The 72,089-nt window shown below is 40.6% G+C and overlaps 3 protein-coding genes and 3 pseudogenes across 3 annotated transcripts in view; 2 read left to right on the forward strand and 4 right to left on the reverse strand.

The window, feature by feature from the left end:
* LOC130135629 (uncharacterized) overlaps positions 1 to 1,959 on the forward strand; it is a 5,211-nt gene extending 3,252 nt beyond the window's left edge. Inside the window, exon 2 of the mRNA XM_056305236.1 lies at positions 1 to 1,959. This exon is cut by the window's left edge and continues 810 nt beyond it. Within this exon, the coding sequence (XP_056161211.1) occupies positions 1 to 1,210 (1,210 nt within the window). The 3' untranslated portion in view covers positions 1,211 to 1,959.
* Positions 1,960 to 20,270: 18,311 nt separating this feature from the next.
* LOC115692862 (F-box/LRR-repeat protein 17-like) lies at positions 20,271 to 23,142 on the forward strand (annotated as a pseudogene).
* A 4,870-nt stretch (positions 23,143 to 28,012) lies between these two features.
* Positions 28,013 to 30,145, reverse strand: LOC115692851 (receptor-like protein EIX2). The gene has a single exon (XM_030619814.2). The coding sequence runs from the start codon at positions 29,995 to 29,997 to the stop codon at positions 28,336 to 28,338; it is 1,662 nt and encodes a 553-aa protein (XP_030475674.2). The 5' UTR covers positions 29,998 to 30,145; the 3' UTR covers positions 28,013 to 28,335.
* An 11,724-nt stretch (positions 30,146 to 41,869) lies between these two features.
* On the reverse strand, positions 41,870 to 43,213 carry LOC130135643 (receptor-like protein EIX2; annotated as a pseudogene).
* Positions 43,214 to 45,617: 2,404 nt separating this feature from the next.
* LOC130135644 (uncharacterized) lies at positions 45,618 to 49,135 on the reverse strand. The gene is made up of 2 exons (XM_056305255.1): positions 47,535 to 49,135; positions 45,618 to 47,484 (listed from the first exon to the last, which is right to left on the reverse strand). Exons 1-2 carry the CDS (start codon positions 49,133 to 49,135, stop codon positions 45,618 to 45,620), a joined length of 3,468 nt encoding a protein of 1,155 aa, XP_056161230.1.
* Positions 49,136 to 69,542: 20,407 nt separating this feature from the next.
* On the reverse strand, positions 69,543 to 71,176 carry LOC115692860 (receptor-like protein EIX2; annotated as a pseudogene).
* Positions 71,177 to 72,089: the final 913 nt, after the last annotated feature.

Raw genomic sequence — 72,089 nt, forward strand, 5'->3', positions numbered from 1 at the left:
GAGTGATCTAGAAGACGAATTCGCATCCTGTATTCTCTCGAATCCAGTGAATTCTCAAGTTTATCCAGCAACGTATGATGGCCATATTGTCTCTGAATCAAGCAAAGAAGAGGGTTCCCATGTTTATGGGGGACAGAATTTGTTAGTTGACTTGGACATCTTGGGAGATCTTCTCAAAGCACCTTCTTGTACTGAATCAGAGGAGAATCTTAGCAAAGAGGAAAAGAAGCGCCTTGAGGATGTGCATCTGTTAAAGGTAAAACTCTTAAGACTTGTCCATAGACTAGGCTATTCTCCTGAAAATTCCATAGCTACACAGGCATTGTACCGTCTTGCCCTAACCATAGGCAGCCACTCTAGTCAAGCATTTTGCCTCCAATCAGCCAAAAAGTTGGCAGTGCAGCTTGAAGCTGAGGGTGGTAGTATAGACTTGTCATTGAACATCCTGGTCATCGGAAAAACAGGTGTGGGAAAGAGTGCGACCATTAATACCGTTTTGGGAGAAAAGAAAGCCGTGGTCAATGCATTTGAGCCCGCGACTTTTACTGCGAAAGAGGTTCTCGGAATTAAGCATGGTGTCAAATTTAGGTTTATTGACACACCAGGTCTTCGTTCTTCTGGTACCGATCAATATCTCAACCAGAGAATATTGATGTCTATAAAGAAGTTCACTAAAAGCTTTCCGCCTGATGTTGTTATGTATGTCGATCGTCTGGATTGCCCAATGAGTGATCTTATTGATCTGCCACTTCTGCGGTCTATCACCAATTCTCTTGGTTCAGTAATATGGCATAATGCCATTATCGTCCTCACCCATGACTCATCTACTCCCTTGGATGGACCAACCGGATTACCTTGCAGCTACAAAGACCTTGTATCTCAGCGATCTAGTGTTATTCGGCAATGTATCAGCTTAGCAATTGGTGATACGCATACAATGAATCCAAGTCTTATGCCTCCGGTGTTTATGATCGAAAACCGTTCTGAAAAAAATGAGCTCGGATGTGCAGTTCTTCCCAATGGACAATTTTGGAGAACACAGTTGTTGATCTTATGCTATTCACTGAAAATTTTGAGCAAAGCTTCACCTCTGTCGAAACCGCAAGAATCATTAAATCTCCGTAAAATCCACAACTTCTGTGTCCAGCCATTTGCCTTACTTGTCGTCTTCTCAATTGCAACCTCACATTCACCCAAGACATTCCACTGATCAGGGTGAAACTGACCTGAACTTTGAGCTCGACTATTTCTCCGATTTTTATGAAGGCACTGGTGACCGATCGATTGAAGCCCTTTGGGAGGTCTCAGATGGCGACACTCACAATTTGTGGAGTACATCTCCATTTGCCATTCAGAATATCCTCTTTGATTCCTCCATTGACAGAGAGCAGTGAGAAAATGGACAAGCATGCATGAGCTAACTTGCGAACATTGGCGAAAGCACATTGTCTACGTTGTCGAGGGAGAGAACAAAGCGAAAGTCTTGGAGAACTATAGAGAAGTTGCAGCATGTCCAGAACTTGATCAGGCAAAACGTAGCTGCTGGTCTCTAAGTTGACCACCCGATCGGTTTCAGAAGCTCCTTTGAAGACCTGGAATGAATTGTAAAGGCCATCTCTCCATTTCTCTATCTTGGCCAATTTTGAGTGGCAATTCTCCATGCAGAGGATTTCCAAGTTGTCTATTTTTGTTCGGTTGAACAATGAGCGGGAATTTGGTGCATAGGAGTCGATATATATATATATATATGTAGTTGCAACTTTGGGTGTCATCTTGTTCGACTCGCGAAGGGACGAGCGGCGAAGCTCGCGGGGCCATATTTATCGCGCTCATTTTAGCGGACGCATACAGTTTTGTTCGGTCCGGTCAGTCTGTTTCCCATGTTTTTGGCTATTACAAGATAGAAAAATCAAATGGCTCCTAGAGTGGTGGATTTTCTCTTTTTGACTCGGATTAAAGGGGAAATTTTCGAAAACACCCTGAAGTGGATTTTGTCTCAGATCGTGAAATATATCTCAATCAACCTTCCCGAGCTCGTCGATTGTCAAATTAGGCGACCTTTACGGGCTATTTTCGCACCTGAGAAAGGTGCTTTTTTTTTTGTCCGAAAATTATCAAATTTGATCCAAATGCACGTGATCGGTGGGATCAACAATGTATTCGCATATGTCTTGAGTTTGAGACCGACGGATCATATAGTATGTGTGTTTGCGCGTGCCTTTTGTGCGAAAAATTCGAGTCTGTGCGTGGGTTTACTAAATTATGGACCCGAAATTTTCGGACGAAGAATGTACATTTCTCGGGCGTGGAAATAGCATACGGAAGTCCCACGCTCGCTGTCCGGCGAGAAATTTGGCCGCCGATGAACCGGGGGTTGATCGAGACACATCTCACTACTTCATATTAGAGCGTTTTTCGCGGGGCAATACCAGAGGAGACACGAAAGTTGAGTCCGCGAGGCGCTTATTGATTTCATTTATCTGGCACAGCAACTGCAGCGAACGGCGAGGCAAAAAATGCACAAGGTGTCTGACAAGAATATGTAAAAACATTTTGCTACGACCTATTATTCATGGGCTAATTCCAAAAAAAAGCATCAACTCTGCCTTGAATGACGATTTTGGTATGAATTTTTTTTTTCTCAATAAAAAGCATCCAACTTTTACTTAAGTCCCAAATCTGGCTTTCGAAATGCGAAATTTTCAAATTGTTCGGGCCAGATTTAGGAATTAAATGAAAGTTGATTATTTTTTATGAGATAAAAAAAGTTCGGACCAAAATTGACACTCAATGTAAAGTTGGTGTTTTTTTTGTTGGAATTAGGCCCATTATTCACAAAGAAATTATTATAAAGAAACCGGATCGATTTGTGAGGGAATTAACTAGTGGACTTGGATTGCATTTTATGTATGTAGTAATGAAATTAGATCCAACAATTATTCAATTAAAATGAGAATTATTATTTTATTATCGTTTTATGTTAACTATATAATATTATAATCAATTACGTAAATTATACAATCATATCTATTCATGACATACTAGTCAACACGGTCACTAGTTAGTTAACTAGTTTATACTATGATAGTCTGACCAATTACATAACACGATAGTAGTAGACTGATAATCCACTAATTACACTAAGAAATCGTACGTCTTAACTGCATGTAATTGTAATTTTTCTATTTGAAGTGTACGATTCCGGACTTTTTTTTAGAAAATTTGGCCCGCTATGTTGAATTACCTCAATTGCAAACAATTAAACGTTACACATGTATGTCCAAAAAAAAAAAACGTTACACATGACTTTGCAGATTACCCAACTATTATAAAGCATGTGATCAACACAGTACAAACACCTAAAGAGTAAAATTAAACGAGGACTTATGCTTGTCCCAACTCGCGAGGTCCTATCGAATAGAGGCGGGTCACAATTGCATTGTCTTGGAATAGTAATACATCAAAAGCCAACACCACCGCAATGGTTGGCCTCGTAATGTAAGGAGCTTACTTAAAAAATGGTTCGGGACCTTCTTTGTCAGGTTCGGATCCCCCGATTGTTCCTCGACTTCGGGAAACTCGATTCAGCTTGAATACACCAGCATCTTCAACTCGTGATCTTTTGTTCCTTTCTTGAAATGCTGCTAGTATATTCTATATCTACAAAAGTGCATGCTTTTTATCATGAGAATCATAAGTAACTTTGTTAAGGAAAAACGATAACGAAATAAAAAATAGATTCGGGAAAGCAGAAGGACGGGCCTATGTCTAGTGTCTACGAAGAAGGGAGCATAAGAGTAATGTTGGAGAAACATAAAAATTCATGATTCCACCATGGAGACAATGGAGAGATGGAGCGATTTGCTTCACCAAATCTGTTCATTTGCTTCACCCTCTGTTTTTCCCTCTCTTTTTTTTTTTAAATTTTTTCTAAATTCAAAGCTAGTTTGCAAAAAATACACCAACGACGTACCAATCACCATTTGCTTTGAGCAAATGCACCTTTTGAGTCAAGAATTTCTCAACCTAATGCAATCTAACCCTTTGTTTCACGGCCCGCGAGGTCGTGCCTCCGGCATCCACAGTGGGCGATTCTCCACCACATCAGCGCCCCGGCGGTATCGATTGTACACAAGCCAAATTTGGGCGAGATAGCTTTTCGAGCCTCTAGATGTGGAGGCTCTGCCGGCCCATGGCCATCAAGTTTGTCGAGATGTCAACCGGCATGGAGGAGTGTTGAGCTTGCCGAGAACTCGACTGTGGACAGGCATAGAGAGAAACCCGAGAAGGGTCGTGCAATGCGGTGGTGTCGACTATGTGGAGGGGTCAACGACAGCGGCCCAGCCAGAAAAGAGCGGCAGCGACAACTATGGTATGGAGAGCACAGTGGTGACAAGTTAGTGTTTTAGATTGCGAGAGTTTGATTAGAAGTGGCAATGAGTAATTAAAATTGGACGAGTGTTGAAATCTGGTACCTGTGCGTGGTTTTCACTCGATATACACAAACAAGATAATTTGAGTATACGAGTGACATTCGGGCTGCGTTTGCTTTCGGAAAATTCAAAATTTTGGAAAAGATTTTCGTAACTTTAATCTTTCATATCCTCTACAAAAATGAATTAATAAAAAATGTTTCATCAATAACAATAATCTATTTCCAAGCACTATTATTGAGAAGGAAAAAGTTTTTTGTCACAAATTTTTCTTAAGCGACAGAAACCATCGAAATTTTTTGCATTGTCGATTTTCCTCAAAAGAAATACATCCTCGATCGAACCGAAAATTCGTATTCTCTTCCAGAAGAATATGGTGGCGCGAGAGAACAAAAAGTTTGTACTTTTTTTTGTGGATGTAATTTGTAATTAGATCACCGGCAAAATAAAAGGATCGTCCCGTTGCCTTGAAAGAGTACAATTTATTTGTTTGCTCCACATAATTTCGATCCATGAATTTACATTGTTGGAGGAAATGAATTGTGTACGGCCAAAAGAAAAAAAAAAAGGGAAATTAATTGTGCTTATCAAATGCAATCGCTAAGTCGGAGGAAAGGAAAGATAATGAATTTACCTACGGGAAATGTTTATTTTTCATCCCCACCCGTTTGCTATTATTTTACTTTTTCTTGTCATTCTCTTTGCCTATTTTATTTTTCTTCATTCTTTGTATCTCATGCGTATTTTTTTTACTCTAGTACTTGTTATTAATTCTTTTTGAAAGCGTGTGCAATAATCTCTTCATGTCGAAGTGAACTTTTGTCAACATTAATTTTTTCTTAGTATACGAAGATCGCTGGCCATAAAAAAGATGCGGTATATTAAGATGGATTTACAAAATTAATTTATTAAATAATACGTCAAATTTTTATTTGGGGTAGAATATGATCCACTCATTTCAAAGGATACTTACAACTTGGCACTTTATCAAAACCATTTTTATAAGCTAAAATTAGTGAGCCCATCATTGCCTTTAATTCATTGATCAACGAAGAGTCTTGTACTCCCCACTAACAAGGATTTCGATCTCGAAAATCTCAAAATTATTTGAAATATTCTATTATAAAGCAAAGCATGTTCTAACGAGAATTTCAATCTCGAAATTTTCCTAAAGAATTCCATGAATTCCCGTACAAACTTCTATTTAACAACTAGGGTTTTTGCCAAACCCTACTTTTTTGGTAATTTTTCCGTTAAATGTTCATTATCAGAATATACGTTTTCGCCAACACCCTTACTTTAATAGCTGAAATTTTTTTTTTGAGAAAATTCCAAATAAAAGCCTGAACATTTTCTCAAATAAGGGCTTGAAATGGACCTTATTTCAAATAAGAGCCTGGAGTGCCATCATTTCTCAAATAAGGGCCTGAAGTGAATCTTGTTTCAAATAAGGGCTTGAAGTGATTATATCAGTTTCAAAAAAGAGCCTGACTTTCCGGATGGTCAAGGGCATTTTCGTCCTTTACCTTTTTCTGAATTTTTTCCATTTTTTTTCTTTTTCCTTTTTTCTTCTTTCTTTCTTATTCATCGGTTGCCGGTCACCGGCCACCGGCAATGCCCGGAAAGGGCTGGGCAAGGGTCTTGCCGGCCGGCCCTGTCGGGGTTCGTTGTAGGCATCTATTTGAAGCTTCTGATGGGTCTGCTGTATAAGTCAGTTTTCTGGGTCCTCATTGCCAATAGTGGACATGGTAATATTGATCTTGGTAAAAGGCAAAGATTTTGTCGTAGCATGCGTCAGGACAGGAACGACACTGTGAAGCCTATTCCGGGCTTTCCAGGCTTTGCCATTCATTTCTTGATATTGGTAACATGCTTAATTGGGGTAATCCGTCTCCATTACATCTGACGAATTGCTATGTATAGATTCTCTCATTGTTACTCGGAACTTGATGCTGCCTATATGGTGCGTGGCGGTTTATGCGATGGAGAATCTCTTACTTGATCTTGATGTTACGGCAGATTGCTGGATGTCTAAAACATGTGTTATGATTTTGATTGGAGTGAGGTTGATGTAATCTGTATTTGAACTGACGGCTGGTCTTCGAGGTTCCTCGGATAGTGAATTAGAGGAAGAGGTCTGGTCTCTTTGTCCTTTCTCAATCTTACCATGGTTGTGTATTTGAGGGCATTCGTGTGCAAATGACTTAATTTTGTGCTCGATGCAGGAAGTTGTTGCTAAGAACAGTGTTGAAAAACCAGTTAATAGTGCATCAAAAAAGGAATCAAGCGAGAATGTATCGGCAAAGTTTTTTCTAGGAGAAGTTGTTGAAAATGAGTTAGACAGCCGTTCGGATGATGACGTGAGTGGCTTAGTTCCCAAATTTTGGTTTGGGCAATGACCTTGAATGTCATTTTGCTAATGTCATATCTCATATTTTAGTGATTCCGTAGATGCTGACCGATATTGCATCTGTCACTGCAGTTGGTTTTTGCATGCATATGTGGAGATGTGCAACAGATTGCATCGATCTACAGATTTGATTTTGTATTGGCTTATATTGCACCTGATGTATCCAATCAGTTGTTCGCGGTGGATATTTTCTTGTGTTCATTTTTTGCTGTACCTTTCTGATATCCTTTTGGACACGATTTTAGTCTTACTTGTTAGCTTTTGTTGATAATTGTCTAGTGATAAATATCTGCGAAAGCAATTGAGTTCAATTAGCGATGGTTGCCACTGTTTTTTTCTTATGGAGTCTGCATCAGTTTGTTTTCTGCTAGATGCTTGCAAGCTTCTTTGTATTGTGCAACTACAATTTACTGTAGTGTGGCCTTTCGCAATTGGATGCCTTCTTAAACTTGTTCTTTTTGTCCTTCTTCCTCTTCTTATTTCGTATTTTACAGGGCCCACCTAAGAAGAACGCGACGGATGCTTCTGCTAAGAGGCCACGTGCGACGGCTCCAACAAAGCAGACCCAGCAGGTTTATTGTGTTTGTCTTTACATTGCGTGATGTACAATTGGATTACAATGTCAGACCTAAAGTTATGCTGTATCTTTTCCTCTCTTCTCTGTCTTACACTTTTGCTTCTTTGTTTATTGTTCTTTTCTTTTGGTTTTAGGGTGGGTTTTCTTTTTATGAAGAGAAAATGGGTGTTACCGTCAATGGGGGGTGTGATGAAGTTTATATGAATAAATCATGTTCCATCCATGGTGGAAGGCAGTTGGCTACGATACAAAATTATCGATTACGGGTCGATAAGTTGTGAGATTTCTCTTACTATGATGCTGATAACAAGCTGGTCGGAAAGGGTGTTGACTCTGTCAATGCTCTTTGAATCGACAAGAACAAGAAAAACAAACAACAAACAGATTGTGTCTCGTCAACTAAAGAGTTGATTGATGTCACTGATCTACCACTGAGGCTGAGCGGTTGGTCCTTGGTGCTGCAGGTGAGGATGGATGTTGAGGAAAGCGACACTGAGGATGATAGTTCAGAGGAGAGCGATGAAGAGCCACAATAGAAAAAGGTTGGCACATAGCATTTACACTTCTCCCGTGTGTATATTGCTTGGATGACGGTTTCAGTATCCTCTATTCTCGCTCCACTTTATTATTGAGGAAAACTCCTATTGATTTTGAAGTTGACAAAACCTTCTATGTTATTGTAAATCTGATACTTATTCTGATCTATTCCAGGTCTGTATATTCTAGAAGTTCAGAAGAAAGTTATTCAGACTTTACAAACTGTCAAGTATATTTTTGAAGACCCACATAATCGAAGTTCTGAGATTCAGACGCGAAGTTATTCAAATGCGAAGCGAAGTTATTCGAGATGCGGATGCGGACGAAGAAATTATTCGAGACGCAGACGAAGTTCTTCCGATACGACGCAGAATTTCTTCGGACTGAGAATTCGAACATATCACAACAACTAGTGATCCGGCATGGATTTCACTGAAGGAATGTTCGATTGTCTCAATCTAAATCAAATTGATTGACAATCAAACATCACGACAAGAATGCATTACAACAGACAAAGCTCTACTTATGGAAACCAAGATTCTGATTGTATGGGCGACCAGAATCAACGGGATTCAGAATCTGTTATCCAACGGCTACTCAATCCTTTCTATACAAATCTGTCCAAGGTGAAGATTGGAAGATGATCCTCTAAATGCTGTCCAACGGCTAGTTTGGAAGTAGAGGAGTATTTAAGGAGATCAACGAGCAGCAGAAGGAAGTACAGAATCAAGAATCAACAAGTCCAAAGTCTGAGCTTACTCCATTCATTTCTCTTGTCGTTCTGAGCCAAACATTAAGATCTTGAGGGACACTTTGTAAGAGTGATTGTGTGAGATAGAGAGTCCTATCATACACAAGAGTGTTAACACTCAGAAGTTGTAATTCCTCTTGATTACATAGTGAAATCCAGCCAGTAGGCTGTAAGTGTGTGAGAGTGGACGTAGGCTTGCTATAAGCCGAACCACTATAAACTTGTGTGCAGACTCTCTTTCCCTTATCTCTTACTTTACATTCTGCACATCAAGAGCACCGTCTATATAATCTGTCTTGAATCTGAATTTTATTCAGACTCTTCTGTGATTTATTTTGTTTCCGCATATATTATTAAAAATTGTTTTAGATCACCTATTCACCCCCCTCTAGATGATCCTTGCTAGCTACATCAATTGGTATCAGAGCAGGTTGCTCATTTATTGAAGTGTCTTACTTCTGAGCTAACGATCTATATGGCTAGCTATGGTGCTCCAGGGCTCATTGAAGGACAGAGTAACAATAGACCACCATATTTCGATGGCAAGGAATATAGTGTCTGGAAGAATAAGATGAAGGCATTCATAAAGTCAATTGATCACATGCAATGGGATGTCATCATCAGAGGTGTCAATCCAAAATCTTCTGATTCAAAAGAAAAGGCAGATGCAAGCAAAGCAGCAGATCCTCCATTATCTCAAACTGAGATATCCAAAAGAGAAACCTTAGATTCCAAAGCAATTTATTCTCTTTATTGTGCTTTATCACCTATTGAATATAAAAAAAATTGCTGCTTGTGAATTAGCCAAGGAAATCTGGGATACTCTCCTTGTTACTTATGAAGGAACAGATCGAGCTAAGGAAACTCAAATCAATCTGTTGCTTGGTCAATATGAATCCTTCAAAATGAAGCCTGGAGAATCAATTGCTGATTTGTATGACAGTTTCGATATAGTAAACGGTCTTGCTTATCAAGGACAACCGGGTTCCAGATGCAATGAAAGTCAACAAACTTCTGAGAGGACTGACAAATCAGTGGGATAACATCAAAACATCTCTTCGAGAGACACAAAGGATCAAGCCTCTATCAGTGAATGAGTTGATTGGAACTCTTCAATCATATGAGACTGAGAAACGAAATGAGGAGATTGAATCCAAAGGTAATAAATCAATAGCTTTGAAGACTAACATTGATTCTGATGCAAATTCTAAAGATGAAGACGTTGATGATGAAGAATTAGCTCTCTTTATAAAGAAGTATAAGAAAATGAAGATCAGAGGAAGAAACCTCAGAGGTAAGAAGCCTTTTGAAAAGAAGAAGTCTTTCGATGAAACAGAGAGATCGAAGGATGTTATATGCTTTCACTGTAAGAAGCGTGGACATATCAAGCCAAATTGTTCACTTCTGAAAAAGAAGACCAAGTTTGAGAAAGCAAAGAAGGCCTTAAAAGCAGAAACCTGGAGTGACACAGATTGTGAAGACAGTGATGAAGATATCTCAAATTTCTGTCTAATGGCTAAGTCAGACTCAGACTCAGATTCAGATTCTGATCCCAAAGTGGAGATTGAGGTAAAACATTCTGACATGCCTATTGAAGTATCAAATTACATTGATGAATTATGCTTTGAATTCAAGACTGCTCTTAAATGCATCTCTTCTTTGAAAAAGGAAAATTCATCACTGAGGCAACAGGATGTTTCACAAAAAAAAAAAATCGATTTCCTTCAGAAAGAATTTCATCAAGTCAAGGAAAGTCGAGATTTTCTTTCCAAAGAAAATGCGGTTTTGAAAAAGCAAGTTTCAGAAATTACTTCCGAGTTTTCAAAAGGTTCAGAAACCTTGAAGCATATCCTTTCTATCCAAATTCCTTACTACAACAAATCTGGTCTTGGATTTGCGAAGGAAAGTGATAGCTTGATTGATTTTCCAAAAGTCAAGGAGAGATTAAAACAAAGACCTCCTCGACAAGTTTATAAAAATCATTTCAAAAGGAATTTTGTAAAACCTGTTGGCCGAAGTGCACTCAGGTGCTCAAAATGTGGAGATCCACAACATTTTGAGAATGAATGTCCTAAGGTCTGGAGACCTGTTCGAAGAGATTTTGTTAAGACAGCATATACTAATGCTCAAGGACCCAAACAAATTTGGGTACCAAAGAAAACTTGAGATGTTGTGATTTTTGCAGGTTACCACAAAGAGAAAAAGGAAGTGGTACCTAGACAGTGGATGCTCTAGACATATGACAGGAGATCCAAGCATATTCGCTGATCTACACAGTTTGAATGGTGGGAAAGTTTCCTTTGGAGGAAATACTAAAGGAAAAATCGTTGGAAAAGGAACAGTTGAAATTGGAGGACTTACAATCAATGATATCTCTTTGGTGAAGGGACTCAACTACAACTTGATAAGCATAAGTCAACTATGTGATACAGGTTTCAGAATCAACTTTCAAGAAGATACATGCTCAGGGACAAGCAAAGATTCTTCTCAAACATTTACAGGAAGAAGACATGGCAATATCTATCTTCTAGATGTCAATCCAAACTCCACTCATTGCTTGATCTCAATCAAAGAGGATGAAGATCTATGGCATAGAAGATTTGGGCATATCAGTATGAAACAAATCTCAAAGATCTCAAACAAGAAACTGGTTCGAGGTCTACCAGATTTGAAATACAAGAAAACAGAGTTATGCAATGCCTGCACTCTAGGAAAACAAGTAAGAAGTTCTTTCAAGTTTATTCATCATGTTTCCACTGATCGTGCTTTGCAGCTTCTTCATATGGACCTATTTGGACCAACCAGAACACAAAGTATTGGTGGTAAGAAATATTGTTTAGTCATTGTTGATGACTTCACAAGATTTACTTGGGTGTTCTTTCTTGCTCATAAAAATGAAGCATTTTCATATTTTTCAAAATTTGCAAAAAGAATTCAGAATGAAATGGGCTATTCCATTTCCTACATTAAAACTGATCATGGGGGAGAATTTGAAAATCAAAGTTTTTCAGATTTTTGTGAGGAAAATGGCTTTCAACACAATTTTTCTACTCCTTATACACCAGAACAAAATGGTGTTGTGGAAAGGAAAAATCGTTCTTTGGAAGAAATGGCAAGAACTCTGCTGATTGAAAGCAAAATTCCTTTTTATTTCTGGGCAGATGCAGTTTTTACAGCATGCTATATCATTAACAGAGCTTTTCTCAGACCTATTCTTGAGAAAACCCCCTATGAGCTTTACAAAGGTAGAAAGCCCAACATTTCATATTTTCGTGTGTTTGGTTGTAAATGCTATATTCTGAAAAATCCAAATGACCGCACTGGAAAGTTTGATGAGAAAACAGATGAAGGATTTTTCCTTGGATACTCTACTTCAAGTAAAGCATACAGAGTCTACAACAAGAACTCTCAGACTGTTGAAGAATCAATGAATGTGAGGTTTGAAGAAAACATTCAGACTCATAGAGATGAATCTGAACCGTCTCCCAACATTCAAGAATTATCAGAAGATCATCAATAATCAGTATCAGAAGGAAAAGAAGGAAAAGAAGATATAATACAGACTCAACCAGAAAGTTCAGAGTCTACAGATTTTCATAAGGAAAGATGTGACAAAAACTGGAAACATAAATCCAGTCATCCGAAGAACCTCGTTATTGGAGAAATAGAAGATGGTATCAAGACAAGATCCAAACACAAAGAGAACATCAGCAACTTGGCTTTGATATCAGAAATAAAGCCAAAAGAAGTTGGTGAAGCTTTATCAGATGAAAGCTGGATCGATGCTATGCAGGAGGAACTTCAGCAGTTCAGAATCAATAAAGTATGGGAGCTTGTGCCAAGACCCTAAAATCATCCAGTAATTGGAACAAAATGGGTATTCAGAAACAAACTGGATGACAAAGGGAAAGTTACAAGAAACAAAGCAAGACTGGTTGCAAAAGGCTATTCTCAAGAAGAAGGCCTAGATTATGATGAAACATATACACCAGTTGCAAGGTTAGAAGCCATTCGGCTACTATTAGCTTATGCTTGTTTCCATAACTTTAAATTATTTCAGATGGACGTGAAAAGTGCCTTTCTGAATGGATATATCAAAGAAGAAGTATATGTGGAACAACCACCTGGTTTCGAAGAACCAAGAAAGATTGATCATGTCTACAGACTCAAGAAGGCTCTTTACGGTCTGAAACAAGCACCCAGAGCTTTGTACGAAAGGTTAAGTAACTTCCTTCTGCAAAATGGTTTTACCAAAGGTAAGGTTGATACAACTTTATTTGTTAAGAAAAAGGGTAAGGATTTCCTACTTGTTCAAATTTATGTTGATGATATAATCTTTGGATCCTCTAACGAATTGCTATGCAAGGAATTCTCAAAGAATATGCAGAACGAGTTCGAGATGAGTATGATGGGAGAATTATCATTCTTTCTTGGCCTTCAAGTGAAACAAACCAAAGATGGTACATTCATTTGCCAAGAGAAGTATGCAAAGGAGATTATCAAGAAGTTTGGATTACGAATTGCAAGAAGACGAGACATTCCCATGTCTCATTCATCCAAACCCGGACAAAGATGAAAATGGTAAAAGGTTGATCGAAGGTATATAGAAGCATGATAGGTTCATTATTGTATCTAAGCGCATCTAGACACGACATTCTTTTTAGTGTACGTATGTGTGCGAGATTTCAATCGGACCCAAGGGAATCTCATCTTTCGCAAAAAGAGAATAATCAAATACATTGGAACATATCCAATGTTAGATCTTTGGTATTCCAAAGATTCAGATTTTACTCTTCTTGGATATTCGATCTTGATTTATTGGATGTAAAGTGGACAGGAAAAGTACTTCAGGTACATGTCAACTGCTTGGAAATATGTTGGTATCCTGGTACCCAAAGAAGCAAAATACAGTTGCACTTTCTACAGCAGAAGCAGAATATGTAGCATTGGGAAGTTGCTTTACACAAATTATGTGGATGAAACAGCAATTACAAGACTTTGATATTGAAGAATCAAGTGTTGCAATCAAATGTGACAACACAAGTGCAATCAATTTGACAAAGAACCCGATTCTTCATTCTCGAGCTAAGCATATTGAAATCAAGCATCACTTTATTCGAGATCATGTTCAAAATGGTGATGTGAATATTCAATTCATTGATTCTAAGAATCAATTAGCTGATATATTTACAAAACCTCCTGATAAATCTTCATTTGAATTCATTAGAGACAAACTGTGCATCATTTATCCATTTTCTTGAAGTGTTTTGATAGACAGGAATTTTTCAGACTCAAGTACTCTCAGTCTGAACAATTTTCAGACTCACAAAGCAAGGTACGTTCCTTATTCAAATTTTGGCGGGTATATATTTGACATTTTTGGCAAGATATTTTTATAAATCGTTATTTTTGGAAGCAAATCAGGTATGTCTTCTACTTCATCTAATAAATGGTGCTTAATATATTGTTATAATATCATCATGTTTGGTTAAGTTTTAAAGAGTATATTTTCTTCCTACTTGTTTGGGATATCTTTTTAATTTCTAAAAGTAATTTTTCCTTCCAAAAGTTATCCACCTCCCTTTTAAACCCGTCCTTCTCTTTTCAAAACCCTATCAGTACGATCTTTTACTCTCCAAACCCTTCCGATATTCAGAGACTCTCCTCTTCTTCCTCCAAAAGATCGAAACTTTCTTCTCCAAAGGTGATCATAATGCCAGTCAAGATGGTGGCCCATAGAAGATCTTCTCATATTCTCAATCAAGACTCAAAATCTACCGCACCGGCGGAATATTTGGAAGTTTCAGACTCAGAATCCGATCATCCTGCAAACCCTTCTGAAGCGTCAACACCTCAACGACCGTCTCCATCGAAATCGTCTGGTAAAACCGATTTTCGGTTCATAAACATTAAACGTGTGTGGGGGAATTATCAAAGGTTGAAAAGGAATAATGCCTCTGAGTCGGCTCTTCGTGCTTGTCTGAAAGACAACGATCTTCGCTCTGAAACTCAACTTGTGAAAATCTATTCTGAATACTGCACTAAATCAGGGCAAGTTCCAACCAGCTTTACTCCACAAGAAACTTCTTCCAGAAAGGGCAAAGAAAAAGTTGGAGAAGCTTCAACTCCATCTGAAAAGAAATCGGTTCATGTAAGCCCTAAGTCATCTAGTGCTTCAAAATTTGTTGTTCCTGATGATGATGCACGATTTTTTGAGACTTTTGAGATAAAAGTGGGAATAGCATCAGGCTTGCCTGGAACAGGAGGCTTGTTCAGAAGCACTGCGCATTAGATGTACTACAAGTTGTTACTAGCTAGAGGAGTAATGAACAATAGAACTGTGGATTTCGAATATCTGGAGAAGGCTGGAATTTCTGTACAGAACCTGTTTGAAAAATTAGGGATTTATGAATTTTGCCTTCAATCTGCCAATACTTATGCTGAATTAACTGCCTACTTTTATTCCAATCTTTCAATTCTGTCACCAAATTGGATACAGTTTACTGTTGGTGACAAGAAGGTTGATTTAAAGGCCCATGAGTTGGCAAGGATAATTGGAGCCACACACTCCACTTTTACTCCGTTGGCAGTAAATCTTAAAGAAGCTTCACAGGTAGCTTCTGAAAATCTGAATTTTGCTCAAGGATCCAAGCATCATCTCTCATATTCTGACTTATCAAGACGATCTGTGATCTTGCATAAGATCATAATAAACTGTTTGAAGCCAAAAGATGCCTCACAAACTGACCTATCAAAATCAGAGATTAAGCTCATTTGAGCTATATTGAAAGGTCAATATTTCTCTCTCCCTCACCTCATCATATTCCATATGTACAGAGCATTACAGAAGGATAAGGGTCATCTGCCATATGGAGCTTTAATCACTCGTATCTTCATGTATCTCAATATATCTATTCCTGGTGAGTTGCGAGAAACTATGCTTCCTCTTATGTTTGTTGGAGAAAAAATGCTCTCCAAAATGAAGAAATTTGAAGATGTAAGAGACATAGTAAAAGGAAAAGAGGCTCAAAAGTCAGAGGCAAAATCTGTTGGCAAGAAAGTTCAGAAAGAAAAGGAGCAAAGGAAAAGAACCAGTTCAGCCAGCAAGCAAACTGATTCTCCAACCCCAATCAATGTGTACAGAAAGAAAAGAAAAACTCTTCTGCATGATGAAAATGATGAAGCAGAAGCAGAACACTTTGAATCAGGTCACACTGCAGAACCAGAACATGTTCCTGAACCAGTTCCCAATGTTTCAGAACCAATTCATGAAGAACATGTTTCTGAAGTTCAATCACCTGTTCAGGGGGAGATTCCACCAGAATCAGCCACAGGGTACAATCAGAGGAAGCTAATGACCAAGGTCAGCCATCCGAAAATCAGAACATCCTTTCTATTCTGCTCGAGATTAAAAACAAGCAGGCTGCTCTAGAACAAAATATGCAGAATCTACAGAAAATTGTTGAGGAAAACACCAAGGCTCAACAACTTAAAGCAGCAGCAGATAAAGTAGAATTAGAGGAAGCCATTACTATGTGCTCATCCAGCATGGATATGGCCATAGGTCAATGCAGTTTGAAGATTGAGGAGGCTGTCTCAATATTGGAAAATTTTCAACTGATTCGTACTCCTAAAAAATAGCCTGTTTTTCAACATTTCTCTCTATTTTTTTCAATTGGTCTGTAATATATCTCATACTTATTGTTAGACTGGTTGATTTCTTAATCTCAGTGCATTATTCTATCCATTATTATTCTTTTTGTTGATGACAAAAAGGGAGAGATATTATATTGCAGATTTATAGGTTATTCTCAAAGGAAGAAAGACACAGATATCAACAGAGTTTGCTCTTTCAATCTGTGTTTATTGAGCTTAATATGTTTATTTATTTTCAAAATAATTCAATCTGCAAAGAAAGTTTTGCCACCATAAAAAAGGGGGAGATTGTTGAGGAAAACTCCTATTGATTTTGAAGTTGACAAAACCTTCTATGTTATTGTAAATCTGATACTTATTCTGATCTATTCCAGGTCTGTATATTCTGGAAGCTCATAAGAAAGTTATTCAGACTTTACAAACTGTCAAGTATATTTTTGAAGATCCATATAATCGAAGTTCTGAGATTCAGACGCAGAAGTTATTCAAATGCAGAAGCAGAAGTTATTCAGATGCAGATGCAGACGAAGAAATTCTTCGGGGCCTTGACCGAAGTTCTTCGATACGGACACAGAATTTCTTCGAGGCCGAATTCGGAACATATCACAACGATTAGTGATCTGGCATGGATTTCACAGAAGGAATGTTCTGATTATCTCAATCTGAATCAAATTAATTGACAATCAAACATCACGACAAGAATGCATTACAACAGACAAAGCTCTACTTATGGAAATCAAGATTCTGATTGTATGGGCAACCAGAATCAGCGGGATTCAGAATCTGTTATCCAACGGCTACTCAATCCTTTCTATACAAATCTATCCAAGGTGAAGATTGGAAGATGATCCTCTAAATACTGTCCAACGGCTAGTTTGGAAGTAGAGGAGTATTTAAGGAGATCAACGAGCAGCAAAAGGAAGTACAGAATCAAAAATCAACAAGTCCAAAGTCTAAGCTTACTCCATTCATTTCTCTTGTCGTTCTGAGCCAAACATTAAGATCTTGAGGGACACTTTGTAAGAGTGATTGTGTGAGATAGAGAGTCCTATCATACACAAGAGTGTTAACACTCAGAAGTTGTAATTCCTCTTGATTACATAGTGAAATCCAGCCAGTAGGCTGTAATCGTGGGAGAGTGGACGTAGGCTTGCTATAAGCCGAACCACTATAAACTTGTGTGCAGACTCTCTTTCCCTTATCTCTTACTTTACATTCTGCACATCAAGAGCACCGTCTATATAATCTGTCTTGAATCTGAATTTTATTCAGACTCTTCTGTGATTTATTTTGTTTCCGCATAAATTATTAAAAATTATTTTAGATCACCTATTCACCCCCCTCTAGGTGATCCTTGCTAGCTACATCATTTACTATTTCTGATTATACTTTGCATGCCTTGCTGAATGCAGATGTACTCGATTTCATTAGGTTCTGCAGAAACTCTCCCACCGATTCCATCATCCTCTCCAAATCAAGTTCCTGATTCGGCTCAACCATCGGATCAAGTCAAGGCTGAGGGTTCTCCAGGTTCTTATTCTAAAGCTAGATCCATACTAGGACGAGCTACAAAAGTTTTAACTCGTGTAGCTGTCGGTTCCCCTAACTTGACTCCCGAAGCATCATTTGCTCACGAAGTTACTGATGAAGCGGTGAAGGCTAAGTGACTTGAGTTCCTTGACCTTTCTTGTGGTGGTTCCTCGATGATGGCAAGTCACCCACCGATTCTTTCTGGCTCAGCAACTTGTTGGGTGAATTGTGCAAAGGCGACAGCTGTTCTATTGTGCCTCCAGAGCTTAAAAGGAAATGTGAAGACTTTCTGGGCGGTTTTCTCACCGGAGCAGAGACTAATCGACGGAATATTGAGGCAATCATTTCTCTAACTATCTCGGAAAAAAATTCACCCACATCCCAATCGCTCCATTGAGGAAGCCAGTCAGAATGTGAAGGCCAACCAAACCTCCTTACAAGCCGTACTGGATGAGTCACTAAATTATTAGAATGTTAGTAAGTTACCAATTAATTTCAAATTTTACCTGCTCACACTACAAAAAAACATGGATTTTGCCACGGAAATTTACGACGGGGAATTTTTCGTCGCTAATTTGCGACGAAATTTGTGACGGAATTTTTTTTCCGTCGCAAATTAGCGACGGAATTTGCCACAAAATAAAAATTCGTCGCAAATTAGCGATGGAAAATAAATCTGTCGCAAAATCTGTTGCGACGGATTTTGCCACGGATTCCAAAAATTGTATTGCATTTTCCAATCCGTCGTAAATTTACGACCGATTTATTTTCCGTTGCAAATTTGCAACGAATTTTGCGACGGATTCCAAAAATTGTATTGCATTTTCCAATCCGTCGCAAATTTGCGACGGATTTATTTTCCGTTGCAAAATCGTTGCAAATTTGCAACGGATTTATTTTTCGTCGCAAATTTGCGACGTATTTTGCAACGGATTTATTTTCCGTCGCAAATTTGCGACGGATTCCAAAAATTGTATTGCATTTTCCAATGCGTCGCAAATTTGCGACGGATTCCAAAAATTAGCCACTTTGCATACAGTCCATGATATCACTAGAAATAATCTTAAGTTGAGGATTTAATGTTGTAGCTTCTTGTTGGTAACCATGTTCGTCCTTCCCAATAAACATGTCTTTTGACTTGTAGGTGAAGTGGGCGTATCTTATTATGATCTCTGAATTAAGGGGGAGTCAAGGTAATTTCATGCCCCTATATTATCGTGTCGACTGTTGCTTTTTGAATGTATATAGGATCTGAATTCAACAAGTAGAAAATGTTAGTGACTATTTCTGTTCTTATGCTTGTCATTTAGATAGGTCTCATGACACTGTAATTCTGATCTCATTAAGTTCTCTTCAGTCAATTGATTGTTATTGTTTGCGTTTGACAATTAATAGTTATGCGAACTAACTTTTATATTACCCTCCGAATTTGTCACATTTACATCTCTATTTCCTTGAACATAGATGGTACTTGCTGTTTATATCTATGTCACCAAATGGAACTGCTTGATCTTTCAACATATTGTTAGAATTTGTGGAGTTATTTCGGATGCTTGAAAGTCATGCAAAGAAAATACCTTTTGTAAGATGTCCTGTAATTAAATCATAGGTGCTGCCAGAATAAACATGTACACACAAGGATGCGGTTAGAAATTACATGATGGATTCTTTTAGGTCTAAAGTTACCTGAGAAATTTAGCCAAAGTCAAGTATTGAGATACGCAGCAAAAAAAAAACTCGAGATAAATCCATTACATATGTGACAGGCGATAGAAAATCCCATTTAGTGTTTTTACAGAAGACTTGGTTATTAGGGGTTGATACCAAACTTGCACATTGCTATAGCAATCTTTCCTTCACCCGCTAGTTAATTTCTCAGCTGTCTCAGAGAAATAGACGGTTTTAATTATTTTTTGGTTATATGCTTGTTAATTTCTCAGCTAGAGAATATAATTTTTTTTCAAAAGAAATTCTTTGTTTTTTTTGTTTTTTCACGACAAATTAGCGACGAATTTTGCGACGAATACAGTTCGTGGCAAATTAGCGACAAATTTTGCCACGAATTTTTTTTAATAAAAAACTAGAATATTTTATTTTGTTTTTTCGGGGTAAATTAACGACGAAAACACTTCGTGGCAAATTAGCAACGAATTTTATTATAAAAAAAATAGAATATTTTTTTTGTTTTTTCGGGGCAAATTAGCGATGAATTTTGTGATGAATACATTTTGTGGTAAATTAGCCCCGAATTTTGCAACGACAAACGCACGTTTTTTTCCTTATTTTTCGAAAATTTTCAGCAACCCGCGCGCGAGCTCGCTTCCCCCCTCGCGCCATCGTCTCCCCTTCGCTCGCTCTTTTTATTCCCCAACCACAGCGTTCCCTCTCTCTCTCTCTAACTTCTCTCCCTCTTTCTCTCTCTCTAGCCTCCTCCGCCGCTCCTCCGCCATGCACCGCCGCCTCCACCAGCCCCACCTCCCCCCCTCCGACTCCCCCGCCGCCCCCTCCTCCTTCTCCTCCGATGACGCCGCCGCCAAGCGCGGCAAGAAGCGCGGCAGCTACAACTGCGGCCGCTGCGGCCTCCCCAAGAAGGGCCGCTCCTGCCACGCCGGCTCCTCCCCCTCCTCCGCCGCCGACTCCTCCTCCTCCTCCGCCTCCGCCGCCGTCGCGGCCTCCTCCATGCCCGTCAACGCCGCCGCCGCTGCCGCCTCCTCCGCGTCCGCCGTCACCCTCGCGTCGTCCTCGCTCTCCTCCGCCGCCGCCGCCCCTCCGCCGCGCGCTCTCCTTCGACGACCTCGACGTCCGCGCCGACGAGGAGGAGGAGGACTTCGACGAGGTGGAGCCGGATCTCGACGAGCGGGGATCGGGATTTCGTGGATGGGGATGCGGACGCCGGCGGGTTGCCCGCCAGGTGCTTGTGGGAGGTCCTGAGGAGGTTGCCGCCGGCGGAGCTGCTCGCGGTGGCGCAGGTGTACAAGGGGTGACGGGAGACCTCGAGGAGGGTGTGGTGGGCCGCCGAGGATCTGAAGCTCAGGGTTCCCTCGAGAGCTCAGCTCTGTTTCGTCGGATCGGTGTTGAACAAGTGCCCTGAGCTCGTTAGGCTATCTCTGTGGATGGAAAGGTTAGTAATCAGTCGTGGATTGATCTAGGATGTTTCTTTGCGAGGTGGATCAGATCGGTTGATGTTGATGCACTGATGAGACAGGGTTCATCTGGGCGTTATCAATTAGGACCGAAGTTGATGCACGAGCTAATAACCGCAAGTGAACTGTTTGATCAATTGAATTGAAGCTTAAAATTAACAAAAAGAAATGTATGCTGTGAGTAGTGAAAATGCTGCTTGATCAGCATTTATGGACAAACTTTCATGAATCAGGGAGTTTCAGTATTCGCACATTAACCCTTTAAGGAAGGCCTCGAACTTGTGAATCAGTTGTGAGGATCCTGATTGGATCTCACAATTTTCGAGATCATGTGCTTGAGCTTCGTCAAATTTTTCTGGATTTATGACACTGATTCGGTTCTTGTTCTGTTGGTTGGCTTTCGCAGTGATGTAGATGCGACGATGCTGGCTTGCATTGCGTTCTCATGCCCTAATCTGGAGTCTGTGGAGATCTCAACATCCTCTAATGCTGTCAACCGGATTACAGGTTAAACTTTCTGTTCCCCTTTTGCGGGTTAGGTCTTTCATATGAGATTTGTTTGGATCTTGGTTATATATGTATTGAGGCATTTCTGGGGTGGAGAACCCTAAGATCCCTGCATTACTGCTCAATTAATGGTTGCACATGGATATCACTTTCAAGCTGGCACATGTAATTTGCAAGCAACATTTGTTTGAAATGGAAAGACTTTAGCGGAGTCTACTCTAATTGTAAAGGTTTTGATCACCTGTCTGTGATTTACAAATTTGTTTGCGTCTCCATGATCTAGGAATGCCACTAGAAAATGTGATGGCTCTTCCAATTGTGGTGTGTGCATCATTATTTCGTCCTTGACTAGCAGTGGGAACTAGGAGAGGAAAGCTGTCAGTTTTTTATGCTGCTTTTTGAACCAACTATTTAAGAGATCAACGTGTTGAGATCTTACTCTTGGTTGCTCATGCTTGTAACATCTTAGTTTCGCAAGTAAATATCCATTTTACAGCTTAAATAACATCTTGTTTGTTTCCACCAAGGAGGTTACATAGTCTGTTTAATGGTTTTTAGTAATATCTAAGCAGTTTGATCTCCATTTTCTTATTCGTGCATGCAGAAATCTTGGAAATGTATTCTTCATTTACCATATTAACTTGTGCAAACTTCTGCAGAGATGAATTGGGTCGTTTTGTTGCTGACAAACGATGCCTAACGTGTCTTAAAATGGAAGGTTGCTCTAACCTTGGGGGTTTGGTTCTCAGCTCATCGAGTCTTTCTACACTCTGGCTTTCTGATCTAAACTCCCTCTCAAAGATGGTAATTGCATCCCTTTGCTTTTTTATGTTCTAGGATCTCTCCTCTGTATCTTGCATGTTTATTCCTGTCTTTGATAGATGTAACAAGTGATGCTGACTCATTCTCACATCCCTGCAGGTATTTAACTGCCCCAACTTAAGAGAAATCTCCTTGGAATTCTCTCGCAATGGAAATGATTGTACAGATTTGATTGCCACAGTTGATGGTCTGGGAAGGAGTTGTCCAATTTTACAAAATATTCACATTGCGTCGGTTCGGCTTTCTCATGCGGTTGTACTAGCTCTTACAGCTTCAAATTTAAGGTGTGTTCTGTAACTTGGTCATGCATGTTTGATCTAAACTCCCTCTCAAAGATTTATTTATATATTAAATAAATTGTTTGATCTCAAAGATTCAATGGTTTGAGGAAAGCATTAACATTTGTATCGCATCTACTTGTAGGTCAACAATGATTCTTTTCCCGTGGAAAACCATTTGCCCTTTAAACGTCTGGCTGATGGTTCCAAGAGAGTTCGGGTTCCCCATTTTAATGGAAAATGAATTGACAACAGCAAGTCTGATTATTGATTAGATAACAAGCAAATAGATGGACAACAGCATTAATGTAACGAGAGTATCTTGAAACATTGTATTTGCATTCTATTACTGGTTATGAAATAGAATAGGGAATCATATCATAACATCGCCTCACATGTTGACCATCTTTACTCTTCTCTTTTTTCCAAGCAGCAATTTGATGTTGATAAGAAGCAGAGAAGGAGGCCGCCGTGTAATGTGCTTGCAGAATGATTATATGTGACATTCTGAATTTCGACCCATTTTTGGGATTTACAAAACGTGTATTTCGTCAGTGCGCTTATAACAAAATCTCGCCCGGAACTGATCACTCCTGGGTTATTTCTTTTTAAATTAGAGATTTCGCTAGAATCGCACTCGATCGAATTTGGCCGTTATTTAGAGCCCAAACTTTGATGTCGAATTTCTGGGAGTTTCGGGACGAATTTAATTGGACGGTGTCGATATTATTGTGGCCAGTGTCAATATTACCCGGGATAAGTGAAAAGTGAAATTTGGACCGGGTGTGGATTTGGACTAGTAGACCTCCCTCGTAGTGTGTTTTAGTTATTATCTTTTGGCCTTTTTCCTAATTTATAATTAGGGTTTTTCGTGGGCCATTGGATCGTTTTCGGATTTGAACGAGGATCGTCGGATCGCGCTCAAGCGTGTTTGACTTTCTCTTTCTTCTCTCTCTCTCCTCCCCCACGTCGCCGTTGCCCCACGCCGCTGACTTCCTCCTCTTTCCCCGCTGCCCTCCCCCACGTTGTTTCTGCCTATGCTGCTGCTGACTTCTTCCACCGACTCCACCAGCCATCATCACTCCCCCATGCTTCAGCTGACTCCCCACGTTGCTGCTCACCCTCACGTTGCTGCTGCCTCTGCTTTGCTGCCGCTGCCATGCCTCTGTTCTGCTGACTTCTGCTCTTGTTGATCATGTTGGTTGACTGCTTCTGCTCCTACGTTGCTTGCTGCTGCAGCTTCTGCTTCGCGCTGCTTCTTCACTTCTGTTGCTGCTGTTTTCTTCTTCATTTTGCTTCGTTGCTTCTTGCTTTTCTTCTTGCTGCTGCTCACCCAGACCGACCAGCTCCCTTGCTCAGCCACCCTCAGCCGCCGTGAGCGCCGCCACCCGCCGCCACTCATCTCAGCCACACACCACCACCGAGCTCACTCTCTCCCTTCCCTTCCATTCGTCCATCCCGTCACCACCACCACTCAGCATCACCAGCACCTTCGTCCATCTCCACCAGCCAACCACCTCAGCTGTCCGGCTACCGCTCGCCGCTGTCCAGGTCGCCGGAAATCGCCGAGCTACCCGTCCAACCGCCGGAGCAACTGCTGCTTGCTTGGCTTGGCTTTGTTAGGCTCCCTAGCTTGAAAATCTTGCTTAGGCCTTGAGTAAGTGGCTTCCTAACCCTTGACTAGGCTAAGGGGTGACTAATGGACATGTTAGGGATGGTTTAAGGGCTGTGGATAGTTGGTTTAGTGGCTGGTTGTGCTTGGTTTGCTTGGTGGTGCTTGTTGGTTAATTTCCGATAAGGTTGCTACTGCGTCGCTGGATTTTGCTATTTTTACTGTGACTTGTGTGGGCCGAATTTGAGGAAGTGTTCTTCATGAAAGTTGTTCATAACATCTTGAAGTTTGACATATATTAAATCTGGAATTTTTGGATATCATTTAGTTCCATTCGTAAGTCCATTTTTGGACCGGATTCAGTCTGCCGGATTTACTGTTCATCCGACCATCTGGTCTCTCCGATTTTCTACAAATTTTTTCAGACCTCTTTTCAACAAACTTCCTTCACAAAAATTGTTAAGAACATTTGTTTCTATGACATATAAAAATTTGAAAGCTTTCCAAAATGATTTGGGTACTGGATGAGATGCATTTTGATGGTCAGGCGGCCTGACCGGACGGGTTGAATTTTGTCTGACTTCAAGTGACAAAAAGAGGTGTTTAAGGTAGGAACTGGGTTTCGAGTTCTGCACGGAAAATGTTCATCAAGATGTTTTATACGACATATCCAAATTTCATAATTTTTGGAGCTGATTTACTATTTATTTTAAAGGAAATTCGGTGACTATGTTACTGCCCAGTTTGGCCCCGATTCTGTGCATACTCGATTTTTCTCTCTCTCGGGAACTGATCGGTGTTACCATGATATTTTGGTGGATTTAGTTGACATTGGGCTAATTTACAAAGATAAGAATTGATAATGATTGTTGAGGTGTGTGCATGGTCACGACACGTTCCGTCTAGGCGGGAGTTCTAGACGATGCCCGGCGGGAGTTCGGATGCCGTCTAGGCGGGGGTTCTAGACGTTGCCGATCGCGGTAGAGGCCGGATCGATGCTCCTTTGTGGAATGCCGTCTGGGCGGGGGTTCCGGACGTTGCCGTCGCCGAAGTAGCGGGACGATGCCTGGTTACGCCAGAAGACCGGCGGGAGTTCGGTGGCCCGAGGGGTCGTTAATAATATGGACTTAATGAGTGCGATTTGCATTGGGGAATGCTTTGCCTGAGTTAATTGATGAGCACGTCTGGATTATTAACCATGTTATGCTTGATCATGCCATGAATTGCTTTGCGTGTGCTTGATGGGCAATTGGCCATGTTATGGCGATATTCTAACGTGCAGGGCTTGTGTATGCGCCAAGGCGAGGTAAGGACGCCTGTGATTGTTTATGGCACGTCGATTGTTTGAATCGCATGTTTAGAATTGTTCGGAAGTACGCTTTGGCCTAAGCGAGGCTTAGGTAGTTGCTTATTGAGAAGTGTTCTCATGGTTGTATAACCAAACCATTTCAGACCAGCGACCGTGATTGATCCGGAGACGTTGCCAGGATACTACGGGGATTGAGGATAGGTCGAGTTACCCCGTCTTTTGAGTGCACCTTTTGCAGAGGAGTTAAGCTTACCAACCACCCGATCCTTGTTGTTGTGCGTGGTTCATAGATAGTGGCCTCGTAGAAGGCTTGCAAATGTATGTGTTGTAATCGACGTTATGTTTATAAAAGTGTCTTGTTGATGTGTATTCTTTGTCTCTCTACTATCCCGTTGTTTATATGTTGTACGGAGAGTTCGAGGTTGCTTCCGCATGCGTTACTCGTTAGTGTTTCGATTGGGTCGGCGACAAGTCCTGGGATGTCGCGTACATTACGACCACGAAGGGATGATCGCGCGCTCGTAGGGTTCGAGGCGTGACATTATACATGTGGATAGTTTTGACAATTGACATGGTGATATCTTCACTTGTTTGATGTCATATTACTGCTGAGGCAAGGCCCTCTAGACTGACTTCTTGCGGGTTCCCAACATTATTGCCGGTTGCTGATGCCTTGTAGAATTCCTTTAGGCATTGTGTGGCCCCCTGGTCACTATACTAGAAAATACTCTGGAGCTGAGCTTCAGTAGCATAACTTCATCATTCTAAAATAAAGTTATCAACCTATGTAATTTCTGTGCAAACTGTCTTCGTATCGGAGTTTCATGGAAAGACTGTAATTTACTGAGAATTTATATTAAAGCATGAACTATTGCTGCTAATATTCATGTACTTGATATCAAAGGTTAGAAGGAACTCCGCAAGGCTGAGTTTGTGGTAGATATACCAGGTTTCAACCGTGGATTAGGTACAATTTGCATTGTGCTGATTGTGATTACGACGCACATGGTTATCTTGACTAGTAGGAGGCCAACCTGTAATAAATTTTTGCCGTACATTCGCAACTATTTTTATAGTTCGTTGCTAATTTGCGACGAATTAATAAAAATTTTGTTGCTAAATTCATTCCGGAACAATGTTCGTGGCAAAAGTAAATATTTTTCGTAGCAAATTAGCGACGAATTTTGCCACGAATCAATTTGTCGCAAATTACTAACAAAAAAAAAAGAATTTCGTGGCAAATTAGAGACGAATTTTGCGACGAAAAATTAGCGACGACGAATAATTAGCGATGAATTTTGTGACAAAAAATTAGTGACGAATTTTGCGACGAATTTTTTGTCGTTGCAATTTAGCAACGAAAATTGAAAAATTCGTCGCAAAATTTTGCGACGGTCTATTAGCAACAAATTTTTTTCCGTGGCTAATTTCGTCGCAAATTCATTTAGCGACGAATTTTGCCAAAATTTTCGTGGCAAAATTCGTCGCTAAAATCAACTTTTTTTGTCGCAAATTTGCGACGAATTATTTGCGACGGATAAAGTTCGTGGCTAATTTGTGACGAATTTTGCGATGAATTTTTTTCCGTCGCAATTTAGCGACGGAAATTGAAATTTGCCATCACTAATTTCGTCGCAAAAGTCGTCGCTAATCCCTTGTTTTTTTGTAGTGGTAGTTTAGTAAACTACTAACTATGATGAATTTGACAATATTTCAATAAATTAGTAATTCATTAACTTCTTTAAAATGTTACAAGTTGGTTAGTACATATCCAATCCTCTATAGAATTTACCAACAACCCAATAAATTAGCTAGTTAACAATTATTTTTGAAATATTACAAGTACGGTTAATAAGCTAGGGCACTATAACGAATTTACTAGTATCCGAATAAATTTGTTTGTTTTTTTCAAAATTTACAAGTGTGCTTGGTAAACCACCAAGAATAAATTCCTAAACTCTGGTAATTTAGTAATGTACTAAGATGTTGGTAAGTCCATTGTAGGGTGAGTAGTCTATTAACCACACTGTAAATTTGGATGTCGATAAATTCATTATAATGATGATAATTTACTAGCCATACTTCTAAAATCTATAAGAAAGTAATTTTAAATTTATTTAGACGTTGGTCCATGATAATTATTATTATTTACTAATAGATCACATGACAAGCAAGTCACTGATCATACTTTTTTACAATTGTATTTGAAGCTACCATCAACTTAAAAAATCTATCAACCACCGGAAATTTTTCACGACTGGACCCTCGATTCCTCTTAAATAATGAGATGTACTCACCTTGTGGAGAATTGTTTCTAAACTTTACACGAATCCTTTATTGTGATTTAGATCACATGCAAATTTTGTTCCGATGTCTCGAAATTGAGAAAGGAACATAATCTTAGGAAAGGAATCCGTTGAACATTGGATGGCCCTATGCCATTAGCAGCAAAAGCGTAAACAGGACGAAAGTGGAATTTGCTAACATAGTTTCACATCATTGACAAGCATAGCATCATGATTATAATAACACAAAGTACTGCTAAATTGCTGAGCAACACTAAATTACCAAATGACATGATTTCCACTCCCCATGCCGTTCCGTTGACGGCTTGCTCCGACAAGCTTGAAACTAAAGAACACAAAAAAATTGGCTACTACTCATAAGGAGGAACAAGCCAACTACTAAGACGACTTTGCTTGAACAAGAAAGCAAGAACTTCACGAGATCAATAAAACATTGGACTGAATCAATGTGGAGAACAGGCCTGTTACCCTCTTCTCATTCTCCTCCTCAACTCGGCTACCTTCACTGCGACAATCACGTACACCATGTCTGCTTTATGATCCACATAGCCGAAGTAGGCGCGTCTCCAATTCTTCTTGTACACCAAACCGCCAACGACTCCCCAAAACCCGGTTGCAAACCCAAACATTATGACGAGGTAGAACATCACCTTTTCAATCTTACCTTCTTCATCGGCATCTTCTTCCGGCGCTTGAGGGGCCTCCGCACCGGGGCATTTCTTTTGTAGAGGATCACCACAAAGTAGAGGATTGTCGGCATAAATGGAAGGATCATCAAGGGTCTGGATTTGATTTCCACTTGGAATTGGCCCCGTGAAGTTGTTGTGAGACAAGTTTAGTTTGCTCAGTGATGTGAATGCAGAAAAGCTCTGTGGGATTGTTCCTGAAAGGTTATTGTTCGAAAGATCAAGTGACTCGAGCAATTTCATGTCTCCAATCATAGTCGGGATGCCTCCAGAAAGAAAGTTGTGCGATAAGTTCAAGCCCCGCAATCCAGAAAGCAAGGTAAGCTCTCCAGGGATCGGTCCAATCAATTTGTTGCTCGAGAGATCCAAATTGACCATAAGCTGTAGATCAAGTGTTGTATAGTCAAGGTCCACCCCTTTCACGACCTGCTCCACATGCTCTTGATTCCAATCCGTTGGAGCAGACCCGTTCTGCACATGCACGGGTGCAGGAACATAAGCCGGGGAGAGTGAGTTGCCTCCATCTATGCTTTTGTTCAGTTTCATCCCTTTCATATAGCCGAGACAATTTGGAATCATTCCTGTCATATTGTTCACTGCCAGATCCAATATTTGCAGCACGGAGAGTAGGCATAATTGTGAAGGAATACTACCATTGAACATGTTTCCTCGCAGTCTAAGAATCTGTAGTAATGGAAAACTTGGTCCGATCCAATGTGCAACACTTCCAGAGATTTTGTTCTCTCCAAGATCCAATAGCCGCAAGGTTCTGCAATAGTTTAGAGTAACGGGAATTTCTCCATGGAGACTGTTGTTGTTCAAGTGTAATGACCTCAGCCCGCTTAGATTTCCCAAAGAACTCGGCATGACTCCGGACAACATGTTGGATGATAAATCAAGGAGTCTCCAAGGGCTCTCCTTCCAACATGCAGGAATTTCGCCAACTAATTCATTCCGTCCAAGGTGCAAGTCGTACAGATATTCCATCTCGCATATTGAGGTGGGTATTGCACCACTTAAGCGATTATCATTCAGATTCAAGGAATATAAATAAGGCATCGCTAGACCAATATTTCGTGGAATAGGTCCTGATATTAAGTTGTGAGAGAGATCTAGATAAATCAGGCTAGAAGGAAATTTCGGCAGAGATCCACTTATTTGGTTGTGTGAGAGATCAAAAGAACCCAAGTTAGAAGGAAATTTCGGCAGAGATCCATTTATTTGGTTGTGAGAGAGATCTAAATTATCCAGGTTTGAAGGAAATTTCGGCGGAGATCCATTTATTTGGTTGTAAGAGAGATTCAGGTGAAAGAACAACATGAGACCTAACCAATCTGGGAGAGATCCTGAAATGGAGGCATTGGACAAATCTATGAATCCTGCGTCGACTTGCGTTCTCATCCATCGCGGAAATTCCGTTCCGAACTCACAAGACGCCATCGCAATGGACCGGAGATTGAAGGTTGGTATCCAGTCAGAATCCACCTCGATAGCTAAATGGTTGTTGCTAATATCTAAGACCGATAGCTTCGAGAGGTTGGAGAAATGGATTTCGGAAACTGTTCCTCTCAAGGAATTTACTGAAAGATCTAACCGGTCAAGATTTTGAAGTTGACCGAGACTGTGTGGAATAGTGCCATTAAGAAGATTGTTACTGAGATCTAAAATTGTTAAGACTTGCAATCTTCCTAATGCCTCCGGAATATTCCCTGTTAATTGATTATTAGAAAGAATAAGTACTCTCAAGCGTAACCAACCATACGATGCCTCTGGAATAGTCCCTGTTAATTGATTATTAGAAAGAATAAGTACTCTCAAGCGTAACCAACCATACGATGACGGGATGGTTCCATGTAATTGATTATCTGATAGGTCCAGCATTGTCAGGTTTTTCAAGTGCACCAGCCAATCTGGCAAAGGCCCTCGAAGAAAATTATTTCTTATCTGCAGTCGCTCGAGGTTTTTCCCGATAAGCCCCGAAGAATTTCCCTCCACAGAAAATATCTCCTCGTGAAGTTCATTATAGCCCAAATATAGTGACTTGAGGAACGGATTTTCCCTTAAGAAAGAGAACAACCCTCCTTCAATGCTTTGCAAGAGATTGTTTGCAAGATTGAGATCGACAAGACTTCTCAAGTTATCAAACCACCTTGGTACTGAAGAGTTGAAAAAGTTTGATGAAAGATCAAGGTAGCGGAGAGAAGTCATGTTTAGAAATATAGTGCTTCGGATGGGACCTTCGAAATGATTGTTTGAAAGATCGAGGTATTGAAGATGAAGAGAAGTAGAATTGGCCAAGTTGAAAGAGTTCCATGAAACATCGAGGTGCTGGAGAGAAGTCATGTTTTGAAATATAGTGCTTAGGATTGGACCTTCGAAATAATTTCCGGAAAGATCAAGGTATTGAAGATGAAGAGAAGTAGAATTGGCCAAGCGATCAGAAGACAAGTGAAAATTATGAAGCCCACAACCTGATAGGATCAAATGTGATAAAGATGGGAGTGTGCTGATCACCTGCATTAGGTCTCTAGATCTGTGAACAATTATGCCACTCATGTCGAGGTACTTTAATGCCCGAAGATGCGAAACCCACCGAATGTCTTTAACAACAACCATGTCATAATCAACACGGAGATCAAGGAATTCCAACTCGGTGAGATTTCCCCATTCACAAGGAACAGTGGCAGAAGAGAAAGAGTGGGACAAGTCAAGATGCCTCAACTGCTTCATGGAGCCAATGAATTTGGGCATGGATGCGTTCTTGAAAAAGATCCCGCTCAAGTCTAGGTAATTCAAGTATCTCAAGTTGAGCAAAGAAGAGTTTAGTTCACTAGCTGTAGAAAAAAACTGTTGCCACCCGTCGAAGAACTCATGTCTTACTGAAAACCATGTTTCAACTTCTAGCGGTGACAAGAATTCAATTTTTGGTGTGAGCTGAAGCATGACGACATGTCCATTTGCTAGGTCACATGTCACTCCGGTCCATTGGCAACAATCTTCACCGTTCCAAGAAGAAAGGAGGTGAGATTGGTCCGAAAGACTTTGTTTGAGCTGCAACAGAGCATCCCTTTCTTCTTCAAAGCACATGGAGGATGAGCTTCTGTTTCTGCACAGGCATACACATGCATTGTTTAAAATTAACAACAGACTTACTAGTACAAGCACTTTCATACAATCATGTCCCGCCATGAATAATGATGAAAATGAAACAAAAGCTATATTGCACACGAAAGCAACTCGATTAGGCTTCAAGATTTTGGTTAGGAGGCATTTGTTTAAACTTTGGGAGTTTGGTTTTGAGTGTGTTCTTTAAGAGTAGGCAAATAGCATTTATAGAGAGAGCAAGAGAATAAATGATAGTCAATGTAACCAATTACTGTTCTGTCGTGTGTGCACAATTTCAATTTCATCTTAGTAAACGTAACCGTCACTTGTTGATTTCAGTAGTATTTGAGAAGGAAATAGGAAAGCACGCATTCAACGACTTAGAGCTTGTCATGTTAAGGAACATAGAATTGACATAATTTTTGAGCTTGTCCTCTCACGCATATTTAATTGTTCTTCGTTATGAAATTACGTAGCAGCACCCCGATGACATGACTCCAAGTCGACCGTCTCCCGAAAAGTCGAAGTGGACATAATCTATTCAAATCATTGTGCTTATATTCAAAGATGGTCCCGTAGTGGTACGGTTGCATTTCATTGCCATTGATCGGACTGATGGATTTAAGGCCTGCATTGGCAACATGCATATGCCCCAAATAATTGATGAGATAGATGATTTCAAAAAAATCACACTTCTAAGTTTATTAGCTCGACTAAACCCAAGAGGTCATGATTATATACGGTCATCAAGCAATGTAAAATAAGGTTGGGAAACATCATGCGAAAACTTGAAGATTAAGGAATAAAATTAGCAAGAACCCACTATTAAATTAAATTAAACTTAAAGAGTGACATGAAGAAATTGAGGAACTTAGCTCTGGTTAATGTAGGATTTCGACACAGAATGTAAGTTTTTAGGTGGGAGAGGACTCATAAACATAAGGGCTGGATAAATCTTTCAAAAAGAAATGTAGGGAAAATTTAACACAATGCTTCCCTATAATTGGTTATTTGATTGATCCGGTGATATCACATGTAAAACAACGCAACTAGGCTTTACTCTTTTGATTTTTGTTTTTATTTTTTATTTTGGGCAATTAGTATATGCTTTATGAAGTGAGATTGGATGTTGTTAGAGCAAATGAACAGAAATTTATAGAGAAAAAGTGCTATAACATATTAATCAAGTCACAGCACCTTCATCTACGCGCTTTGGTGGGGCTGAACCAACAGCATAATGCATACATTCCAACAATCATAAGGTATGCACCATATCATAAACCATGCAATATAGCATAGCATAGACAGCATATGTCATACTCATTCAATTGCCCATGTCAAGAAAACTCCACGATCACGCTTTGCCATGTGACAAGGCTCAAAAACCATATCGACAATGGTTATGTGGCAAAGATCAAATTGGTGGTGATTAAGCCTCGAAACGGAACCAGTCCATGCACATGTATGTCATATCATGTCTCACTATGTTAGTTTGCAAGAAGTATCAAATCCATACCTCAATACAACATGCTAGCATCAACAAAGTTACTAGGATTGTTACTTTAAAAAATGCTTCTATACCTTTTGTTTTTTAGGTAATATGAAGTGAGTTTTGGCATTTTTAGACGACAAAAATAGAATTTGTAAAGGAGGGTGCGTGGGTGTGTTCCCATCTTACACGATATCATGCGCACTCGTAATTTACGTGCTGTATGAGGAACGGATGCACAAGTCACGACGTATCTAATAATTCCGGAGATCCAATCATCGTTTTGGTTTACGAGTGCATATGGATGTTTGCATGTTACTTTCAACTGAAATTCATGAAATCGAAAGTCCACGAATAACTCCAACTCGAGTAAACTTTTAGCACTTTTCCAGTCAACGTTTATCGCTTTTCCATTAATCTCTTACTTCATCCTTAGAGTAGTCATGCCTCACTTCCTTGATTGAAGTTGACAAGAGAGGTGTTTGCCTTGCCCACCGCTATAAGCCGACAACATCTTCCCTTAGTCACATCAATGGGGAAAACCCGCAAGACCCGCAAGCACCAAGTCCAAGTCTTGAGTTCCTTGTACTCATTTTTCCAGATCCTTTTTGTTCATATTCATTTATTTTTTGATAAGCAAATATCGTGTAATTTTTGTAACCCCAAATTGTTCTACAAATGTCCCTGTGGAGCACATAATGTCCCAAAACCCAGTAAAATTGTAAAAAAAAAAAAAACCATGTCCTCAACTATCATACACACTCAAACTATAACAAGATCCCAATTGTCCTGAAAATTTCCCTAAGTTTCAAACAGACCTAACAACATCAGAACAAACAACAAGAACAAAAGCAAGAAACCAGATATTAACGGGATATATGCCTGATTCTGTCATTACCAAAAATGTCCATCATGAATGTTTTAGTATAAACTCATATTTCCTCTAAGGGATGTATGTAGATGAAGAAATGACGAAAATTTGCAACAGGAAATAACCAGTCAATTATCTTGAGGATCTTTTTTGGGTCATAGGAACACGCTCTTTGATTATATATTCACCAAAGCATGATGCAGTCAAGGGATTAAGGGCTGGATACACATTATGTTGGAAGTCCGGAGTGGAAGTTGATACATTCATCCGGGGAGACTACCAAGAGAGAACTTAAGTCCAAACCCGTCAATAAATCCAGTTGAATTCACCTTAAGAAAAAAAAAAAAAAACTTAAGCTAATAAGTTATATGCCAATTATGATATATTAATTACTCCATATGTACCAATTCTCCGATATGAGACTTTCTAATATAACTCATAGGTGCATCTCAACACATTATCATATGCATCATAATAGTCGCACCTTCAGCAAAATGCAACATCGCCATATATAAAAGAGACTAGCAAACTTTATATTTGATGGTTAACTTAAAAACAATCTCTATATGACCGAACTCATTTGATCGCTCACGTCAAGAGAATCCTATGGTAATGCTTCACGATGTAACATAGCCCGAATAAGATGTGATTAAGTCGTGCAAATCACGTCGGCCGTGATTAAGTCCTGAAACATAACCGGTCTATGCATTTATATGTCATATCATGCCTCAATACATAGATTGACAGTAAGTATAAAATCCACACCACAAATCAACTGCTAGCATCAACAAAATTACTAGGATTGTTACTTGCAACATGGAGAGAGTTATTGCATGCAAAATCACGCAACTAGGCTTTTATACATCCTTTTGGACTAGTATTCTTTATCAAGTGAGTTTTGGAATTCTTGGAGCCAAAAAACAGAATTTTCAAAGGAGTGTATGGGTGCGTTCCCATTTGATACAATATCCTGCACATCCATGATCTCTGTGCCGTGTGAGATACAAGTGCATGTATCTTGCGTATCTAATAATTCCGGGATTCTAACCATCGCTTCGGTCTTCAATTGAAATTGAAAGTTTGTGTTTCTTTCAATTGAAGTTTGTGAAATTGGAAGTCCCCGAATAGCTCCAAGTCAAGTCAATGTCACTTTTCGATTAATCTCTGCCCCCATCCTTAACGTTAGTCCACTATCCTGTTTTTTCTTTCTTCTTTTTCCTCTTGGGGTGAGGCAGCAGTCCCATCAGAGAGTAGTCATGCCTCAATTTCATAACTCGAAGTTGAAACAGACAAGGCGTTCGCCTTTGCCCCCTACTATAAGCCGATAACATCGATTTCACTCAGTCACATCACTGTTTGTAAACCCGCAAGACCCGCAAGGCCCAAGTCAAAGTCTTGAGGTCCCTGTCCTCATTCTAACAGATCCTTTTTCTCCAGATTTTTTTATGTGTTCATATTTATCCGGTTGCATTTATGTTTATTTTTCATAAGCAAACATCGTGCATTTTTGTTTTTCATAATCCCAAATTGTTCTACAAATGTCCCAGTTGAGCATATAATGTCCCAAAACCCAGTACTAGACTCACAAAAAGATAACATCGCCATATATATATATATAGAAGGGATTAGCGGACTTCCTGTTTGATGGTTAAGTTGAAACCATCTCTTTATTAATGGAGAGAATCAAATAAATGAAGAAATATTTGTTTTCAGAAAAAAGGAGATTGAATCTAGAAATATGGGAAGACTTTCTTCAAAAATGTATAGAGAATGAAAATCACCGTGTGCATTCTATTATGAAGAGTTTATTATGAGGATTGTTACTTGCCACATGGAGAGAGTTATTGCATGCAAAACCACTCAACTAGGCTTTTACACTTCTTTTTTCGGCTAGTAAGCTTTATCAAGTGAGTTTTGACATCTTAGACTAAAAAAAAATTAGAATTCTTAAAGAGGTATATGGATGTACCTGTGTTCTATATGCCATGTGAACGGCGCATGTATGCATTTAGCGCATCTAATAATTTTGAAATTCTAACTAGGACTTTAGTTTTCAATTGAAATTGACAGTTTACGAGTTTCTTTCAATTTCAGGCTGTGAATTTGGAAGTCCCCTAATAACTCCAAGTCATGTCAACGTCACTTTTCGATTAATCTATTCCTTCATCCTTGAATCAAGTCCATTCTTTTGTTTCTTTTTTTTTCCGGGGTGAGGCAGCAGTCCTAGCAGAGTAGTCATGCCTCACTTTCATAGATTGAAGTTGATACGGAGAGGCGTTCGCCTTGGCCCATAGCTATAAACCGATAACATCAACTTCCTTCAGTCACATCACCCTGAAACCCGCAAGACCCGCAAGCACCAAGTCTAAGCCTTGCTCGGTCACACGTCACTCCGCAAGCAACAATCTTCACCGTTCGAAGAAGAAAGGAGGTGAGGTTGGTCTAAAAGACTTTGCTTGAGCAGCAGTAAAGCATTCCTTTCTTCTTCAAAGCAACTGGAGGATGATCTTCTCTTTCTACGCAAGCATACACATGCATTGTTTAAAATTAACAGCAAACTTACTAGTACAAGCACTTTCATATTATCATGTCCCTCCATGAATAATGATGAAAATGAAAACAAAAGCTATATTGCTTGCGAAAGCCACACGATTAGGCTTCAAATTTTTGGTTTGGAGGCATTTGTTCAAACTTTGGGAGGTTGGTTTTGAGTGTGTTCTTATGAGCAGGCAAGTGGCATTTATAGAGAGCAAGAGAGGGAATGTTATTGAATGTAATCAATTATTATTTTACATCGTTGGTGTATCGCGTATATCATGTGTACACAATTTCATTTATCATCTTAGTAAACGTAATCATCACTCGTTGATTTTAATAGTATTTGAGAAGGAAATAAGAAAGCACGCATTCAACGACTTAGAGCTTGTCATGTTAGGGAACATAGATTTGACATAATTTATGAGCTTGTCTTCTTACGCATATTTAATTGTTCTTCTTTAAGAAATTATGTAGCATCCTCCCGATGACTTGACTCCAAGTCGACCGTCTCTCGAAAAGTCAAAATCGACATCATCTATTTAATCCATTGTGCTTACATTCAAAGATGGTCCCGTGTGGGTTGCCTATCATTACCATTGATTGGAGTGATGGAGTTAAGGCCTGCATTGGCAACTGGCATATACCCCAGATAATTGATGAGACGGTTAGATTATTTCAACAATCATAATTTTGAGTTTATTAGTTTGATGAAAACCCAAGAGTTCATGATTATTTATCGTCACCGAGCAATGTAGGATAAGGTGCGAAATTTGGAGATTAAGGAATAAAATTAGCAAAAACCCACAATTAAATTAAAGTAAACTCAAAGAGTGACGTGAAGAAAATGTGGAACTTGGCTCTGATTAAAGTAGACCTATCAAAGTGGGTCGTGGACCCAGTTTTTAACCCATATTTGATGAGTTGGGTTGTTATATGGATTAACTATATTCAGTAAATAGGTTTAAACCCAACTCTATAGATCATTAACGGGTTTAAAATAAGTGTTAAATGGGTTCCAACTTACTAAAACCCAACCTACTTCTATGACTCTCTCTCGTCCTCACTCGATCTCACGCTTGCTTACTGCGTGCTTTCACCTTAGTTTGGATGTGAGTTTTCCTAAATTGAGTTAAATATAGAAGTGTTTTAACAATATGGATCATGTTAGGCATGAGTTGTGTATGGGTTCGGTCGGGTATGGGTCACTAGATTTGTATTGCATAGAAATAGATCAAAACGGGTTAAATGTGTCTATTTAGGTCGGACCAATCGTTTGAAAGGTCTAGATTAAAGTAGGATTTCACCGGAAATATAAGTTGTTAGGGTGGGAGAGGACACATAACCATAATGCTTTGCTGAATCGTAAAGAAGAAATGTAGGGAAAATTTAACACTATGCTTCCCTATAAATTGGTTGTTTGAAAGAACAGGTGATATAACATGCAAAACAACACAACTAGGCTTTACTCTTTTGTTTTTTTTTCTTTTTAGTTGTATTTTGTGCAATTAGTATGTGCTTCATGAAGTGAGTTTGGGTGTTGTTAGAGTAAACAAACAGAATCTATAGAGAAATAGTGCTATAATATTTTAGGCTCCATTTGTTTCACGAAAAATGTGACATTTTTGAAAAATATTTTCCGAGAAATCATTTTTCAGGAAAAGAACAATATTTTCCGGTGTTTGTCTAAGACTTGAAAATGAATTGAAAAATATTTTCTATCGTTTGATAAAGAAAAATTTATTTCATTTTTCTAAATAGACATAGACTATTCGGGTAGGAAAATTTCCAAAATTGCTAACATGGACGTCGACCATCCTACTAGCTTTAACGTGAATAATTTTTGCAATTCTTTTTAAATATTCAATCTTTAATAAAAAAAAATTCTCTTTTTTTTTCTTCTTTTCTTTCCTTTTCCTTTCCTTTCATCCTTCGGTCGCCGGGCCTCGGCGATAGCCGGACATGAGAGGGTCGGCAAGGGCCGACTTAACCGGCCTCTAGCGAGGCTTAAGCTTGTGAGCACGAAGCGAGAAGGTGCGAGATCGAGTAAAGGCGAGAGAGAGTCATTGAGGTGTGTTGGGTCTAAGTAAGTTGTAAACCCATTTAATACTCATATTAATTTATGACCCATAGAGTTGGGTCTAAATCCATTTATGACCTATTTACTTAATATTATTGGCACAAACAACTCAGCCCATCAAATATGGGTTAAGAAATGGGTTTATGATCCGTTTTGATAGGTCTACTTTAATTAGAGTGAAGTTCCTAATTTTCTTCATGTCACTCTTTGAGTTTACTTGAATTTAATTGTGGAATCTTGCTAATTTTATTCCTTAATCTCCAAATTTCGCACCTTATCCTACATTGCTCGATGACAATTTTTAAAAAAATTGTAAAATTGTAAAAATTGTCAACGTCAACGCTGGTTGTGCCACATAGGACAACCGACGCCCATGTTAGCAATTTCGGTGCCTAGCGTCCCGGGCCCGGCCTCAGTGAACTCAGGCGTGACTTAGATCGACTTGGGCCTAGCCTCAATAGACTCGGGCCCGGGCTCTAGGGACTCAGCCTTCTGTCAAGGATCTGGCAGCAAGTGTTGGGATTCCTGTGCCCAAGCGTAGAGTTTTTTATCCAATCGCCCATACCTAGTTGTATTTTGGAAAATGATTTTCGATTTTTGAAATTTAAGATTTGGTAGGAAAACATTTTTCATTGACTAAGAAAACATTTTCCGTTGACTTATTTTCCTAAGCGAACTAAATGCCAGAAAATGAGGAAAATGAATAATTTGGAAAATATTTTCATTAAAATGATCGCTTGTATCGCTTTAAATAATTAGTCAATGGAAAATGTATTCATTACCGACAACAATTTATGTTTAAACATTTTCGTGGACAATGAAAATATTTTTCGTTTATTCATTTTTGTGACTGATACAAGCAATTCTTTTTAGAAAAATAGTTTCCAAATCATTCATTTTTCCCGAAATAAATGATGTCTTAAATAGCACCTATATCTACATGCTTTGGTGGGGCTGGACCAACAGCATTATTGTGGAAAACTTATGCGTGGCCACAAGTTGTGCAGTGCAAGACCCGCAAGCACCAAGTCACGTATTTTAGGTCCATGTCGTTATCTCATACCACTACTTGGATCTGGATTCGTCCGTTTGCATTTCTTTCGGATAAATGCAAATCCTGACAAGATTTTAATGAAATGGACTTTCTCTCTACGTGTGCAAATCAAGCAACTTCCAGGACAATACATGTTGATTTGTATGGATTCTGAAATTATTCTCGTCGTCTATTAATTAGAAAGAAGAGAGGCCATGGATAATCCAGTTTATTGAATCAATTGTGCAGTGCAGGTCCCTTTCTTTTCTGGAAAAAAGAAAGCAATGCGTGCCTGTTGTAAATGAACAGGAGGAAAAGGTTGACTTTTTTTTACCTTAAATCAATTCCGTTCAAATGATAATATTCGTATGACTAGTAATTTCGTTCGAGATGAAAGAAAAGTTGAGCAATGCCTTTTCAGAGCTATCGTCCCACTAAAAATAATGTTTTTGTGATAGGTAATATAGTAAAATCATCTTTCCTATACTTTCACCGGTCCCTGCTACTGGAATACGTCTACGAAGATCATCTATGGAGAAATTAGTTAGATAGGTTCCTTATACTTTCATGGATTTTACTAGCATAACAGTCATTGAGTCATTGTGAAAGTAACATCATGTTGTAAGCCCCAAATTCTTCGAGGAGTGGACCCCACAATAATTTATAATTATTTGTTATTGGTGCTTTTGTGGTCCAGGACAGACTATTATTCTCAACTATCATCCAATCATTTCTCTACTTTCACCAAGCGCAGAGAAGAATTTAGACCACTTTCTAATTGATGATGAAAGAGGTTCTAAATAAAGAGATTGGGAAATGATGAATTTCCCAAGAGGAATGAGATAAAATGAGGTACCAAATCATTCGTAGAAACTTACATTGATGCCAAGTGTAGCTACAAGTCATTAGCCGGTTTGGGTTGAAGGATTAATATCCAATCACTTAATCTAGTCTACATGAGAAGAAACTTTTTTCGAAAGGAGCACTCAAATGGTGACGATTTAATGGTGTCTCAATAATATTTCAAACCTTCTCCTATTTCATATGGCATTTTAGGTCTTACTATAGATCCATTTCTCGGGGTGTACCACACATCGGAGATTGATTATTGGTCAGATTATATGTGGGCTAATTTTACAACTGATGATTTAACAGAGTGCAAATGAGAAGTGTAATTGTTTCCGAAAAAAGGCGGTAATTTGTTGGTCCCGTCATTTCCTAGATCAACCGTCCATTTGATCATTTACAACGAGATCTAAATGCTAATTTTCTGCATGACCACTCGAGTTTCGAAAAGACTAGCTCTCAATAGAAGATTTTACAGGACACATGTATTGACCATAGTAAGTCGGAGCCTCGCACGAAAGGAGCGCTTTGATGCAAGCTTCTCACTCGATTCTTAAACGTTCGCCGTTAAGATTTCGTTAACAACATAACAAAGAAAGCAAAAAGGGCAAGTTTAAATTAAAATCGCATGCAATATTGAGTCCAAGTTAGAAGGACGCAGTGGCTGGATCTTAAGGGCGAAGAGAGAAAGCCTAACCCTAAACAATCGTTCACTGGCCTCGTGATCCAAGAATTGGGGGCCCGCCGTTGTTGAGGCCCATTTCAATCTGTCCCGACCAACACCAATTAACAGGGTTAAGACTAATGTTTTACCTTGCTGACGCAATTGTGAGACCCTAATGCTCTTTTTTTAATTTATGGAACAAAAAAATCGGAGTCGCTAGGTAGAGAAGTTGATGAGTGACTCGCAGTTAATTAGCATTGTGATTTGGATTACATGCAAATATTTTTCCGATGTCTTGAAATTGAGAAAGGAAATATAATCTTAGGAGAGGAACACATCTAACATTGAACGGCCCTATGCCATTGATGATTTCAACGTCCTGATTTTGTAATACCCTCGACATGCAATTAGCAGCAAAAGCATAAACAGGACGAAAATGGAACTTGCTAACATAATTTCACATCATTGACAAGCAAAACACCATGAGTATAATAACTCAAAGTACTGCTAAATTGCTGAGCAACACTAAAAATTACCAAGTGACATGATTTGCACTCCCCATGCCGTTCCGTTGACGGCTCGCTCGGACAAGCTTGAAATTAAAGAAAACAAAAAATTGGCTACTCATAAGGAGGAACAAGCCAACTACTAAGACGATTCTGCTTGAACAAGGCAAGAACTTCAAGAGATCAATGAAGCATTGTACTGACTAATGTGGAGAACATGCCTATTACGCTTCTGAATCTCCTCCTCAACTCGGCTATCTTCACTATGACAATCACGCACACCATGTCTGCTTTCCGATCCACATAGCCGAAGTACACGCGTCTCCAATTCTTCTTGTACACCAAACCACCAACAACTCCCCAAAACCCGGTTGCAAACCCAAGCATTATGACAAGGTAGAACATCACCTTTTCAAGCTTACCTTCTTCATTGGCATCTTCTTCTGGCGCTTGAGGGGCCTCCGCACCGAGGTATTTCTTTTGTAGAGGATCGCCACAAAGTAGAGGACTGTTGGCATAAATGGAAGGATCGTCAAGGTCTGGATTTGATTTCCTCTCGGAATTGGTCCCGTGAAGTTGTGAGACAAGTTTAGTTTGCAAAAAAATGTGAATGAAGAAAGGCTCTGTGGGATTGTTCCTGAAATGTGATTTTCTGAAAGATCAAGTGACTAGAGTGCTTTCATGTCTCCAATCATAGTCAGTATGCCTCCAGAAAGAAAGTTGCGCGATAAATTCAAGCTTCGCAATCTGGAAAGCAAGGTAAGCTCTCCAGGGATCGGTCCAATCAATTTGTTGCTTGAGAGATCCAAATTGACCATAAGTTGTATATCAAGTGTTGGGTAGTCAAGGTTCATCCCCTTCACGACCTGCTCCACATGCTCGAGTCCAATCTGTGGGAGCGATAGTAGACGTCACCTGAGGTGTGGCCGCATAGATAGGGGAGAGTGAGTTGCCTTCATCTATGCTTTTGTTCAGTTTCATTCCTTTCGTATAGCCAAGACAATGTGGAATCAATCCTGTCAGATTGTTCACTGCTAGGTCCAACAGTTCGATATTTGCAGTTCGGAGAGTAAGCATAGCTTTGAAGGAACACTACAATTGAATATGTTTTCTTGCAGTCTAAGAATCTGTAATAGCTGAAAGCTTGGTCTAGTCTAATGCGGAACGTTTCCAGAGATTTTGTTCTCGCCAAGATCAAAATCAGCAAGTTCCTACAATACATCATGGTCGCAGGAATTTCTCCATTGAGACTGGTGTTGTTCAGATGTATTGACATAAGCCCAGTTAAATTTCCCAAAGAGCTTGGCATGACTCCGGACAACTTGTTAGATGATAAATCAAGGAGTCTCCAAGGGTTCTCCTTCCAACATGCAGGAATTTCGCCAACTAATTCATTCCTTCCGAGGTGCAACTCGGACAGATACTCCATCTCGCATAATGAGGTGGGTATTGGACCACTTAAGAGATTATCATTCAGATACAAGGAATCCAAATGAGGCATCGCTTGGCCAATATCTTGTGGAATAGGTCCTGAGATTGAGTTGTGAGTGTTGACACCTAAATTTCGGCGCATCATTTAGTGGTTAATTGCATAGAAAATTAGGGATTAAATTTTAACCCATGAATAAAAATATTACAAATCGCATAGCATAAAGTTTAGGTTCATATAGATTAACTGCATTTCGCATCGGATCGGCGGTGGTGAGCGAGCTTAAAATTCATCACGTAAATCGAGCTCGGGCACCGAACGAGACTCGGCTCACTCGGAAAGCATGGGCCGAAAATCACATGCAAAAGGGCTTGGTTGTCTTAATTTGAGCTTAAATTAGCCCATTATGCTTAATTAAAGAAAAGTCCAAGTTAATTCAGCCCACTTAGAATTAAATTAAAGCCTAAACTTAAGCCCATTAGGACTAGAAAGCCCGGCTAATTGACCTAGGTTTACACTATAAATATATGTTTTTTTTTTTTTTTGGTAAGGTAAGGATTGTATTAACTTTTCAAACCGAAGCTTACAAAGATTGTAGCCAAACACAAAAACCCCGCACATAGAGCGACACCTAAGTGTCCCAACAGGTGCAAAGGTGTTAGGCTAAACAAGGTACGGAAGCAAAGCAAGAAGGCTGAAAAGACAGCCAACTAACTAAGAAAAATACATACAAAGACCGCATCAGCAGGTTACGCGAATATGGACGAGGAAATGCCCCAATTAGTTTGTATTTTCCTGTTGCGGCGAGTGTCTTGAACAGGATGCATAGATAACCCTCTATCCCGAACAACCTTTACAAGATGATTGCGCATGGCTGGTAGGAACATCGCCTTGTTCCCTGAAAAGTATATGATTCCGTTCGGACCGGATAATGTGGCACAAGGCACCAAGAGAGAACCGAGCTATCCGATGATGGAAGTCGTTACGAATGTATTTGCTTGCCCAGCGGAGATTATCTACCCACGGTTTGTTCCTCCAAGAGAGATTGCAAGTGTTTGCCCAGAACAATGCAAGGGATCCCGTGCATTGGCAACCAAAAAACAAGTGGTCTATAGAATCCGGTCTACATTTACAGAATGCACAAACAGCTTCCGAAATTCTGTTGTAGTTGAGTAACACAACCTGAGTTGGGAGTCTATTTTTGGAGATAAGCCACAGAAAAAAGGCATACCTTGGTGCAATGCTACGGTCCCAAATAAAGGAGCTCCAGAACACTTTTGGTCTCTTGGTTCTGATGAACTCCCACGCCGATGCTGTGGAAAATGTCCCAGTAGAATGGCTTTGCCAGATGAAGGTATCGGGACTGTCACCGATTATTGGTAATGGGTCAGTCCATGAGTTGAAACTTCCCATGAATGAAGATGCATGCCATGAAGAGCAAAAGAAATCCTGGACAGTTGCACTTCTCGGGATGCCAGAGGAATATATTTCTCTATTAGAGAACAATTCATAAAGAGGGCCTTTAGGGTGCCAATTATCAAACCAAAATGATACAGATGAGCCATCACCTATATGCCAACGAAATTGCAGTCGAAATTGGGACCGTAGATCCAGGATTTTCTTCCAAGCCCAAGAGCAGAAGGTGGGCTTCGGTACCAACCAAAAGTTTTTATTCTTGAGGAAGGTAGAATGGATCCATTTGCACCATAAGGACTCTTTATCCGAAAATAGAATCCATATGTGTTTTAACATCATGCTCTATTGCAATCGAACACCTACGAATGCCAAATTGACCCACCTTCTTCCTTAGGCAAACAGGACTTCATTCCATGAGACTTTTGCCCCCCAATACCCAATTCGGGACCTTTCCACAAAAATTGCCGAAGAATCATTTCTATTCTATGCGGCCTGCATTGGGGGATAGTGAAGACATTGGTCCAATATACTTGCATAGCATAGAGAACAGACCTGATTAGTTGCAGACGCCCAGCAAAAGACAGAAAACGATGGGACCAAGAGCGTGCCCGAGCCGTTATGGAGTTAACAAGCGAGTTACAATCCGCTTTCGTTATCCTCGAAGCGAGGATGGGTACCCCGAGGTAACGGAAAGGGAGAGTGCCTTCAATAAAACCCAAGGTAGCCCGAATACGATCCTTAGTATCTGCAGCTCCACCAGAAAAATACACTTCACTTTTGTTGGGGTTCGGGTAAAGACCCGACCATTTGGAGAAGAGCTGAATCCCTTCTTTAAGGAGGGTGGCAGATGTGATATTTCCCTCTAAAAATAGAAGGACATCATCGGCAAAGAACATGTGTGTTAGGCAAGAGGGCTTACATCTCCAGTAGAATTTAAAACCCGGGAGCCTAGTTTGTGAATTCAGAATTCCAGAGAATATTTCCATAACCAGCGTGAACAGGTATGGAGATAGGGGGTCGCCTTGCCGTATTCCTCTTCCACTCGCAAAGAAACCATGTAATTCTCCATTGATAGCTATCGAGAATTTAGGAGAAGTGACACATTCCATAACAAGTTTCGTGATCATCGTAGGGAACCCAAAGACTTCCGAGCGATTTCAAAAATTCCAGTCTACGAGTGTCATAAGCCTTACGGAAATCAACTTTGATGGCACACTTAGGTAGATAGGGTTCATGGTGAAAGCCTGCAAATAACTCCTGTGCGAGGAGTATATTGTCTCCTATTCTCCTACCCTTTACAAAAGCATTCTGCTGAGGACTTATAATTGACGGCAACACAGCAGCAATTCGGTTAGCCAGGATTTTGGCTATACACTTGTAAATTGTATTACAGCATGCAATTGGTCTAAAGTCGTTCATTCCCGTGGCATTTGAAACCTTGGGGACAAGTGTAATAATAGTGGCATTGATCTCCTTTAGCATGCAGCCTGACTGAAAAAAATCCTTAATAGCCAATATAACCGACGGCCCAACGACTTGCCAAGAGGAGATAAAGAAGTCAACATTGTACCCATCCGGCCCCGGGGCCTTACCTTTGGCAAGGGAGAAGAGAGTCTTACGAATTTCGGACTCCGAGACCTCCTTGGATAACAGGTTGATTTGTTCACTACTGAGAGTACGAGCTACCATAGGCTGGATGTCAGCATAGGAAGGCCGATCATCAGAATCTCTTGCATCATCAGAATCTCTTGCGCATAATAGAGTCTGAAAATGCGAGATAATATGGTTATGGACTAATGTCGGGTCTGAAAGGAGGACACCATTAGAGTCCGAGACGGAGAGGATACGGTTGCTATGCTGTCGCTTGTTGACGAAATGATGGAAATATTTGGTGTTCAAGTCCCCATCATTCAGCCATCTTATCCTCGATTTTTGTTTGTAAAAAGCTTCCTCCTGGAGACGTAGATTGGAAAAGATGAGAAGCTGCTCCTTTTCAAGGTTCGCCAAATCCATATTAGAAGGATCACAAGCTAAGGAATCTTGGGTGGACGTAAGCATCTCTCTTGCTTGAGCTGTGCGGGCCGAAATGTCAGAGAACGAGTCTCTATTCAACTGCTTCAGTCTCCCTTTTAGAATTCTGAGTTTTTGGCACAGCCGGAACATTGGAGTTCCAGTGATCTGAGACTCCCACACTTGCTTAACAATATCCGGAAAAGCCTGGTGAGATAGCCAAAAATTGAAGAATTTGAATGGCTTTCTCGATGAGACTGCATGTTCAATTCTGATGATCATCGGGGAGTGATCAGAAACTCCGGAAGCCAAGAAGTTTGCCTCGGAATAAGAGAACGAGCTGGTCCAGTTAGCATTAATCAGCACCCTATCAATCTTCCTTTGCTTGCGATTTACTCCCACTGTAGTTGACCAAGAGAACCGGTGGCCAGTATATCTCAGGTCATCAAGACCAGCTTGGTCCAAACAAATGCCGAAATCATCAAAGGCTGGCAACCATGCGTTAGAACTACCCATTCTATCAGAGTTGTCCCTTATAGCATTAAAATCCCCGGCAACCAGCCAAGGTTCATTTTCAAACAGACTACTTGAAAGCACAAGATCTGCCCAAAGAGCACGGCGAGCCACAAAAGTATGCTCTCCATAAACAACCGAAAACAGACAAGTCTTATTTAGTGCCAACAAACGAACCCGACCATGGATAACTTGGGTGGTTCTAGAAAGGACTTGGAGGTCTATTTCTTGCGGATTCCACCCAATCCATATTCTACCACGCGGCGAAAGATCATTATTGGTCTTCCACTCCCAGCCCGGCACGAGTCCAATGGAGAGGGATTCAAAAAGGGTCGGATTAATCTTTGTCTCAAGGATGCCAAGACAGGATAAATTGTGAGCTCTAACGAGGGCTCTTATTTCTGCCTGTTTAATGGAGTCGCCCAGACCCCTAATATTCCAGACGCCAAAAAACATTAAGGAAGGGTCTAGAGAAATTACCTCCTTTTAGTGCCAGCCCGTTTTTTTGGTTTACGGCTGGCCGCCTTAGCAGTTGTGGGACTGCTCTCTTGAACTGGGCCCCTAGTAACAGGCACAGGATGGTCTTTGGTAGCAAGATCAGCATCATCCGTCGAGATTGCAGCCAAAGAGTCGGCCATTCCAGAAGTAGAGGGACGGCTAGCTGGCACTTCGGCTTGATTCAATGGAGCTTTGCGTTGAGTTATAGTCGGGAGGGGGGAGGGAGACTCATCCTCAGATTCACCACCAACATTGCTACCATGATCACCTATCTGGTCTTCCGAGTCAGAGGAATCCGGTGAGGATTCCAAAGAGGTCCCTGCATTGACCTGGTGGGTTTGGCGATCCCCTTTTTGAGAAATCTGGAGGGGGACCGAGAGATCACCACTATCAGGGGAGGCATTATTTACTGAAATATTGCGGGGAATGCCCTTTTTGTTTCTCACCGTCTGCCATGAATCAGCGTTGTGAGGGGCTTTATCAGCACTAATAGGAGGACTAGGCTCTGTGGAAGGCCCAGATGGTATCACACTTGTGGGAGGACATTTGTGCCCAAAGATGCCACAAGTCGTGCACGAGATTGGGCGCCATTCATATTCAACCTTGATCTTCCAGATTTCCTCATTCATATAAATGTCAATGGAGTCAGCCAGATTTTGTGTAGCACTAATTTCGATGCACACTCTAACGTATGATATCATCTTCATCTTCTCTGTTTGAAGGTCAACATGAAGAGGTTTTCCGATTGCACTGGCAACAGCACTAATACCAGTAGCTGACCAGAGGGAGACAGGCATGTCCCTCAACTTCACCCAAACCGGAAGAGACTTATGCTGGTCTTTCACTAGTTTCAGAGTAGGATGCCATTGCTGTAACATCATGGGGACTCTGAGAATGGTTATAGGCCCCCCATCCAGAATTTTCCGACGATAGAATTCGTCCGGAATGTGGAAAAAAAAGAAACCATCAGGATTAGCTAAGACTTCAATAACATTTGACCCCCAGACATTTTTGATTGCTGTTTCTGTCAACTTGAAGGGGAGTTTTTTCCCCACAAAGTATCCAACGATACATTCTTTCCATTTCGGATTAGCTTCTTCCAATATATGATCAGATATTCTAACAACATGTTTGCCATCAACAATAGTTGGAGGTATAAAGGAGAGGCCATACCCCTTTTCCATCGTTCTAGCAACCATCGCCCATGATTTCTGGGTTATTTGCTGCTTCATTCCCTGAGGGGGATCCTTGGAAGATGCTGCCCCTTTGCTTCGACTTCGATGAGATCGGTCACTTGGAGGGACTAAGGCGATCCCAGCATCAGACGGGCGTCTGTTGGACCTGGAACGGCCCCTACTTCGACCCCGAGAATTTCGTTGCTCATGATGAGCCACATATACAGACTTTTTCTTTGGTTGAACAGCAGGTTGCTCTGTTTTCCCAGAATGGTCAGATAGGGCACTGACTCTAGACGGGCCAGCATTGTGTGTGGGAGGCTTAGAAGGTCCCTTCAGCGGGACAACCTGCTCCATGTTTCCCTTCAGACGCGGTAAGGGATCCCCAGAACTTTGCTTTTCAGTCATGGTCAGCTTTGAAGGAGGGGAGCCATATAGCAGAGGGTACGTTTCAAACCCAGTCGAGCAGCACCCAGCTCAGATTCTGGGTAAATTCAAGTAAGGATTCTACCCCCGTCTTAAAGATTCAACCCACCCCCAGACTAGCAGAATGCAGAGGATTGATCCGAGAACCAGGAAGTATCGCCCAGATAATCCCCCAAAACCGACAGCAAGCCAGAAAACCAGAAACCCAAATTTCCAGATCTGTTCTCCCGAGTAGCAGACACAATGATCTCTATATTCAAGCGGGAGAAAGTGAAAGGCTAACCTTGCGAGTCTAGCCACCAAGTTACAGCCACAAACGGTGGCTGGAACACCCCAGGAGGCGCACCTTCTGGGCGAGTGAACAGTACCGCGAAAATCAGAAAACGGGAGAGAAAGTGAACAGTACCCGCGTGATCAGGATCAGAGGCGGGAAAATGTGAAAAGTTTTACTATAAATATATGTTTATGTCTCATAATCTGGGGGACTGGTCTTTTGGAATCTGACACACACAAGAAACACGAGAGACACACGGCCATAGAGAGAGAGAGAGGGAGAGAAAAAGCGTCAGAAAAAAAAAAAGCGAAGGGGAGGCGTGAGACAATATAGAGAGGAGAACAAGAAGGTTGAACTGGAGAGAAAGAGCGAAGCTCTCGGCCTCCCTTCCATGGTTATTCCCTAGTCGCTTGACAGCGGTGCCTCCCTCATCGAATCAACTAGTCCTTGTGGGTTTTCGATCACCACCAAGTCCAAATGTTGATCTCACAAGGGAGAGACGCTCACCGACATACACCGGAGCCGTGAACTTCGGCTTCTCTTTGGTTGATGGTTTTGAGTCGGTTTTCCCCGGGGACTACCTCGAAAAGCACCTTCGACGTCGCGTCCAGCCCTTGCACTACGAGCAAACAGCGTTTCGATCCACAAATAACAAGTCTTTCAAAGTGTTCTTGCTGCGAGCAGCAAGCTTTGATCACAAACGCAGCAGCCTCCCTGCGGTGGACTCGAGCAACGCCGGCCTCCTTGCCGCGGCGATTCGGCCAACGCCCCACGAAGCTTCACCGTGTTTAATTCTTTTCTTGCGGGTTCCACCGCTAGTAGCCGCAAGTCCCACAACCACCGCCGTTTGCGAGTCTCTACGAGTCAGGCCATCGAATCGAGCCAAGCACCAGCAGCAACCCACCGTTGGTCCCCTGCACCACCGCCGCTGTCTCCGCCGCGTCGCCGCTGCACGCCCGCTGCCATGACATCGCCGCTGCACCGCCGTTGTACTGCCCACGTCGCTACATCGCCGCTCCCGACACCGCGCCGCCGCTCCTGACGCACCGCCGGTCACCATCTTGATCCGCAATCCCGATCCGCTGCAAATTCAAATTTGGAAAGAAATCTGCAAATTAGGTAATTATCTTATCCCGATTTGGTTTGAATATTTTGTTGTCTAATTTGTGCTTATTGATATCTAATCTTGCATATTTGGATAATAAGCATTATTCCAATTAGGATTTTTTTTTTGAAATCTTGGATATCTATTACTTTTCAAATTTGGATAGAATTTAGAATTTTCAAAATCTTTTGAATATATCCAAGATATTTAAGATATCTAAAATTTTTCAAGATGTGATCGATTAGGAAAATTTCCTAATCCGCAACCGCGCACGTGGAAATAAATCTATCTATCAGGCTTTAGATAGAGTTATTTCCATAGAGGGTATTTCGAATTTTAGGATCGATCTGTGAGGCTTCAGATCGAAACTTAATTCGAAAGATTTAGCGGTTATATTTTTTTTACTTGATTTTAATTTCGAATTTTGATAAAAAAAATGCCAAAAATATTACTCTAGAATAGGTTAATTTCTTTAGTTTAAAATTGCATGTTTAGATAATTGGCATTTTTAATTCCGAATTTCATTAAAGAAAAAAATACAAAAAATAATATGCCCGTCATTAGAAATAGGTCACGTCGTCGCATGACATATAGTTTGCATGTTAGGTTGCATTAATCGCATGTCAATTTTTTGCACGCCATTACATATAGGTTAGCTTTCATTTAAATAAATAAAAAAAATCAAAAAAGAAAATTTCTGCACCTTTGAACTCTAAGTCAAGATTTATCAAAATTGTCAAATTAAGTATTTTTCTTGAAATTGGTACCGAAAGGGCGTTAGGGAATCTAGCGTAACCAAGTCCCCGAATCCATAATTTATGATTCGCAGAAATAAAATAGTACTCCCGCTATTTTATTTAGGTTTCTAATCAACCTACCTTAAATGATTAGTGGCGACTCCCTTTGAAAATATTTGCATGCTCATAATTGGATCTAAGTTGCGAATTGGTAGAGTTTGGGAGAACTCGAACTAGGTTAGTTAATTTAATTGATCTAGTAATCCATTAGCCTAAAATCGGAAAACCCGATTTTTTCTAGGTCGCGACAGCTTGGCGACTCCACTGGGGACAAACTTGAATTTTTTTTAAAAAAAATTTAAGGAGGACTTAGGCCAAAAATTTTTTATGGAAAAATCACTCGATTTGACAAAATTTGATTGAATTCTCATTCTTAGGTGTTAAATGGTTTTGCAGGATGGGAGTTATAAGGGGAGTAGTGATTGGCTAACCCTTTGTTTTGCAGGCTTGGTGGAGTGGAATTGTGATTTAATTTTTGTACTATTGAAGTGGTGTTTGCATATAATTGTTGTACATGATTTACAGTATTTGCACTACACCACACACAACCTGTGACTGGACCTGGGTCACACCCACAGTTTTAAGATGGTATTTGGATGGTTCTTTAACCTTAGCGATTAGACTTCGCTAAAGGTTATCCCATTTGGATCCCGAAATTTTTTTCAAAAAATGGCTCAAGGGTCGTCCTCGTGCACGTGAGGCTACAATGCATGGAGGTTACCCTTGTCGACCGAACCAAGCCGAAGTGATTGGACTCGACTAGTCATGACTATGGTATGCGAGGCCGCGACTAGTCATGATGATTGTACGCGAGGCTGCGACGTGTCGTTCCATTCATCATTTCACTTTGCAAAAGCCATTAGGATAGATAGATTAAGATTTAAACTCACTATTCATGTGCATGTCTCTGTGATTGACATTTTTCCCCAAGACGGTAATTTCTCGAGCTTTATCGTTGGTTTTCTGTATCTTATTTTGAGTCGGTCCATGGTTTAGGTTGAGTCTTTTGGCACGTGGTCTATATAAGAATGGGTCGCCTCGATATCCGTTTCGTGCCTACTCCGAAGCTAGAGCTCAAGAAGTTATGGAGCCAGTTGAAGCCAGATGGTCAGCAGTACGTTCTCAAGCGTATTGGATTCATGCTGCCAATCCTAGACATAGATGTTCAGAGCGGGATCATGCAAGCACTCGCTCATTTTTGGTGCCCCGAGACAACCACATTTGTGTTGGGAGGTAAGTTTGAGCTCACACCGACTCTGGAAGAATGCAGTATTGCCATTGGGAAATCGATTGAGTTGGATATAGTTGAACCACCCATTAAGGTAGATCCTGTGGTAGTGCTTGCTGAATTTTTGAATTTGACTAAAAAGGAAATTGAAAAAGTGCTAAAGGGTAATTGTCAAGCATGCCCATTATCTTTTCTTATTGAATGTTTCGAAAATAACTCCGTCCTCATGAGATCTAAAATTTTTATCTTAGTTTTTTTTTTGGACTCATCGTTTTTCCATTCCGTCAAAATGCTATTGATCCGGTGATAGCTTGGACGGTAAAACAAATATGTGGTGGAGTTAGTTTTATAAACACAATTCTGGTAGAAACTTTCATATCTCTGACACGATTCAAGAAAGGAAAAGATAGAGCTTTTCGAGCCCCGATTGAGCTTTTACAAATCTGGCTTTTCTCACACCTTTCTCAATTTGGGGAAAATATGACTGTATTTGAAATGGACATGACTGATAACCCTATTTTAAGGTTCAAACAAATACAAGATCAAACTAAGAGCTTGCACTATACACAATGGGTCCATCTGTTCAAGGATCCAAGCTCTAAGATTTTCCATTGGCAAGCTGTGTGGTTTCAGGAGGTTGAGGCTCGACTATACCATGGCGATCAGAAGCCCGTACCTTTGATGGGCATTTATGGGGTAACCTGCTATCAGCCCCTTCGAGTTACACGTCAATTCCGAGTTCTGCAGGATGTCCCACCTCCACTCGGGCCCAATGAATTTCAAGTCCAGTTCGAGAAAGGAGAGTCCTACAGAGTCGAGCTTAGGCGTCATTCTGAAGCTTGGCAGAATTGTTCCACTCAGAAGCTGATTTGGCCCGCAGATGAGCCCACCGGAAGGATGAAGCGTCACTTTGCCATGGCCCGGTATGTTCAGTATCATACCATCCCTGCTGAGATACTCCCGAAGATCCCGGTCGTGACAGTACGGCATACCCTTCAGACTCAAATCAAAATCAGCGAAGAAAAGGCGATGAAGGCCCAAGATAAGGCAGATGCTCTGGCTGAAGAGAATGCACGATTACGGCGTGCCTTGAAGGCCCATTCGTCAATAGATCACGTGGCCTCTAAAAAGAGGAAGACCGTCTGATTTCTTGTTTGGTTTAGGGAGTTTGTCTTTCTTTTAGGATGGAATGTTAGCTTACATTTGTACTTCATGCTATTGATGTTTTTGGTAATAAATGTTGCTGAACGATTTTTATAAGAATTCTTTTGAGACATTTTTCATGAAAAATGTTGAGCTATAATTTGTAAATTTTGGAATCAGTCCAGGTTTTTATTGAATAAAGCAATTTGAAATTTACTGGACGAATCGGTTGTTCGAAGGAAATTTCATCTTGAGGGTCTAAAGGATGTCATGGACTGACTCGTTATTCTTACTTGTCGTATTTATTCCACTGTTGCTTTTTCCAGGTAATTTGCCAGGATCCCCCTCATCCTCATAATACTCGATCGGTGACCAAAAGAAGGATGGCCAATCAAGCCGAGATTGCAGCCATGATTGACGAAAAGCTGAAAGAACACATGAATAAAATCATGAGCATATCACAACTGCCATATCCAAAATGATGAGTGATCTCATGGCCAAGCAGTAGCAGATCAATGTTGCCTCCCAATCGGAGATTCCACCTCCAACCCGTCAAGGCCTCCGCCTTGACAAATCTCCTGCAGTAAACACTACTCCAACCCTTCAACTAGATGATGCCATTTTGATCGACACTAGTGCTTCTTCGTCGGTCCCTGTTCCTTATTCAAGATGCCATTTTGATCACCCCCCCAACGATGAGAATGCCAAGTTGTTGGCCAAGCTCGACCATAGGTTACGTGAAGTGGAGGGAACTCAAAGTGTTCCGCCTGTTAATTTGTCCATTTTTACCCGGGTCCAAGTGCCCGATAAATTCAAGATGCCAGCCTTTGAGAAGTACGACGGCACCTCGAACCCAATTCAGCACATCGATATGTACCAGGGGCTCATGAATAGATATGTGTCTAATGGACCCCTAATGATCCAAACCTTCCAAGCAAGCTTAAAGGATGCTGCAATGAGGTGGTATACCAACCACCAGATCAACCGGAAAGACTCGTGGGAAGAGGTAGCAAACCTTTTCGTCAAGCACTTCAAGTTCAATCTCGACGTCACTATTACAAGGGAAGACCTGGAGAGAGCTGAGCAGAAAAAGGGCGAGACTCTGAAGGAGTATGCCACTCGTTGGAGGAACATGGCAAGGCAGATCATGCCTGAACCCTCAGAACGTGACTTAATGAAGTTGTTCGTGTCCACTCTACCGCAGCCGGTTCATTCACGAATGTTAGTAACGGCCGTCCAATCTTTTAGCCAGCTGATAGCCATGGGTGAGGAGATTGAGTCCGGGCTCAAGAAAGGATGGTACAGTGAGTCAGGTTCATCAGGCAAGAGATTTACTAGTAAGAAGGACAAAGAGCATGTCCCCGAAGTCAACATGACCTATGTGCAGAAGACGCCAGCTCAGGCCCCGAAGCTACAATTTAGCACCCAGCAGACGACCTCTTATGGACGGCAAGGCCAGCAAGACCCACGCCAACAGCGCAAATCCCGCCAGTTTACTCCACTTCCCGAGATGTTATCTCAGGTACTGGCGGTACTAAGGAAGAAGAACTTGTTGAATTCAGAGCCACAAAGATCTAACGCTGCCGGCTATGCAAAGTATGATCCGTCGAAGAAATGCGATTACCATAGAGGTGAGGTTGGGCATTCGACAGATGATTGACAAGTGCTCAAACATCGAGTGCAGGATCTACTCGAGACTGGAGCGTTTGCACTACAGTCAGCCGGTAAGCCCAATGTGCAGAACAAGCCATTCCCTGATCATTCGAGCAGTACAAATGTTGTCCTTGGCCCGGGAGTCAAGTAGGTTCGAGGCTTCAGGGTCCCTCTCGAAGATATGTTCGATGCTTTAGTCTGAGCTGGTTATGTTTTGACCGGTGAGATGGTGTCACTCGGTGACATAAGAAAGAAAGTGGATGAGTTGTTGAGAGAGGGGATGATTGGGACAGCAGATGAATTCGTGGTAGTGGCCGCTATATCCCAAGTCATCATTGATTGGAATGAAGAACTCGCAAGGATGACCGATGAACAAGTGAAGTTGGATCCTGACATGCTCGCTCTCGAGGACGCCTCTGACGATGACCTCGAGATCATTATACCCGACACTCCGGAAGTATTGATCTTGGCATCACCTCAGCCCTACGCTTATGAGAGTGACAAGATGGTCCCATGGTTGTACGACGTTGATATGATAACGAGGTCAAGGCGAACTTATCCTGATAAGCAACCGGCCAAGCCAGTGGCTAAGAAAGAAGCGAAGGAATTCCTAGCTGTGATTAAGGCTAGTGAATATAACGTGGTTGATCAGCTGAGAAAGTTACCTGCACAAGTCTCGTTGTTGAAACTTCTCCAGACATCAGATAAGCATCGGAGTGCTCTAATGAAGTGTTGAGTGAGATTCATGTGCCCGAGACTATTGAAGAAGATAAGCTAGAAGGGTTTGTCGGGACGATCCTCCTCAAAGATCAAGTAGCATTTTCTGATGAGGAAATCCCAGTTGAAGGACGTGGTCATAATAAGGCGCTTCACATATCAGTGAAGTACAAGGAGACTCACATGGCTAGGGTGCTTGTTGATAACGGGTCGGCTCTGAATTTATGCCCATTGGCTACTTTAAAAAGGCTGGGCATTCCTCCATCTACCATGGAAGCAGCCAAGACTTTTGTCCGAGCCTTTGATGGAGTAAAGAAGGATGTCATAGGCCATATTAACTTAAAGCTGCAGATCGGACCTTTAGTGTTTGATATTCTTTTTCAAGTGCTGGATATCCCTTCTGCTTTCAATTTCTTGCTGGGACGGCCATGGATTCACAATGCAGGCGCAATACCCTCCAGTTTGCATCAGAAGATCAAGTTTGTGGCTGAAGCAAAGTTGGTTACAATTTATGGAGAGGAAGATCACCAAATCTTCAATGCAACATCGATCCCATACATAGAACCCGATCATGTTGAGGAGGATAGCTATCATTCATTTGAGATAGTTCAAGTTATTCAAGCTTCCTCTGATATACCGTTGCCCGTTCCCGAAGTTTCTAAAGTAGCTCTCATGGTGGCTAAAGTCATGGCCGGTAATGGTTTTAAGCCAGGTCAGGGTCTTGGAAAGGAAGGCTAAGGCATTCATACCCCGATCGAGACAAATGGACAATCCCACAAAGCTGGTTTGGGATATCATGGGCAGGGAAGCCGCGAACAAAGCAACGATTCTTGCAGAAGCCGAACAGGAGCAGGTCAAAGTCCCTTACCACCTTCCATCAACGACACCTTTCACTCGGCTGGAGTTGTGGGAGGATATGAACATTTAAATTTGATCTTGACTGAGGATGATCTTTGGCTTATTTTTCCTGAGTCGCCACAAGCCCTAACTGACTCACCTAAGAAGCATGGTAAAGTGATTCTGGTCAGTTTGTCTGACGATTCTGACGATAACCAGCCACCCTGTATTTTCAAGAAGCCGGAGTCGAGGGTGGTGGACTTTGATGATGGTATACCTTACCTCACCGGTTGATTTGCCGAGACCTCCATTTGTGCAATCACTGAAGGACCACTTGAAGAGATGGGCGCTAGCCCTCAAGAGTAATCATTTCTAGTTTTCGTATCTCCCCTGTATGGGAATCTTTATTGCTTTTTTCTATTGTCATTCCTATTCATGTTGCACTTAGGTTTTTCAATCCAATAAGATGTAATTCATTGGTTCAATATTAATAAAATTACAGCGTTTTTTAGCATTTTGAATCTTGTTGAAGTGTCCTAAACCAACCCGATGACGATAACCAACGATTGAAAAATTTGTCATCTACGGTAAGAACTGAGAGTTGGGCTTCTCAAGAATTCTCGTTTCAAGGTCTTCGAAAGCAAAATGAATTTAAAAAAAAAAGCAAAGAACAATTTTTAAAAATTGCATGTAGTTAAGCCCCGTCTTGTCTTTTTGATTCCTTTCTTTCATGTTTCAGGACTAATCTCGAGGCATGCGAAGGGACGGGAATCATGGATCCTCATATATGTGATGCAAGTCAATCCGATGACTCAGACGATTCTAATCCGAATGATGAAGAGATACGACGGAACTTGGAAATCCATGAGAAATCTAAGCCTCTGACTATTGAAGAAATCGTAGTGATCAATCTTGGCGACTCGGAGAATCCTAGAGAGGTGAAGGTTGGGGCATGTCTTCCTGGAGATGTGGCCAAACGCTTGACCCAGTTGTTGAAGGATTATCAAGACATCTTTGCCTGGTCTTATGCTGACATGCCGGGTCTTGATCGATCGATCGTCGAACATTGTCTACCGACTGATTCTTCGGTTGAGCCTGTGAAACAAAGGCCGCGAAGAGCTAAGCCAGAACTGGCGAAAAAAATCAAGGAAGAGGTCATGAAGCTTCTTGACGTGGGATTTATTGAGACTACCCAATACTCAGAATGGGTCGTTAATATAGTCCTAGTGATGAAGAAAGACGGTCGGGTTCGAGTATGTGTTGACTACCGAGATCTGAACAAATCTAGTCCTAAAGATGATTTTCCACTCCCGCACATTGATGTGCTTGTGGATAGTATAGCTGGATTCGAACTATTCTCCTTCATGGATGATTTCTCATGTTATAATCAGATCTTGATGAATGAAGATGATAAGTTGAAAACATCATTTACCACTCCTTGGGGGACATTTCATTACAAGGTGATGCCCTTCGGTCTAAAAAATGCTGGGGCAACTTACCAGCAAGCAATGGTCACGTTGTTCCATGACATAATGCATAATGAGATCGAGGTCTATGTTGACGATATGATTGCAAAAACTCGATGTGGAGAAGATCACATAGAAACCTTGATGAAATTATTCGACAGGCTTCGTAAGTTCAAATTGCGCCTCAATCCAGCAAAATGCGTGTTCGGGCAGCCTCTGGCAAACTACTTGGCTTCATTGTTAGTAACAAAGGGATTGAGATTGACCCGTCAAAAGTGAAAGCCATTTGTGAAATAAAATCTCCCTCTTCGGTGAAGGAAGTTCGTAGCTTAATGGGCAGACTAAACTATATTGCCAGATTTATTTCTCAGCTATCTGAGACAGCGAAGCCTTTCTTTAAACTCCTCAAGAAGAATGCGCTGGTTAGGTGGGATGAAGAGTGTGAACTGGCATTCGACAAGATTAAGCACTACTTGATGAATCCGCCAGTGCTTGTTCCACCAACGCCGGGGCAACCTCTGATCCTGTACCTTACAATCCACAGTGAATCCTTAGGTGCCATGCTTGCTCAGAAAAGTGAAGAGAATGGAAAGGAGCGTGCGATTTATTATTTGAGTAAGAAATTCATCGCCTCTGAGATGAATTATTCTGAAGCAGAAAGAACGTGCGCAGCATTGGTTTGGGTACTACACAGATTGAGGCAATACACTTTGCACTATCAGATATTGCTTGTGACAGAGTATGATCCCATCAAATACTTGCTCAATCAACCCGCTTTGGTTAGAAAACTGGCAAAATGGCAGATTCTTATCTCAGAATTTAATGTTCGATTCATGTCCTAGAAATCAGTCAAAGGACGAGTAATTGCTGATGTCTTGGCTGAAAATCCTAGGAAAAATGAGGATCTGGATCCGTTAGAGGATAGAGTCATGCCAATTGATGAGTATGTATGGACCATGTATTTTGATGGAACCGTAAACTTGTCAGGATCAGGTATGGGGCAGTTTTAATATCTCCAGGCAGACAACATTATCCGGTCACAGCGAAATTGATATTTCCTTGGACGAACAATATCGCCGAATATGAAGCATGCATCCTCAGGTTACAAGCTGCAATTGAAATGGGAGTAGCTCAACTTAAGGTGTTCGGGGATTCAACCCTCATTATTCTTCATACCGTTGGTAAATGGCAAACTAGAGATGCTAAGTTGCAGCCCTATCACGTCTATTTGGAGGAGTTGGTGGAAGAGTTTGAAGACATTTCGTTTGAATACTTGCCAAGAACTCAAAACAGTTTTGCCGATGCTCTGGCTACGTTATCGGCAATGCTACGAGTGACAAGCGGTTTAGAAGTTGAACCTTTGAAGATAGAAGTCTTACAGAAACCGGCTTATTGCATGGCCTTGACAGAGGAGCCCGACGACAAGCTGTGGTATCATGATATCAAGGTATATCTTCAAACACAGGAGTTTCCTGAGAAAAGTACCGCATCTGACCAAAAGTATATCAAGAAAATGGCATCGAAGTTCTTCTTGAGCGGAGAATGCCTATACAAGCGTTCCTATGATTCGGTTTTATTAAGATGTGTTGATTCAACCGAGGCTGTTCATTTGATGCTAGAAGTACATGAGGGAGTATGTGGTCCGCACATGAATGGTCATATGCTAGCAAGGAAGATAATGAGGATGGGTTATTACTGGCTCACTTCAGAGAGTGATTGCATTCAGCATGTCCGAATTGTCACAAATGCCAGATCCATGGTGACAAGATTAATACTCCCCCGAATGAATTGCATCAGATGTCTGAACTATGGCCATTTTCTATGTGGGGCATTGATGTGATTGGCCCAATCAATCCTAAAGCGTCAAATGGACATCGGTTTATCCTGGTCGCTATCGATTATTTTTTGAAGTGGATCGAAGCTATGTCCTATACGACAGTGACGGCCCGGAATGTGGTGAAGTTCATTCGTCGAGACATCATTGCTCGATATGGTGCACCTGAGACCATAATTACTGACAATGGGTCAAATCTAAATAATAAATTGGTGGATGATCTGTTCAAGGAGTTCAAGATCAAGCATCTGAATTCCTCTCCATACCGTCCGCAGATGAACGGAGCGGTCGAAGCAGCCAACAAGAATATCAAGAAAATTTTGGCTAAAACAGCTGAGAACTATCGTGATTGGCATGAGAGATTACCTTTTGCACTTATGGCATATCGAACTTCTATCCGGACATCTACAAGGGCAACTCCATATTCTCTTGTGTACGGTATGGAAGCAGTTCTACCTGTTGAGGTTGAAATTCCTTCGTTACGTATTCTTTCACAGGTACAATTGTCAGAAGCAGATTGGATCCAGCAGAGATTGGACCAGTTGAACATGATTGATGAGATAAGGCTTAGAGCTCTATGTCATGGCCAGTGCTACCAACAACGAGTTGCTAAATCTTTCAACAAGAAAGTCAAGCCTCGACATTTTCAAGTAGGCGACCTTGTCCTGCGGAAGTTATTGCCAATAGTTCCTCTTGCAGGAGGAAAATTCGCCCCAAATTATGGCGGCCCGTACATTGTGAAGAAAGTCCTTCCAGGAGGGGCTTTGATTTTGGCTGAGATGGATGGTTGTGTTTTTTCCAGTCCAGTTAATTCCGATTCTGTAAAGAAGTATTACACTTGATTTGTACTCATTCTGACTTTGTTTCTATCAAGTTTCAAATTGAATTTCATGAATCAATTTATGTTACCAAGTTTTGTTTGAGGAAGGCTTTTGATCTGGCAATCTGTTTCTGTCCTAATAAAGCGATCATATTGCATGAGAGACTTCAAGATGACGAAAGGCAAGACATTTCCATACTTGTCCTGGCATACTTGTCCTGAATAATAATCCCTAGTGCGAGTTGAGTGAAAATTCCGTGCTGACAAGGTAAAGGATTATCTCACGAAAAGTATGACGACCGAAATGATGAGAGGCATTCATTTCCTCTATCTAAACACTACAGGTTATCATTTGCTTAACCCCTTTGAACAGAGTTTCATTTCTTACCCCTGTCGGGAACAACCCCATACTGGGGCCATTTCTTAGAAAGTTCAAAATGGTTAGAATTCTCTTGCTTTCACTTACATCAATCTTCAAGTATATTTATTGCATGCAAGTTCTGTGTTAGCTCGAGTGCCTTAGATATGACGAAGAGCATTTCTTTCTATATCCCTACACAGTATACCCTTTGCATACCCAATTTGAGCGGTGAATTCATTTCAACCCGATTGGTGATCATTCTGGTGATAAACAAATGAAATCATCTCAAAGCAAGTTCAAGATGACTTGAGGCAAATGGGAGCTAGAAAGAAAATTCATCATAAAGGACGCAAAAGGACTCCATTAAATCGAAGTTCTCTCTCTCAGAAAAAACTCTCGAAGAAAAAAAAAGGAGAAAAGAGAGAAAGAAAGGCTTAAGCAAGAACTGAGTCGATATGCAAGATCATTCTTCAAGGAAAAGACCATTTGAAGGTTCGTTTGTGGAGCAATCACTAGAGATAGATCAATGATACCAGTAGTATGATTGGATGATCACCAATTTCCATGTTCATAATACCCTCCTTTGATGAAATAAGCCATTCATTTCAAGCCTACCCGAACCTACGTTACAACCCTTACCGAAGTCTCTTCAGAATAGGGCACTTGAGTTAACATAGAGTTTCAAATATTTATAAATGTTGCTCGAAGAAGTGCGAGCAAGATTTTTCTATCTCATTTTTGCAGCATTCCTGACTTGTAAACCCGGAGCAGCTGGTGATATCAATTTTTTCAATAACCTCGACTCGAAGAGTCCCTTTTGCTAAGCCATTGACCAAACCCACGTTTTAGTCCTTATAAAGATCTCTCAAATTGGTCAAGTCATACTGATTTTGAGAATATCTGAACCCTTGTCAAGCACGATGAAGAGAGTTTGAGTGATTCTTATACCCGCATCAAAGGTCGGATCAAAAGCCTTTCATTGAGAGTGAGTAGAAAGTCTTTTCTGATTAAAGGTCTCTCATTTAATGTGATCAAATTGTCAAAAGGACGAAATGGTTGTTCTTATTGATAAATTCCCTAGTGAAGCTTGGTAATGCAAGCAGATTCATGAATTATGTTTTCTCTGCTCCTGCGCATGTGTTGTTTTAACCTTTTTTCAGGTAAAAATAGGTGCAATGCAATTGCACTTGCCATTTTTATAACACAAGAAGAAATCAGGTACGTCTACTAATTCTTCTTCATTGTTTCTCTTTTCCCAGAATATGAGACATGATCTCTTTCATATGTTCGCCAAGTGGAACAGGTGACATATCATTTGGTGTTGCCAAGTGGAGTACGCGGCACACCCCATTTTATGTTCGCCCAGTAGGATAGGCGGCATAATATCTCATTTGGTGTTGCCAAGTGGAGTACGCGGCACACCCCATTTTATATTCGCCCAGTAGGACAGGCAGCACAATATCTCATTTGGTGTTGCTAAGTGGAGTACGCGGCACACCCCATTTCATGTTCGCCCAGTAGTACAGGCAGCATAATTTCTCATTTGGTGTTGCTAAGTGGAGTACGCGGCACACCCTATTTCATGTTCATCCAATGGAAGAGGTGACATGATCCTTTTAGTGATTGCCCAGTGGTATGGGTAACACATCCCATTTTTTCTTTATATCATGCGCTATTTCACATCTGTAGAAAACTACAGGTAACATATAGGCAATCTAGTACCTCGAGAACCTTACTTTCAGTGGACCAGAAGTTTGGAGATCGAGGGAAGTCAAAGCATTATAAAGCTTTCCCTCACTTGGACGCTTTTTGTGCGATCCGTATGTAAGGCTCTTTCACCGCTCTACATGAAGTGAGAAGCCTTAGCATACGTTCTTTATTGTTTGCAAATCATGCATCATTGCATTAAAAAAAAAATCATTCATCATTTTGTATAGTTTAAATTTAGGTCTCAGTCTTTGAGCGAAACCTCTGTGAGCTTCCACTCAAAGAGGGACATCTGTTGACACCTAAATTTCGGCGCATCATTTAGTGGTTAATTGCATAGAAAATTAGGGATTAAATTTTAACCCTTGAACAAAAATATTACAAATCGCATAGCATAAAGTTTAGGTTCATATAGATTAACTGCATTTCGTATCGGATCGGCGGTGGTAAGCGAGCTTAAAATTCATCACGTAAATTGAGCTTGGGCACCGAACGAGACTCGGCTCACTCGGAAAGCATGGACCGAAAATCACATGCAAAAGGGCTTGGTTGTCTTAATTTGAGCTTAAATTAGCCCATTATGCTTAATTAAAGAAAAGCTCAAATTAATTCAGCCCACTTAGAATTAAATTAAAGCCTAAACCTAAGCCCATTAGGACTAGAAAGCCCGGCTAATTGATCTAGGTTTACACTATAAATATATGTTTATGTCTCATAATCTGGGGGACTGGTCTTTTGGAATCTGACACACACAAGAAACACGAGAGACACACGGCCATAGAGAGAGAGAGAGAGAGGGAGAGAAAAAGCGTCAGAAAAAAAAAAAGCGAAGGGGAGGCGTGAGACAATATAGAGAGGAGAACAAGAAGGTTGAACTGGAGAGAAAGAGCGAAGCTCTCGGCCTCCCTTCCATGGTTATTCCCTGGTCGCTTGACAGCGGTGCCTCCCTCATCGAATCAACCAGTCCTCGTGGGTTTTCGATCACCACCAAGTCCAAATGTTGATCTCACAAGGGAGAGACGCTCACTGACATACATCTGGAGCCAGTGAACTTCAGGCTTCTCTTTGGTTGATGGTTTTGAGTCGGTCTTCCCCAGGGACTACCTCGAAACAGCACCTTCTGACGTCGCGTCCAGCCCTTGCACTACGAGCAAACAGCGTTTCAGTCCACAAATAACAAGTCTTTCAAAGTGTTCTTGCTGCGAGCAGCAAGCTTTGATCACAAGCGCAGCAGCCTCCTGCAGTGGACTCGGAGCAACGCCAGCCTCCTTGCCGCGGCGATTCAGTCCAACGCCCCCCACGAAGCTTCACCGTGTTTAATTCTTTTCTTGCAGGTTCCACCGCTAGTAGCCGCAAGTCCCACAACCACCGCCGTTTGCGAGTCTCTATGAGCCAGGCCATCGAATCGAACCAAGCACCAGCAGCAACCCGCCGTTGGTCCCCTGCACCACCGCCGCTGTCTCCGCCGCGTCGCCGCTGCACGCCAGCTGCCGTGACATCGCCACTGCACCGCCGTTGTACCACCCACGTCGCTGCATCGCCGCTCCCGACACCGCGCCGCCGCTCCCGATGCACCGCTGGTCACCATCCTGATCCGCAATCCCGATCATCTGCAAATTCAAATTTGGAAAGAAATCTGCAAATTAGGTAATTATCTTATCCCGATTTGGTTTGAATATTTTGTTGCCTAATTTGTGCTTATTGATATCTAATCTTGCATATTTGGATAATAAGCATTATTCCAATTAGGATTTTTTTTTTGAAATCTTGGATACTATTACTTTTCAAATTTGGATAGAATTTAGAATTTTCAAAATCTTTTGAATATATCCAAGATATTTAAGATATCTAAATTTTTTCAAGATGTGATCGATTAGGAAAATTTCCTAATCCGCAACCGCACACGTGGAAATAAATCTATCTATTAGGCTTTAGATAGAGTTATTTCCATAGCGGGTATTTCGAATTTTAGGATTGATTTATCAGGCTTCAGATCGAAACTTAATTCGAAAGATTTAGCGGTTATATTTTTTTTACTTGATTTTAATTTCGAATTTTGATTAAAAAAATGCCAAAAATATTACTCTAGAATAGGTTAATTTCTTTAGTTTAAAATTGCATGTTTAGATAATTGGCATTTTTAATTCCGAATTTCATTAAAGAAAAAAATACAAAAAATAATATGCCCGTCATTAGAAATAGGTCACGTCGTCGCATGACATATAGTTATGCATGTTAGGTTGTATTAATCGCATGTCAATTTTTTGCACGCCATTACATATAGGTTAGCTTTCATTTAAATAAATAAAAAAATCAAAAAAGAAAATTTCTACACCTTTGAACTCTAAGTCAAGATTTATCAAAATTGTCAAATTAAGTATTTTTCTTGAAATTGGTACCGAAAGGGCGTTAGGGAATCTAGCGTAACCAAGTCCCCGAATCCATAATTTCTGGTTCGCAGAAATAAAATAGTACTTCCGCTATTTTATTTAGGTTTCTAATCAACCTACCTTAAATGATTAGTGGCGACTCCCATTAAAAATATTTGCATGCTCATAATTGGAGCGAATTGGTAGAGTTTGGGAGAACTCGAGCTAGGTTAGTTAATTTAATTGATCTAGTAATCCATTAGCCTAAAATCGGAAAACCCGATTTTTTTTAGGTCGCGACAGTGAGAGAGATCTAACAATTGCAGGTCAGAAGAAAATTTTGGCAAGTATCCATTTATTTGGTTGTAGGAGAGATTCAGGTGGAAGAGTGACACGAGACCTAACCAATCTGGGAGAGCTCCTTTGATGGAGGCATTGGACAAAACTATCTCATTTGCATTGACTTGTGTTCTTATCCATTGCGGAAATTCTTTTGCGAACTTACAAGAAATCATCCGAATGTATGAGAGATTGAAGGGTGGTATCCAGTCGGAATCCACCTCCAAAGCTAAATTGTTGTTGCTGATATCTAAATAAGATAGGGCCGAAAGGTTTGAGAAATGGGTTTCGGAAAGTGTTCCTCTCAAGGAATTCGCTGAAAGATCGAAATAGGAAAGATATTGAAGTTGCCCGAGATTGTATGGAATAGTGCCATTTAGAAGATTATGATTGAGATCTAAAACCACTAAGACTTGCAATCTTCCTAATGCATAGAGAATATTCCCTTTTAATTGATTAAAAGAAAGATCAAGTATCATCAAGTTTTTCAAGTGAAACAGTCAATCTGGCAAAGCCTCCTGAAGGAAATTATTATTTACCTCCAGTTGCTTGAAGTTTTTCCCTATAAGGCCCGAAGAATTTCCCTCGATTGAAAATATCTCATCATGAAATTCGTTATGGCCCAAGAATAGTGACTCGAGGAACTGGTTGTTCCTTAAGAAAGAGAACAACCCTCCTTCAATACTTTGCAAAATACTTTGTGCAAGATTGAGATGGACAAGACTTCTCAATTTATCGAACCACCTTGGTATTGAAGAGTTAAAAAAGTTTGTTGAAAGATCAAGGTGCCGAAGAGAAGTCATGTTTTGAAACATAGCACTAGGGATTGGACCTTCGAAAAAATTATTTGAAAGATCAAGGTACTAAAGCTGTAGAGAACTACAATTGGCCAAGTGATCAGAAGACAGGTGAAAATCATGAAACCTCCAAGTTAGTAGGCTCAAATGTGATAAAGATGGGAGTATGCTAATCACCTGCATGAGGTCTCTAGATCCGGTAACATTTAGGCCACTCATGTCGAGGTACTTCAATGCCTGAAGATGCGAAACCCACTGAATGTCATCAAGAACAACTAAGCAATTCTCACAATGGAGATCAAGGACTTCTAACTTAGTGAGATTTCCCCATTCACATGGAACAGTTGCAAAAACGAAAGAGTTGGACAAATTAAGGTACTTCAACTGCTTCATCGAGCCAATGAATTTGGGCATGTACGCACGTGCAAAGAGATCCCGCTTAAGTCTAGGTAGCTCAAGTATCTCAAGTTAAGCAAAGAAGAGTTAAATTCACTAGCTGTGGAAACAATTTGTGATACCGACAATTCAGTTCCTAGTGTGATCTCGAGCACGACGATATGTCCATTTGCTCGGTCGCACATGACTCCGGTCCATCGACAACAATCTTCACCATTTCAAGAAGAAAGGAGGTCAGATGTGTTGGAGAGACTTTGTTTGAGCTAGAGTAGAGCATCCATTTCTTCTTCAAAGCAAATGGAGGATGTCTTTTTGTTTCTGCACAAACATACACATGCGTTGTCTAAAATCAACAATAGACTTACTAGTACAAGCACTTTGGCATTATCATGCCCCACCATGGATGATGACGAAATTGAAAACAAAAGCTATATTGTATGCAAAAGCCGCTCAATCAGGCTTCAATGTTTTGGACTGGGAGTATTTGTTCAAACTTTGAAAGTTGGTTTGGAGTGGGTTCTTAAGGGTAGACAAGTGGCATTTACAAAGAACAAGGGAAGGAATGATAGTAAATGTAACCAATTATTATTCTGTATCATCGGTGTACCGTGTAACTTCATTTACCATAACAGTAGACGTAACCATCAGTTGTTGGTCTTAGTAGTATTTGAGAATGAAATAGGAAAGCACACATTCTACGACTTGAGCTTGTCATGCTAAGGAACATAATGAATATATTTTATGAGCCTATCTTCTCACGCGCATTTGAGTGTTCTCCGTTGAGAAATTATGCAGCAGCATCCTGATGACTTGACTCCAAGTCGACCGTCTCCCAAAAAATCAAAGTCGACATCATCTCTTTAAACTTTTGCGCTTATATTCAAAGATGGTCCCATGCAGTTGCATTTCATTACCGGTGATTGGACTGATGGAGTTCAGGCCTGCATTGGCAACATGCATCTTCACCAAACAATTGATAAGGCAGTTAAGATGATTTCAAAATCACACTTTTAAGTTTTAATCTATTAGTCAGATGAGACCCAAGGGGTTCAGAATATGCAAAAATTGGATAGGGAAAACATCACGCCAAAACTTGAAGAGGAAGTAATAAAATTAGCACAGACCCACAAATTAATGTTAAGCTTAAAGATAGATATGAAGAAGTTGAGGAACTTGGCTCTGATTAAAGCAGGATTTCACCAGAAAATATAAGTTGTTAGGTGGGAGAGGACACATAACTATAAGGTCTTGATATAAACGCAAAAGAAGAAATATGGGGAAAATTTAACACTATGTGATGATGCTTCCCCAGTTGGAAGAAAGAAAGAAGTTTATTCATTGGATTCGTCATCTAACGTTGATCTGAGCAACATGTGCGCCCATGGTGGTCCTCTAGCGACAACCATTAGTGACGAAACTACGGAAACCTTTGCAGTCAAGACGCGCAAAAGTCTGGTCATTCAAAGGTTATGATTATGTCCCATCATGAGCAATTTAGGATAAAGTTAGAATACGTACAAATTGGGTTGGGAAAACATCACGCGAGAACTTCAAGATTAAGGAATATAATTAGCACGAACCGACAATTAAAATTAGAGTTAAACTTAGAGAGTGACATGAAGAAATTGAGGAACTTGGCTATGATTAAGGTAGGATTTCACCAGAAAATGTAAGTTGTTTAGGCCGAGAGGACACGAAACCATAAGGTCTTTGATATAATCGCAAAAAAAGAAATGTACGGAAAGTTTAACCCGTGATCATGCTTCCTGATAAACTGATCATTTGAAAGACAGTGCTATCCTGTACAAAACAACGCAACTAGGTTTTATTCTCTTTTTCTTTTTTTGGGCAATTAGTATGTGCTTTATGAAGTGAGTGTGGGTGTTCTTACGGAAGAGATTATCAAGAGTTCTCGATCACGATCAGGACAAAGTTACCATACTATTTAAAACACAACAATGAGCAAATTGTTGAAAGTATTGGATATTTCAGCAGTTTTGAAATATTTATTATAATATATGACGGTCATAAAGTCATTATTTTATAACGGTTTTTGCAACGACCGTATAATGGCTTTCTAACGACTTTGTAATGTTTGATTTAATTGTTCTTAAACCTCCATTATTTTACAACGGTTTTTAACGGCTCTCTTTCTTGTGCCTATAAATTGTTACTTTGAGCATAATTGGAAAGTGACATATATATATATTTTATATATATATATATAATAAAAAAAATATTCTTTGTTCTTTCTTTCATCTATCTTTCCTTTTTTTACTGGGTTATACACATAACGTTGTTCTTATTTCCTTATAATATTCAGTGCGGAGTTTAGAAGAAGGTCTATTGTATCTTGGGAGGATAACCACTAGAGCCTTACGCATCGAGTTTCGTACTCCGAGGGGCGGAATTATCCTTAAGGACGGTGACTAGCATGCCTCAGACATTGATATTATTTTATTATCTTTTTCAATAGATTTCCAATAATTATTCTTATTTTTCCATGTTATCTAACAAATTTTTCCAACAGAAAGGGAAGAGATTACTAGACGGAAGAGATCATACGGGGACAAGGAGTTTCACACACCCAAAATGAAGAACCTAAAGCAGGGGAGAGGGCACAAGATTGCTCATTACCTAAGCGCTTCTTGATTGTCTCAGTCTCTTCCAGTTTGCTACCTTCACCACTATAGCCACGTATAGCTTGTTTATTGCTTGATCCACAAAGCTGAAATACGCACGTCTCCGGTCCTTTTTGAACCGCAGAACTCCGAAAAAGCCCCAAAACCCAGTCGCAGCTCCAAGCATTACGACCCCGTACAACAATGCCTTTTCAAGCTTATCCTCTTCATGTGTATCTTCACGGTGAGAGATTTTCGATGCTTGAGGCGCCTCTGCACCAGGGCATTCTCTTCTCAGAAGATCGCCACATAGTAGAGGATTGCCGGCGTAAATGGAAGGATCGTCGAGGGTCTGGATTTGATTGCCTTTTGGAATCTGCCCCATGAAGTTGTTGTGCGACAGGTTGAGGTGGCTTAGGGATGTAAACGCTGAAATGCTCTGCGGAATTGTTTCTGAGAGGCGATTGTTGGAAAGATCAAAAGACTCAAGTGACTCCATGTCCCCGATGCCAATGGGAATGCCTTCAGAGAGAAGGTTGCGCGACAAGTTCAAACCATGCAATTCCGAGAGGAAAGTAAGTTCTTGGGAATCGGCCCGGTCAAGTTGTTGCTCGACAGATCCAAATTGACCACAAGTTGCGGATCAATTTTGGTGTATTCATTATATCTTCCCTTCATGATCTCAACCACATGCTCTCAATTCCAATCCAGATTAGATCCAAAGTATACATATGAATATTGCATGCTATATATATAGCGGAGACAAGGTGGGATCGTTCCCGTCAAATTGTTGGATGCCATATGCCATATTTTTTAACCTGAGAGTGAGCAAAGCTGCGGAGGAATGATGCCAGTAAAACTATTCTCTCGTAGCCTCAGGATCTGCAAGTAGTAAAAGCTTTCGTTGAACCGTGTCAGAATATTTCCAGAGAAGTTATTCTCTCGAAGGTCCGAAATAATCAAGTTTGTGCAATTACCCTAAGCCAGGGGAAGCTCCCCATTGAGATGGTTTCCCTTCGAGTGCAGGGTTGAAAGTGCTTGTAAGGATCCGATTGAGCTTGGAATTACTCCAGACAACTTATTGAATGACAAAGTCAAGTGAGATAAAGCAAAACCCTTCCAATAGTCAGGAATACTGCTGGATAGCTTATTATTGCCAAGATTTAGATCATACAACCCCTCTTCACATAAAGATGACGGTATCGTGCCATTGATACGGTTGTCATTGAGATACAAAGTCTCTAGATGCATCTCACCAATATTGTTTGGAAGAGGTCCAGAGATCAAGTTCTGGGAGAGATCTAAAATGGAACAGTCAGAAGACATGTTTGGCAAGGGTCCCATGATTTGATTATACGAGAGATTGAATTGGCTAAATGTCATGTTGCCTAACCATTTAGGCAAAGCCCCCAAAATTGAAGCACCTGAGAGAGATATATTCTTAACTTCCACCTGTGTCTGCATCCATTGGGGAAATGTGGTTCCGAATTTATAGGAATTCATCCTAATAGATCTAAGTCGAAAAGGTGGTGTCCAGCAATGCTTTGCCTTAAAAGTCAAGTGATTGTTGTCACTGATGTCCAAATCTGAAATCTGCCCTCCCAAAGAATTGTTAAAAAGAAATAGAACCGAAAGATGGGAAAGTTCTCCAAACTTATCGGGTATAGTGCCACTCAAACGATTACTGTTAAGATGCAAGTCTTGTAAGAATCGTAGTTGCCCTAATGAATCAGAAATATGCCCCAAGAATTGATTATGAGAAGATCTAACAATCTCAATGATGACAACTAACCTAATGACGGTGAAATGGTCCCAATCAATCGATTATTCGAAAGATCTAACGATCTCAACGATGACAACTCACCTAATGACGATGGAATGGCCCCCAATCAATCGATTATTCGAAAGATCTAACAATCTCAACGATGACAACTGACCTAATGATGATATGTCCCCATTCAATCAATTATTTGAAAAATCTAATGTTACCAACTTTCCCATTGCTCCGATGACTCTAGGAATTGGACCAAAGAAGAAATTGTTGCCAAGCTCTAAGTATCTTAAGAGTGTAAAGTTCATCAACCAGTTTGGCAAAGCACCACTAAGATAATTATTACATATCATTAGACTCTCTAAGCTATTCTCCATGAATCCTGATGAAATTCTCTGAGATGTCGAAATATCTTCTCTGATCTGGTTATGACACAAACGCAATGATTTGAGGTACTTCTTACTATTCAAGAATGACAATAGGCCTCCTTCAATCTTGTAAAAATAATTTCCCTCAAGATTGAGATGAAAAAGACTTGTAAATTTGTCAAACCACACGGGAATCAAAATGCTGAAAGAGTTCCCTAAAAGGTCAAGCTGGAGAGAAGTCATGTTTTGGAGCATAGCATTTAGGATGGGACCTTTGAAGAGATTCTTTGAAAGATCAAGGTACCGAAGATGAACAAGAGAAGTGGAATTGGC

The sequence above is a fragment of the Syzygium oleosum genome, unplaced genomic scaffold (genome assembly GCF_021117445.2).
Source record: "Syzygium oleosum isolate NSW1041296 unplaced genomic scaffold, Sole_v2.1 Sole_v2.36, whole genome shotgun sequence".
NCBI lineage: Eukaryota > Viridiplantae > Streptophyta > Magnoliopsida > Myrtales > Myrtaceae > Syzygium > Syzygium oleosum.

Bases quoted from the DNA above. Each gene is read 5' to 3' on its own strand.
- LOC130135644 (XM_056305255.1), bottom strand. From the start codon at position 49,135: ATGACTGAAAAGCAAAGTTCTGGGGATCCCTTACCGCGTCTGAAGGGA. The intron at 47,485-47,534 runs GTAATTTCTCTA...CTGGAATATTAG, and splicing joins CGGGCTGGCACTAAAAGGAG to GGGTCTGGGCGACTCCATTA.
- LOC115692851 (XM_030619814.2), bottom strand. From the start codon at position 29,997: ATGGCGTCTTGTGAGTTCGGAACGGAATTTCCGCGATGGATGAGAACG.